The following is a 66,955-nucleotide window of genomic DNA, read 5'->3' as shown; positions in this document are numbered from 1 at the left end:
CCAAAAACAGTTTGTAAAAGTGAGTTAAAAGCCCTAGTAGTAGATAAGTTGGTGGAAGCTGGCCTGATTCAAGTACCTGATCTGGCTGAGGTCTCTGTTGTGCTAAGCCAAGCTGCCTTGCTTGAGGAGGACCATAAGGATGGTTCCAGTGTGGATGGTGAGGGGATGAGCGGGGGAAGACGCCGTGCACGCTTCCTCTCTATGATCCACTCTCTTCTGGGAGAGGCTTCTGGGAAGAAAAAGCCTCTATCTGGTGTAAGCTTGAGCTGGAGTCCCAGCTACAAGCCTCATCTGCCTCTGCTGACTTTCCAGGTTCCATCTCCACGTCTGCTACAGCATTCGGTGTCAGTAAGTGTATTTCTCTAGTGCTCGCTTTTAGGGAAGCTGAAGTTGATTCATACTTTGCAGCATTTGAATGCCTTGCTAGTGCTTTGCAGTGGCCTATTGATATTTGGCCCCTTTTGTTGCAGTGCAAACTGTCTGGCAAAGCTCAAGAGGTGGTGGCCGCACTTCCTTTAAAGGAAAGCCTAAGTTATCCGAGTGTTAAAGCAGCTTTCTTGCAAGCTTATGAATTGGTCCCCGAAGCTTATAGGCAGAAGTTTCGACAGCAGAGGAAACTTCCAAACCTATGTGGAGTTTGCCAGAGAGAAGGGGATTCTTTTTGATGGTGTCTTGCGTCGAAAGCCAGTGATTATGACTACCTGCGAGAGGTAGTGTTGCTGGAAGACTTTAGAAAGCATTCCTGAATGTGTAGTTTTGTATTTAAATGATGTGATGTGCTCACCTATAAGTCATCATTCCATGTCAATGAGAAGCATGTGTTAGCTCTGTGCAAGAGCTCCACATGGCTAATACATCTGTTTCAAAGGAGAATCGTGAATGTTTTTATTCTCATAAACCTGGACATGTCATCGCTGACAGTTTAGCCCTATAACGGAAAACGCAGTCAAATTCCCAACAAACTAAAGGTGTTGTTTATTGTGAAAGAAGGTTCCCGCAGTGAGGTTGCCGTGGTAAGGTGCCAGACCCTTGTTTTGGACCTTTCATTTTTGATGGTTTAGTATCATTGACAACTAACCCGTCAGATTTAAAACCAGTATGTATTTTGAGGGACACTGGAGCTTCCCAGATTTTCATCCTCTCTAGTGCCGTACCTTTCTCAGCTGAACGTAACTGTGGTTTTAACTTTGTTCTGCGTGGAATAGAGATGGGCTACGCTCCCAGGACAGTTCACCAGGTTTTCATAAAATCAGAACTCGTTACAGGATTTTTCCCTGATGCTTTTTGCCCAGCCTTACCAATAGATGCTGTGGCCATGCTAATGGGAATGATATCACTGGAGGCTTGGTGCTTCCTAGTCTGGAGGTTTCAGACAATCCCCTGAATCAGAGGACCCCAGACTTTGCTGTGAACCCTGGGCTGTATCCAGCCTGTGCGGTTACCCATGCACAAGCACATAAAGATGCTGACGTTACACTCTCCGATTCAGATTCGGTAGACCCAGAGGATCCTGATCCATCCTTAAAGGACGCATCACTTCCCTTTACCAGAGAACACTTGTCGTCAGCTCAACTAGCTGATGAAACATTACTTAATCGTTTCAAGCGTGTGGTAAGTGCTCATCAAGCCAGTAAAGAACAGCAAGCCTATTTTGTAGAACAGGATGTTTTAATGTGTCAGTGGTCTCCATCAGGTGTGGAAAGGGCAGACTGGAGTAAAGTTAGGCAGATTGTTATACCAACCATGTACAGACATAAGGTCCTGTCTCTTGCTCATGAAAGCCAGTGGTCTGGACACTTAGGTGTCACAAAAACATAACAGATTTTGTTAAAGCATTTGTGTGTGTGTGTGTGTGTGTGTGTGTGTGTGTGTGTGTGTGTGTGTGTGTGTGTGTGTGTGTGTGTGTGTGTGCATGTGGTGGGCTGATATGTTGTAAACTGCCCAAACAGCCTTGAAAGGACACAGAAAAGACAGGCGAGTAATCACATCTGAACAAGCAACTTCTTTAAACCAACATTTTTAACTTTTTAGACTTCATCACACCATCAGTAGTGTAATAAGGCTGAATGAATATGTTGAATCTTTCTTGCTAATTGCTTTGCTAAAAGGCAGATTACATGAAGCCCTGTTCAACAGCTGATTTGGGAGTACTGACATCTGCTGGTCATTCGATGTACCACAGCCCTGTGGTACATTCATCCCATGTGGGCTAAATACCAGTGAATATGTAAAAATAATGGTGTATCAATTGCAGAATACCCATTTGAGGTCCTGTACATTATAAACATAAACATACACACACACACAAACCCCCTCTGGCTTCAGTGTCATAACATCACTACTTTACACAAACATTTGCCTAAATTTTACTAAACAGCTCCCAGTAACAATTCTTTTCTCCTGACAGGGAACCACCACAGTTCTTAATGAGGAGCAGATGTGCAGGGCCTGGAACAGAAGGCTGCCTGCTAGTTATGAAAATGCTCTCTCTCTCTCTCTCTCTCTCTCTACACACACACACACACACACACACACACACACACACACACACACACACACACACACACATATATATAACTTTCTTGTGTGCAAATGGTTATTGATGTGCAAATCTATGCTTAGTATGGTAATAAATAAAGTGCTAGTTAAAGTGATTGTAATAAAGTGTGAAGGTGCTCATAAAATGCTGAACCAGTTACCACAATAAAAATATTGCTAGTAAGAAGGGACAGAACAGGGACAGAACTCTGATGATAGTTTTCTGTTCATGCTTCCTTTACAAAAGCTGAAGACACAGGTTAAAAAAAATCCCTTCACAGATTTTCCATAGGATTCAGGTCAGGTAAACTACCTGGGTAGGCAGCTCCATGACCTTAATGTGCTTTGTCTTTAACCACTTATTTGTCATCTTGTTGGTATGTTTTGGGTCATTATGCTGAAGGACCTATCCATGAGTGTTCTGACTGATCGAAGGTTCCATTAAAGCACATCATTTTAAATCATTTTAAAATTTCATTTTAAATTTCTTCCAATTCGGAATAATCGCACAGTTGTCACCTTCTCACCAACCTTTTTGCTAATTGTCTTGTAGCCCATTCCAACCTTGTGCAGGTCTATAATCTTCTCCCTGACATCTTTTGATGGGTCTTGCCTTGGAGAGGTTGGAATGAAAGAAATCGTGCTTTATACACATAACAAGTTGAGATCAGGAGTATCTGCGTTTGATTACATGACCCATCCACCCTTAAGTAGCTTGTACTGCATGCAGAGTTGACCTTTATGGACGGGCTAAGTTTTATCTACATATATTATATACTACTTATACATGAACACCTTTTGATGTGCACCTATTGTGTTACCAGCTCATAATTCTGTGTTGACAGTTTTACGGTCAAGTTGAGTAATCCAGTTATGGCTCTTTCTGACAGCACTAACTGTCCAAAGTTGGAAAAAAAAAACCTTAATTAGAGAGATTTACAGTTTATTTTTTGCAGTGCAATCTGTTTTTTTATGTCATAAAAATATCAAATACATTAATTACTTCTTTGTAATTAATCTATCTAATTAATCGCTGTTCTTAGTAGAAGCGCTGAGTGTCTCTTTTTTGCTGCATGTTTACATCACACTAGATAACAGTTAGAAGGATATTTTCTGGGCCAAGGGAAGGCCGAACAGAATGCCCCAAATTAGATAAATAGAATCAGTAGTCTGATAATATTAATATATAATATAATCAGGCAGGGAGGTGTTTTTGTCTCTGTCATTCCAGGAAAATGAGCAGATAAGAGGTCAGGAGTGAGCGGACGTGAGATGAGTAGGAGGGAGACATCAGGACTGCCGCGTTGGTTGCAGGAAGAAGACAGTCATAAAAATAATGTGTTATTGTTGGGGTATAAAACTGTACGGGTCATCTTTTCGGTGAAGACAGATAGTTGTGTTTACAGAGAAGTCCAAGCACTGTAAACGTGTAAAAAATGAATTTCAACTGCTGACGCAAATTAAAACTTTTTAATGACAGATATTTCTCCTGTATATCCTTTGAAAAAGTTGAACGTGACAGTAGCCATGTCAGCTTCCATTGCACGGGAAGATGGAGGGGTTTCCACCAACATCCAGAGCCCTCGGCACTTTGAGGCTGGTCCATGAGTGGGTCACTCTAATCACAGTGGGCTTCCCCTAGAGTGTGATTGTGATATTAAAATTCTATGGTTCTCCACTAGGTCTCTTTACAACTATATTTGGAATGTATTTGAGAACTGGTGCCACAATGGTCACATCCCCTTTCAGTCTCCAGTGAGTGAGATTTTGTCATTCTTGTAGGACTTGACGAGACTGACTGGAAAATGTTTTCCACAGTTAAAGTGTATTTAGCTGCCATTCTTGCTTTTCCATTTAGGGTATAGTGATAAAATAGCCAGAACCCCTTGGTCTGCTGTTTTATGAAGGCGACCCGCAGGCTAGCCTCTGTCTGGCACCCCCTTGGGAGTCAACAATGCCAGTGAACCTCCGCACGAGGTTGATTTAAAGCATCTGTCTTTGGATACCATGTTGCTAGCCTGTGTTACACATGTCAGTGACATTCATGCTATTTTAGTGCACCCTTCATGCACTCATTTTGCCCTAGGACAGATTGTTGCTGAAACCCGGCCAACCCAGCCTATGTGTCTAAAGTAGCTGGGTCATGTGTGCCTATTACCTTGACAGGATTCTCCCTGCCCTCCTTGTTCTTCTGAAGAACAACACAGATTGCACATGCTGTGTCCCGTTTGCTTTTTGTGTGCTCATTTGGACAGGACTAAAAGTATTTTGAAACGTGACCAGCTTTTCATTTCATGGGTAGGCCTATCACTAAGAAACAGCTGTCACACCAATTTGTGCAGGCAATTGCTGTTGGGTCAGAGCTGTGGGCAGCAGAGGGCCTGTGGACTTAATTCATTCGTGGTCTGGCTGCATCTGTACAGTAGCAAACTGGTCTTCACCTCTCACTTTTGTCCGGTTTTACAGGCTGGACGTCTTCAAGTGCTCTGAGAACTGGGGTTACACAAGTAACCTAAAGTTTTAAAAGGTTTTGGTTCTCAGTGTAGTTGCTAGTGTTTTGTTCCAATAGTCACTGTTTTCAGTTTGCTCTTTAAATGTGTTTTTTTGCCATTCTGGAATTCCAGTAATCAGGCTGATAAACTGCTCGCTCTTTTATAAACTCTGCCTTCCTGTGAGTCTGCACATGGGTCCTAATCTCCATGACATTTATGACAAAATGAGAGTGAAAAGGTACCGACTTATGAAGGAGAATGGCTGCATGTCTAGCTTTGGATGTAAAGGGTGACTCATAGACATGAGAAATTCAATTAGCCCTATGTTTCCTGTGCTCAGTGGCTTTAACATGTTTTTCTTGTATAAACATGAGCTCTGCCTTTAATGACTTGAGACTAAGGATATGCAGCCAACACAAACAACAAAAGTCGACACAAACCAAGAACACACACACACATCAACAAAGCCCTTACCCTATGCTTGTCCAAATGAAGACTTTCCATCAGGGACCTTGGGTCAAAAAAAAAGGAAAGCGTCACAGACATATGATTTTTTTTAAAGTCGCTGTAGCATCAATCATAGCATTGCAAACACAGGCTCTTGCTTTATTAATTGTTAAAACTCAAAATTACAGTGGTAACACAAAGTGTTTGCCCCCTTCTTGTTTTCCTTTTTTTATGGTTGTCACCCTAAAATGTTTCAGATAACACAAATCAATCAATCAATCAATCTTTATTTATAAAGCACTTTTCATACAAAACAAACTGTAGCACAAAGTGCTTTACATGGTTAAAAGCAGCCCACCCCACCCCACCCTCCCACTCATTCCCCGTACTCTTATTAACAGAAACGGTCATGGATACACCCCCCCCCCCCCCCCCCCCTTCCTATAGCGTTAGTTATAAGCTAAATTAAAAAGGTGGGTCTTGAGCCTGTTTTTAAAAACATGAACGTTCTCTGCGGCCCTGAGCTCCTCCGGCAGGCTGTTCCACAGTCGAGGACCATACCACTGAAAAGCTGCCTCTCCGTGAGTATGTGTCCTGACTTTAGGGACAATCAAAAGGCCAGTACCAGAGGACCTCAGGGTCCGTGAGGGTTCATATGGTAAAAGCAGATCTGAAAGATAAGAAGGCCCAAGACCATTAAGACATTTAAAAACCAATAAAAGAACTTTAAAATCGATCCTGAAACACACGGGGAGCCAATGCAGCGATTGTAAAACCGGTGTAATGTGGGCCCGCCCTCTGGTCTTCGTCAGCACACGAGCTGCAGAGTTTTGCAAAAGTTGCAAAGGTGAAATATTCTTTTTGGGGAGACCAGAGAGCAGGGCATTACAATAATCAATGCGACTGGTAATAAAAGCATGCATCAGCATCTCCGTGTTGGCCCGAGAGAGAATAGGGCGGACTCTGGCTATATTTTTTAGATGATAAAATCCAATTTTGGTTACATGTTTAATATGTGGGATAAAACCAAGCTCAGAGTCAAGAATAACACCCAGGTTTTTCACTTGTAGTGAAGGACATAGTGAAAATGCCTGTAATTTAGACAGGAGTTTTTCTCTCTGAGCCTCAGGACCGAAGATTAAAACTTCAGTTTTGTCCTGGTTAAGCTGTAAAAAGTTTTCTGCCATCCAAGATTTTATATCTAGAATACAGTTAAAAAGGGCATCCATTGGTCTGGTGTCATCAGGAGACACGGAGATGTACAGCTGAGTGTCATCAGCGTAACTGTGGAAGTTCACTCCATGCCTCCTGATGACACCGCCAAGAGGGAGCATATACAAATTAAAAAGTACAGGGCCTAAAACCGACCCTTGAGGCACACCACATGTCATTTTATGGATCTTAGAGGAGCATGTATCCATACACACCATAAAAGTTCTGTCTGAGAGATAGGAAGTGAACCAGTTGTGTACAGCACCAGAGAGGCCCACCATGTGTTTCAATCTGTTTAAAAGTATAGCGTGGTCTACTGTATCAAAAGCTGCGCTTAGATCCAGTAGCACCAGGACTGTGAGCTTTTGGGAGTCCCAGTTACATCTAAGATAATTTAAAACCTTTAGGAGAGCGGTCTCTGTGCTGTGGTTCACCCGAAATCCAGACTGAAATATTTCTAGGATCTGTTTATCATTCAGAAAATCATTAATCTGAGTAAAAACAAGTTTTTCTAAAATTTTACTTAAAAATGGTAAGTTGGATACAGGTCTGTAGTTATTAAAATCATTGCAATCCAAATTGCTCTTCTTCAGAAGGGGCCTCACCACCGCCGTTTTAAAGGCAGCAGGGAAGACACCCAACTGAAGAGAGCAATTCATCATGTATAAAAGCTCAGCTTCAAAAAATCCATAAAGTGTTTTAAAAAGTGGAGAGGGGATTGGATCTAAAAGACATGTGGTGGGTCTCACTGTGGAGAAAACTTTCTTAAGGTTCTCAGCATTAACCAGGACAAAGCTGTCCAGTGTCTCCTCAGGTACAATCGAGCCTTCAGATGTGTTTAAAATCATAACACGAGAAGATAAAATATCACATCTGATGGAGCTGATTTTTCCCCTGAAGTGGTCTGCAAACTGCTCGCAGAGTGAGTCTGTGGGGGGTCTTTGGGAGCTGTTAAAATCAGGGTTAAATAAGTGATCTATGGTGGAGAAGAGGACCTTGGGATTATTTTTGTTATTACTGATTATTTTGGCGAAGTATGAATTTCTTGAATTCCTTAGTGTATTATTGTAAATTTTAAGTTGCTTGCAAAGTATTTGATGGTTGATTTCATTTTTAATTTTCCTCCATCTCCTTTCTGCTGCCCTGCAATTTCTTTTGAGTTTTTTGACTTCTTCGTTTCTCCAGGGTGATACATGTTTTACGTTAATCTTTTTGGTGGTGAGTGGAGCAACGGAGTCAAGGCTTTTCTTCAGTTTGAGGTTAAAATGATTAAAAATAAAATCACAGGGTGCAGGTAGAATCACAGGGGGGCATTCGTCTAAAACCCTGGTAAAATTTGCAGCCACTTCAGAGGTTAGATAGCGCCTCCTCACAGTTCGCACCGAGGTCTCCCGCTGAATAAAACCGGTGATGTTAAAAAACACACAGTAGTGGTCAGAGACAGCCAAGTCAACAACAGAGGACACACTGGTGGACAGCCCATGGGTGATGACCAGGTCCAGAGTGTGTCCTCTGTTGTGAGTCGGCTGCATGACGTGCTGGGTAAAATCCATACAATGAAGAATGTTTAAGAATTCTTTTGATGCAGGGTCAGAAGGATTATCTATGTGCAGATTAAAATCACCGGTTAGAATTATCATATTATATTTTGAATGTATGTTTGTTAAAAATTCTGAGAATTCCTTGATAAAAGCAGCACTGTCTTTAGGTGGTCTATAAATTGTGACAGATAAAACTGGAGGGCTGCTAAAAACAATAGCGTGGAATTCGAAAGTGGTAAAATGATCAAATAAAATTTGTTTGGTGGTGAGTGTGTTATTGGTTAAAGATGCAGTCCCACCACCTCTCTTACCACTTCTAAAAGAAAAAGAGAAATTAACATTTGGTGGGGAGGCCTCAGTGAGAACAACTGGTGCATCCGAACCCAGCCATGTTTCAGTTAAAAATAAACAATCAAGTTTATTATCTAAAATTAAATCATTAATAATAAAAGACTTATTCAACAGAGAGCGGACATTTAAAAGTGCCATACTAATTGAGACTGGTGGATTTTTGACAGTAGAGTTCAATGAAGTCTGAGATTTTTGAAGAGGCCGGAGGTTATTAATGTTTTTGGAGTTACTGGATTTATGATAATTGTGTTGCTCTCTGTTTGTGATTATGACGGGTATTGTGTTGACTGTGGGAGAGAGAGGTCCGAGTCCAGAGTTTTGTGTATTACTGTTAAAAGTGGAACAAATATAGGAGCTGGGACCAGGGGGACATCAGTCAGTGGCGGACAGATCAGCGGGTAGTGTCGGTTTGGGGTAATGACAGGGCCGTGTGCGGGAGTGCTGTACGCCAAATACCAAATTGGCGGACAGCAAACGGCGTCCCCAGGCGTTGAGGTGGAGTCCGTCTGCCCCAAAAAGATGTCTCCTCTCCCAGAAGGCATCAAAATTGTTAATAAAACCCACGCCGTGGGAGACACAGGCGTGTCACATAATGCAGTTTCTAAAGAAAGGTGTGCTTGCCCCGTAAACCTAACTGGTTGGGCCAGCAACAACTGCAATCAAACATTTGTGATAACTGGCAATGACTCTTTTACAGCACTGTGGAGGAATTTTTACTCACTCATCTTTGCAGAATTGTATCAACTCAGCCACATTGGAGGGTTTTCAAGCATGAACCACCTTTTTAAGGTCATGCCACACCATCTTAATTGGATTCAGGTCAGGACTTTGACTTTGCAGCTCCAAAGTCTTCATTTTGTTTTTCTTAAAGCATTTACTTTTGGACTTGCTGGTGCGTTTTGGATCATTGTCCTGCTGCAGAGCCCAAGTGTGCTTCAGGTTGAGGTCACGAACGGATGGCCGGACATTCTTCTTAAGGATGTTTTGGTAGATAGCAGATCACTACTATCACCATATTATTTACTGTTGGTATGATATTCCTTTTCTAAAATGCTGTGTTACTTTTGTGCCAGATGTAGCTGGACACATGGCTTCCAAAAACGGCAAGTTTTGTCTCGTCAGTCCGCACAGTATTTTCCCAAAAGTCTTCAGGATCATCAAAATGTTTTCTGGCAAAACAGAGATGAGCTTTATGTAAACACGTTTTACACTGCCACACAGGTCACGTTTATCCACTCTCGTCTTATTGTGGAGTTATGAACACTGACCTTAAGTAAGCAAGTAAGGCCTGCAGTTCTTTGGATGTTGTTCTGGGATCTATTGTGACCTCTTGGATGAGATGTCACTGCACTCTTGGGGTAAGTTTGGTTGGCAGGCCACTCCTGCGAAGGTTCACCACTGTTTCTTGTTTTCGCCATTGTCTCAGGGGCATCTTTACATACTTTTACACAGCCTGCCCCCGGGGTCTTGCCTGGTGTGATAGACCCCAGCCTCTATGGATCTTGTGCTCAGAGCTTGTTCCTATGCTGCCATGATTAGTACCTCTGTGCTGTCTTTCAGTCCAGCTTTATCCAGCCACTGGTAGGACTTCTGGATGTCAGCCACTTCCTCTATCTGCCGGTGGTACATACCGTGCAGGGGCCTATCCTTCCATGATGGTTCCTCCTCTTCCTTCTCTTGCTCCTCCTCCTGCTGCCCAAGGTATTCACTGAGGATGCGGTCGTTTGGGGGCATTTTCCTGATGTGTTCGTGGATGTTTGTTGTCTCCTCCTGGACTGTGGTACTGACACTCACTAGTCTCCGGCCTCCTTCCTTCCACTTAGCATATTGTCTCAGGGTGCTGGACTTGGGGTGAAACCCTCCATACATGGTAAGGAGCTTCCTCGTCTGAGATTTCAGTGGCTTCGATCTCCTCCTTTGGCCAGCTTATTATTCCAGCAGGGTACATGATCACAGGCAGGGCATAGGGGCTGATAGCCCGGATCTTGTTCTTACCATTCAGCTGACTCCTCAGGACTTGCCTGACCCTCTGCAGGTCCTTGGTGGTTGCAGCTTTCCTGGCAGCCTCTTCATGGTCTCCATTTGCCTGTGGGATCCCCAGGTACTGGTAGCTGTCCTCAATGTCTGCAATGTTGCCTTCTGGGAGTGTGCTCCTCTCGGTTCTGACTACCTTCCCTGTCTTTGTTATCATCCATTGTCATTTCTCCAGCCCGAACTGCATTCTGATGATCGTTGCTGTATATCCTGGTGCTGTGGATCAGTAAATCGATGTCTTGTTCACTCTTGGCATACAGCTTGATGCCATCCATGTAAAGGAGGTGACTGATCATTGTTCCATTCCGTAGTTGGTATCAGTAGCCAGTATTGTCAATGATCTCACTGAGGGGATTCCTATGCAGAACAGCAGTGGGGACAGAGCATCTCCTTGGTAGATCCCACACTTGATGGTGACTTGTGCTATGGGCTTGAAGTTGGCCTCTAGTGTTGTTCGCCACAACACTAGTGTCGCTTCTGATGAGTGCTCTTAGGGTCCTGTTGATCTTGCACAGTTCTAGGCATTCATAGGCCTTCTTGTAATCCATCCAGCAGTGCACAGTCTTGGCTGATATTCTTGCCATTTTTTTTGTAACCCCGCTCATGTATTGAGCCATGTGCATGCTCATCCTAGACACTATGATGCCTGACAGGAGCTTCCATGTTCCAGCAGGTTATTGGGTGGATGGGACTCTATTCTGGCTGCTCGTGGAGTGCAGTCAGCTTCTTTAGCCAGTAGGCATGAAACATGTTTTGGCCTGGTGATTTCCAACTGTTCATACTGGAGAATATCTCCCACTGTGATGGTTACTGGAGCCTGTTCAGGGAGGTTGTTGTGGTCTGCACTTATATCCACTAGCCACTGAGCATCCTTCTCAACCAGTTAGGGGGTTGCGTCCTTCTCCCATATGCTTCCAGTCCTGTTCCAGTCCAACCTTAGTGGCGCTGTTCTCATATTGTTCCCTACTGAGAGTACACCTTGGTACGATCATTGTTCTATCGCACTTGGGACTTGGTACCCAATCTCTGGTGGGCGTGATAAAATTTTCCCCCTGACCTGTAGTTCTGGCTGCTCGTTGCTGTAGCATTTGCGTTGTACCCCATCAATCTCTAGCCGTGAGAGCAGTTCCTTCTTCCTTCTTGTTGAAACACTGAGCTACTAGTTGTTTCGCCTTCAATCTGGATGTTTCAAAGATTCCATCGGGCCCTCATCCTATTCATGTAACCCCTTCCGCCGGGGTTACTTGCATAGCAGCTTCCAACAGCATGTTCAACAATATGATACAGCAGAAAGCAAAAATATTCAGTTCACTCACTAAGGGTTTACAAAATGCGTGTAAAAAAAAAAAGCACACTGTATACGGATTAAAAAAAAAAAAGAACAAAAAGACAAAAGAATAGAAAAAGAAAGAAAAAATATTTTAAAAAATAGAAAGATAAATTGACCAATATTACAAAGGAGGATTAAAGGAAAATACTGGACAATAGCAAACACAATATTAAGGGAATATGGGGTATATTGAATATTATTATTAAACATATTTCTGCACAACAAAGTTATCCTCAGTATTTTATTGATAATGGCATCATAGAGGACAATACTGCTGATGTAGTCAAGAGCTTCAATAGTTATTTTGTAAATGTTGGACCAAATCTGGCATAAAGAATTACAGAGCCTCTGTTGACCTGATTGATAGATAAGATAAGATAAGATAACCTTTATTAGTCCCACACGTGGGAAATTTGTTTTGTCACAGCAGGAAGGAATCCTAACTCAATGTTCCTTACAGCATGGGAAGAATAAGAAATAACTCCTGTCATAAATAAGTGTAAATACAAATCAAAACTACTAAAATTCACTTATCTAGTTCATTTTCACACTGCACAAGTTGAATTGAAAGCCTTTATTGTCATTATACATAGTATAACAAAATTTAAAACAGCTCTATAAAATTATGTTTAAAGCAATAACCAGCCTACTTCCAGACAATATTCTAAAAGGGATGGGAAAATACAATTTGAGGAGGAAAATAAATGTAAAACATCCCTTTATCTGTACGGTTTTAAAAAGTTGTTGCATCTTGTATGTGGAGTATACCTGTGGAAAAGACTGGGTAAAAAGATGAAGCAAAATCCCAGTATGACTGTTTAAAAAGAGGCACAAAAATATGTTTTTCACAAAGGACAGGGAGTATGTAGGCTTGGACCTGGTGCTGTCACCCACTATTCGTGTGTGTGTGTGTGTGTTTGTGTGTGTAAACATATGTGTGTATACATATATGTATATATGAGCATGTATGTATAAATATTTGTAAATATGCATAACTCTTAACAGTATATTGGGATTATAAAACCATGTAACAAATTGGAAGGATTTATGAAAGGATAGGGCATAAACAAGGAGAAAAAGGGATTGATTATTATTAGTAGTGGGCCTTCTTATCTTTCAGATCTGCTTTTACCATATGAACCCTCACGGACCCTGAGGTCCTCTGGTACTGGCCTTTTGATTGTCCCTAAAGTCAGGACACATACTCACGGAGAGGCAGCTTTTCAGTGGTATGGTCCTCGACTGTGGAACAGCCTGCCGGAGGAGCTCAGGGCCGCAGAGAACGTTCATGTTTTTAAAAACAGGCTCAAGACCCACCTTTTTAATTTAGCTTTTAACTAACGCTTATTTATTTTATGCTTATTTATTCTATCCTGTTATTCTATTTATATTATTAATTTAGTTTTACCTAATATCTATTGATTGTATTCTTATTCATTTTTTATCTTCTTACTCTGTTTATACTTATATTTATATTGTATCCCACTCTTATTTATTTTATCTTTTTATCCTGTTTATATTCTTATTAGGTTATATCTCCAGTGTTTCCTCGGAGGGGGCTCTCTGCACCGGGGCTGTGATCGACCGTGGCTGCTGGGGCTCTGTGGATCCTCTCAGCCTGGCTGGGGGGCTTCTTTGCCGCCCTCCTGCTGTGTGCCCAGCCTGGAGGCTGCGGTCTGTGACCGGCTCCCGGTGCAGACAGCTCCCTGTGATAGTGTTTCCTCACTTGGCTAATGCGTACCCAGCCCAATTTTACTCTTTAAGTGTGTGTGTGTGTATATGTATGTGTGTGTGTGTGTGTGGGGGGGGGGGGGGGATGTGTGTATCCATGACCGTTTCTGTTAATGAGAGTGCGGGGAATGAGTGGGAGGGTGGGGTGGGCTGCTTTTAACCATGTAAAGCACTTTGTGCTACAGTTTGTTTTGTATGAAAAGTGCTTTATAAATAAAGATTGATTGATTGATTGATTGATAGAAATATTAGTGGGATTAAATAAGCTTATGCTTCTTCCTAGTCCTTTTTTAACATGTTATTTATTATGATTATCTTGTTTTCACAATGTTTTGTTTTGATTGTGTTCTTTATTGCTGTTATATTATTTTTTTAACATGTACAAAAAAATCAGACATTTGGCTAAGTGGTAAAGTTAGCCTGATCCAGACATGTAGCAAAATTATGTATGTATTTACATTGTGGGTTAGGTTTTTTAAAAATTTAGTCCATTAATCTTTAAATCTTCTGCCTGCTTTGGTGTCTTTGGTTTCAAACGATGCAGGAACGTAGAAACAAAATAAAAATTCATGTTCAACGCATTTTTAATGATTCTGTCTTTCTGGTTGATTTCTGTTAGTTAACAGAAATCAATAGTTTTATTAACTCTGTTGCTGTTCAGCGTCCTTTCATAACACAAATACATCACAGCAAAAATATTGTTTTATTGTGACAAATTAGTTTGGTTTAAGCAGTGTATTTAAGGTTTGATTCAAAAAGTTTGGAAGACAGCATTAGACAACATTATCCAGGGAAAAGAAGGTATGCTATATAATCCAACAACTGGAAGTGCGAGCAGTACTCATCAACAACCATAAAGTGCATAAATGTTCCTGGGGTTAATGTTTTACTTATAGTGAACATAACACACAGTACTTTACAGCAGTTACACCCAGCACCTTCTTTACAAAATATTATTTAAATTTTGATGATGGGAAGAGTAAATACAACATCAGGGTGCTCACAGACATCTGTTTTTTTTAAACAGACATGAATTTATTAGTTGAAGTTGCTGTTTAGCTTTAAAGAACTACCAAATGAGTTCAGCAGTGGTTTAGTGGTTTTAGAACAAACTGTATTTTTGATTTAATATAAGTTTATTAAAAGGCTTTTTTCATATTTTTAAGTTGAGGCAAACGTTTGATGCAGGTGGGCTTTAATAATGATATAAGCTCTCTATATTTTCTCTTTAATTACACAAATAAAATAAGGTTGTTATCATCATTTGTCTTTGGACTGAACACAGAACTAAGCACAAATGTTCCTAATTGCTTCCCATTAGATTTTTCCTAGTGTACTCCATTTTAAGCCCCTGTAAGGAATTTAACTAATTCAAACACTTTACATTCAAACAAATTACACCAAAACTTTGAGATGAAATATTAACAAATGTTAACAAAGAAAGTCTGGCTCAATTATCTAATTTTCAAGGGTGTCACTTATTTAGTTTATTGCTAAAATCTTTTTTTCTACATTGACCACACAGCAATCATCCATTGAAAAAGCAGAATTGTTTCAAAGAACAAATAAAGTCTTTTCCAGTTTGTCCAGGCCATCTTGTTTCTGGGTCACAGATGGGAGGAGGTGGAGAAGCAGAGCTTCAGGGTGAAAGGGCTGGAGCTATCTGCAGGTTGGAGAAAAGATGTTGACTTTATTGTGAAAGACCACTCCTGACATTCAGTTTAACATCACAAACATATGAGACACTTTGTATTAGCCTAAAGTTTGAATAATGCTTATCTGTTTGATGGCGTTCTATTTTCTTTACTTAATTTTTTTTACCCAACCTGTGTAAAGCCTCATCTAATAGTGAACACAAGCTGTTGCTTGTCCAATCTCATATGAGAGGCTGTACTCTGCACTGACCATGCTGAAAGAAAGGGGAACTGAACAAAACAGTATACCTTATGTTAGAGTGATTAGGACCTTGAAACCCATTCATCTTGTCTGTTAACTTCATCCTTCATTCTAGGTAACTAGTCTTAATTTGTCTTATCTATTTTTTCTAACTTGAAGACAAAATAATTAATTCTGATTGTTGTAATTATCCTATTTCAGTAATCCTTACTGCATGACTTTATTTTATATTATATATATATATATTATTATATTATATATTTTACTATAATAAGCTGTGTCTTGTCATCCTCTTTCCCCTTGTCCTGTGTCACAAAATAGTGTGACACAGGACACTGACAGTGTGTTTTTCCTAGTAACTCTAGTGATCTTCCTCGTGGTTAATAGTTTTCAGTTTACCCTTTTGAATTTATGTTTCTTTTTGATTATTGGTACCAGCCAATAAACATTCTGCTTTAAGTCTGACTCAGTCATCCTCTGCATGTCTTGGACCCTCTTTCACACTTTCTGAAGCAATATCAGAACATGTCTTTAGCAACTGGTTTCACAGGGACTGCCAGCAACCTTCAGCAAACACTTCAAAAGTGGGAGAATATTCTCTAGACCTGTGACTGAGGGCCTCAGAGAAGCTGCTGCTGTCAGCAGTTCTGATACAGGCTGAGAATCATTTGAATACTTACTGGGTATTCGGATCTGGTGGTGGTTGAGGACTGTCAGAGCCTCCACAGCTTCAGTTTTACTGTCAAACTCCAACAGACCAGACAGAGTCTTTGAGCTGGCTGCTTACAGGAAGAGGAAGATGGGGGAAAAGACGGAAATGTTTATAACAACAAAAACCCCACGTGTACACACTGAATGATATCTCCTGATACCTGGACCTGAGGAGTTATTATCGCTGTTTAATTGGTTAAACTTACGTTTGGCATCAAAAACCTTGAACTTAGAGAATGCTGAAATGTTGTATTCAGTACAGAGCTGTTGGCAAGAAAGATAGAAAAGCATTTTTAAAAGCAATCCCTGCATTTTCTTTTGTTAATATAAAACCAAACTAAAACTAGACAAAAAGTGTTGGTTGTCAATGTGTCACTGCTAAAAATACGTTTACAGTAGTGATCTTAAGACCACATGCAAAACTGAGTAACTTGAAGATTAAATCTCCCTGAACAAGGTTATAATGATGGTATACTAGGTTTATTGACATCTTAAAATGTCAAGATGTACCGTGTGTAAAATCAAAACATTTAGAAAGTTTAATTTACTGTTTATTTTATTTTATATATAGTAACAAGTTTATTCCATCTATTTATTCCATAATAATTACTTGTTGTCTATTCTGTTACGTACACTGAGCAGAAAGAAAATAACTTGAGCCCATTTCTTTCTATGTGTGAATAAAGATGCTTCCAAACAAACAACCAATATACCACTCATTATCTTTAAATGATCCTTTCAAAGGTCAAGGCGTGCCACAGTGGAGCGCATACTTGTCTACTTAGAAAGCTCACTTGGAGTAGACATTAAGTCTAGCATTTCTCCATTGAAATAATAAGTCTCATGCAGGTGTGGCCTTGCCTTTTGCAACTGGTGTTGATTGAGGTTTGGTGGGGCATTGTAGAAGTGCAGCACAGTGGCGGGTGGCTGGATGATGTTCCTGCTGCTCTGTGCACTGCTGAAGCGGTTGTTCCTTGTTAGACTAAAGTCCTGGTAGCTGCAGGTGCCGTCACCCAGCTCAAAGACCTGACTGGGAATCACAGCCTGTTGCTTGGACACACTGAGCAGGGTCAGATAAAGGGATGTGTGATAGACAAAGTATTGTAAGGACATGTTATCAGTGTGAGCCAAAATCCTATGCGTCAGTCTGCTTGTTAAGGCTTTTTCTGCTTTCTGTACAGCAGTGGTTCCCAAACTTTTTTTGCTAGGCCCCCCTTTGTTTTACAAGAAAAATGTTCGTGCCCCCCCCCCCCCCCTCCCACGCGTGCACGCGCACACGCGCACACACACGCACAAACACATCCTCCAACCACACACACCCTTATTTTGGTTCATTGTGGTTTATTTCACACGTCAAACATTTAGTAAACAATTAAGCAAATACAAGTAATCTGCAATAAATGACAGGTAGTAATAAAATAAACTACTAACTCTTTTACGCTACGTCCACACCTACACGGGTATTTTTGACAACGCAGCTGTTTCGTCCACACGTAAACGGCGTTTCGAATCACCGAAAACGGAGATTTTTTTAAAACTCCTTTTTTGCGTTTACTTGTGGACAGGAACACAGAGTTCGTCACGCAACGACAAAGGTATGTGCCTTTTTTCACGTCACGCTGTGCGCCATGTTATTGTTTACATGAGATGAATTGCAGAATGAGACAAAAGATAGATAGAGACAAAATACTGTTAATCTGACTATCTTCAGTTTTTACACTCTTACATAAACACACGCAGCTACTCTCCCTCCATTTAGAAAGGCAGAGGCGTCACGGTGTGATTATTTTACATGTAGTTGTGTTTTTTTCCTGTGTAATAATATTCAACATTGCTATCAATACATTTTTCAAAAAATGCCTCTCTGTGCAAAATGGGTTTAAAAACATAAACAACTGTGGGATACTGTTTGTCTGTGATTTGAACAGAGGGAACAAATCGTGGCAGGATCAGCCTGATGTTATTTGTATCCCACTGTAACTTTACTGTATAAAGAGCTAACTCCAAAATCTCCAAAATGTCAGGAGTAGTTAGTCATTACAAGAAGTGTTTGTGAACTAAAAATCAAGAATGTGGGATACTGTTTGTCCGTGATTTGAACAGCCCAGCGCGTGCTCCTGACGCAGGGAAGACCAATTCTGCAGGGGAGACCTACCTCAGCACTTGTGCAGGTGAAACCAAAGGGCAGATATGTTTCACCATATTTTCTAGTCTTTGGCTTAGAATGAAGTTGGTTTGGAAACATATTCAGCTATGCTTCATCTCCTGCTTTGCGTTTCTGTGGCCGCCCCCCGTGCTAGCAGTGTCCAAGCGTTTTGTTTTTTTTTTCACCCCTTTTCATACCCCCCCGCCATGGCTCTGCGGGCCCCACACTTTGGGAAGGTCTGCTGTACAGTATGATTTCATGGAGGGGGGATACCTCACCAATCAGAAGAGAGTTGGCTTAACATTAAAAAAGTGAACTCAAGTGGCTTGTTTCAGGTAACAGATAAAATAGATCTCCTTTAAGTTCTGGGCAGATAGTCACTGACTGAAGTAATGAAAAAAATACAATAATGCAATATTTCTACAAATTTGCAAAGGCTGGAACAGCCCAACATATTTTATAAAAAATAGAGGCTAACTGCTGTTATTTATGTAAAATACAAGTGACAGCTTGTGGGAATTTTCAGTCCTTGGAGAGTTCTTGGATGTCAGGTCTTAAAAAAAACGTGTTCCTTTCCTTTATTTAAACATGCACGTCTCTTCTCAGTTTTGACCTATGATCATGACATGAATATCACTACAGCCAATGTCAGCGTCATGTACTTTTAGCTAGCAGTTAAGATATTTTGTTATAAACTACATCAGACTCCCTATCACAAACCCCAAGTGTCTTCAAGTCTGAAGCATGCATATTTAGTGCTTACCAGACGTTGAATTTCTTGCCAAATACTTTGATACCATTTAGGTGAGTCACAGCTCGGTCCACAGCATACTCATCACCCATCTCTACCAATGCTGTGCCTGGAATGCTTTTCATGAACTTCACCTGCAAACACAGAAGATATTTTCTTTAGCTGAAGAGCTACCATTTTGCAGCATGCTAGCTGCTGATAACTGCAGTATTTATTTATTTTGCACGAGTGTCACTAGGGTTGCCAGCCGTCCCTTAAAAAACGGAATCGTCCCGTATTTAGAAACAAAAGTACACGTCCCGTATTGAGCTAATAAGGGACGCACTTTGTCCCGTAATACAGTGAGAATCAAAAGTAGTCTATAAATGTTAATGAATTAACGCTTTGTTTGAAAACATAATTCCCAGCCCCTCTCCTGCTTTGTGACCAATGAGCTGACAGCACACTTATGACAATTCGAGTATGACAATTCAGATTACTGCTTATCTCATTGGTCGAGGAAAGGTCGCTTACGGAAAAAATACCGGAAGACAACAGATGACCACAACAAGAAGCATGGCCAACAGGGAAACAAACGCCGACACTGCGGTGCAAGTCTCGGACGACAGTACACCTAAAGCTGGGCAGACACTGTGCGATTTTTTCAGTCACGTTATTCAGCTTCTGCTCAAACTGCACGATTGACTCGCAGGGGTTATAAGTTGGTAGGTCACGATGCAGTGTCTCACACTATACGGCCCGATGCTCTGATGCGACCTGAGTGCTCAGACTGTGCGTCCATAAAATGAAGGTTATAACAGAAAATCTGTCGCTCGCTCTGCCTCTCTGTCTTTCACTCACACAGACACGCACACCACCACCATCAACTTTGCTAAATTGCTAATGAAAAACATTGATCAGGCAGCTGTGATTGAGCAGCAATGTAAATCCAACTATTTTCACGGTTGTTGTGGTCGTGATAATTTTGTGAGGCCACATCGAAAAGGCTCGGATGAGCTTTCCAAAGTTCTACAAGTTGTGCCTCCATCGCTTGTGTCCAGATCACACGCTGCACAGCCGTGCTGCTCCGTCTTTTTCACCGACGTTTACGTGTTTGCGCGTGAGCAGTGTGAGCAGCTGCGGTGATGGTCACGAGCGATTGATGATCGGGAGCTGGTCGTGAGGTGTTAATCGCTTCTCGTTACCCCACGTATACTACACGATGCACGATGAAGGCCAAAATCGGGCCGATTACCAAATCGGTCACACGACTCAAAAATTGGCTCAAAATGGGCCAAAAATCGCACAGTGTAAGCCCAGCATTAGACCAGCAATGTTTGTTCCCCTCAGAGAAAGAAAAAAAAGGCTGCAAAAGTACAGGGAGGAATGGGAAAAGGAAAACACCTGGCTGGAAAAGTGCACGATAACACCTATAAAGCGCACTGCACTGTGTGCCGGCGCACTTTTTCCATAGGCATGCTTCTAATGGTGGGCACATGAAGAACATGAGGGGCGTGAAAGCTCGGGGAACCCTTAACCAATTTTTTGTCCACCAGGCCACGGCAGAAGCAGATATGGTCTGTAAACACTGGTTTGTTTTTTTAAACCCTCTGGTTAAGGTTAATATGGGCATGTGCAGTGAATATCAGCGCTATGTGGCCAGAAGTGTGATAATATCATTTATTTTGTGTAATAAACAATTCAAGGATAGATGATTACAACAAATAGATGACTAATACATAAAAGTAATACATAGATGAATAATAATGATGAGTTATGATGTGTGTGTGAAATTATTCATAATTTCACACACACAAAAAAAGCTACAAAATTCACCACACTGGGTTGCCCGGCCCTGGCCACGAGGTGTCCCTTATTTATTTTTCAGGGAGTTGGCAACCCTAAGTGTCACCATCCCCTTAACCCTGCCCCTACTCTCTCTACTGCAATTTTTAAAATCATTAATATTGAAACTAAAATATATTCACTTGCTCTGAATATAAAAAGCCATGGGTCACAGGAGGGATGAGATGTTGATTAGTGCAGGCTTGAAATCAGTGCCGTTATGTGTATCAACCAGTAACCACCTTTATGGTGGGCCTAATACTGCTGCAGCAGAAGGTACAGATCTTTTGCATGGACTTTTTCATTTTTAAATTGTTCTAGGTGGCAGTGTTGATAGAACTAGAGTTTGTAAGCGCTTCAAAGCTGAGTTTTCTTAACACCGGAGTACTTCATGTACTTCAAGTATCACTTAAATGCATTACATGCTATTGATGCCCAAATCACCCACCCAAACAAACAGTGGATGCAGCTTGAAGGAGAAGCATAGTGAAGTGGATAGCTACAAACTGCAGGCTACTTAGTGTTGTTGAAGACGTGTAAGAAATCAGTACTTCAGCTTTTACTTGAGTAGTTTTTAACAGTAGTATTTGCATTTCTACTAAAGTACAGAATGTCTGTACTTTTGCCAACTCTGCAGAAGACCTTTTAAGATAGAAGCTACTCGCTTTTCTTTAAATGGCAGGTCAGTTGCTCATTTTTTTAAAAAGTAGTCCATTTCCATTTTAACTGCCTTACTAATTCATACATTTACAGAGCACTATTCCTCCTTAGCAAACCATTTATGAATACAGATATTATTATGATAATGATAATAAATATGATTGTGATTATAAACAGCAATGATGCAGTTGCAGTGATAGCTGTACATAGTGACACCAGTATAGCAGTGACAGTAGTACATGGTGTAACAGTAACAGATGGATAAACATATGTACATTTATAAATGAAATACTGAGGAGGTGTAAAGAAATATGTACATGATGACTTAAGGACTTTCTAATACCGTACTAATGCTTAATAGTGTGACATTTTTATAAAGTGCCACCAGTACAGTAAATGAACTTTGTAGACAGCTAATCTGTGGCTGTAAAAAAATTTGAATGCATACCTTATTTCTCAGTACACCATCTGGGGGAACACCTCTTTAATGAATGAATGAATTAATACATGCATGGTTAAGGCATACATGAGAAGTTAATATAGATTGATGATGGTCCATGAGATTTTGCTTGGTTGTTTTTTCTTTTTTATTAAGTTCGAACTGGCCCTGTGCTCACTGCCTGGCACTGTGGAACCCAACTTGCATTTGATCTCTACAGGCTAGGCAAAGGCACCCTGACTATCCATAGGTATTGGAATTAAATCCTTCACCCATTGTTGGACCCTACACTGGAGTATGGGTCGTAGGTTGCTCTTGGTTCAAAACAATGCCTGCTCTCATATGGCCAGAGTAAACAGGGAGTTCCTAAAGGACACCTCTGGGGCATTATGTTTTGGTCCATTTGACATCCCCAGGTTGCACCTCAGACTGTTTAGAAGCTCAATGATGTCCTGGTCCAAATGTGGGAGGAGATTCCCCAGGACAACATCCATTGTCTCCTTAGGAGAATGCCCCAACATTGTCAGGCATGTATAAAAGCACATGGGGGTCATACAAACTACTGAGTGCCATTTTGAGTTGCTGCAAAATGGACTAGTGTGCTGCATCTTTTTTCACATTTTCATTCTGTAAGCTGCTAATTTTCATTTCCATCCAATGATGTGGCATCCTTTTGTTCCAGTATAGCTATCCAGAATTTTTTTTTTCCATTGAGATCTGATGTTTTCCTTTTTTGAGCACTGTAAAAATAAACTAAATCATACATACCTAGAACATAAGTTATGATTAAGATTTATTAAAAGAAAATTATAGGAACTATTGTACAATGTATTTTCATATCAACATTGACCTCTAAAAGTCAGAGAGGATCCTTACACACCTTCTCAACATTGCCGTAGAGACAGAAGAGGTTGAAAATACGGCTGCAGTTCATCTTAACAGGATGGAGACCGCTCACCATGGTGACAGAGCTAGTCATGCTTTTGCCAAGGAAAGAGGAAGAGGATGTGGGGGAGGTCTTCTGGAGTAGCGGGTAAGAAATCCTCTCCTGCACCTCCTCGCTGTACCTCCAGTTCCGGCTTTTAGCAGGTAGAGGCAAGAGGGGCCAGTGTGTACCTGCAAAGATACGCACAGATACTCAGGGGATATTATGTGGTACAGTGGACTCACAGTAATTGCAGTGAAACAAGTGGAAGAGATAACATATAGGCAGCTAGACAGGGAGGGATGAAGACAGACAGTACCACCGCCGTTAGATGGATGCTCTCCCAATATGGCATGACGTTGTCTCCCCTTCCCCCGCTCTGTAACAAACAAACAAAGTGCTCAAATGGGGTGATACAGTACTATAAGGTCTTTAAGATAAGATGGGCCCAGATTATTCAAGAACTTGTATGTGAGGACAAGGATTTTAAATTTGATTCTAGTTCAAAGAGGGAGCCAGTGAAGAGAAGGCAGTATGAGAGAAAAAATCTGTTCTCTCTTTCTGGCACCTGTCAGTACTCTTGCTGCAGCATTTTGGATCCACTGAAGGCTTTTCAGAGAGTCTTAAGCGCAGTTGGTAATATAATAAATTACAGTAGTCCAGCCTAGAAGTAATAAATACATGAACTAGTTTTTCAGTGTCACTCTGAGAAAGGATGTTTCTAATTTTAGAGATATGGTACAAATGAAAGAAAACAGTCCTACATTTTTGTTTAATATGCACACTGAAGAACATATCCTCTGGTCAAAAACAATTTTCAAGATTCATCAGAGTGTTACTGGAGGCCAGGGTAACGCCATCTAGAGGTTAGATAGCATACTAGTTAGACAACATACTTCTAAGGCCAAGTACAATACCTTCAGTTTTATCTGAATTTGAAGGAAGGAAATTAGTGAATGCTGCCTGGTTTTCAGTCCTAAATATTACTTAAAGTCCCGGTACAAGCAGGATTCAGGATTCACTGCACTAATGTTAATGGTAACTTGGTTATTTTGCTGCCTCTGCTTGGTGCTGTTGAGCCAAATAGACCCAGTGTGCTAGTGTGCCAAATGGGATCTCAACTTATTTAATACCCCTAAATAAGACGAAAAGTAAATGTGGAGAAACTACTGCTCTTATGTTCTTTTTGTAGTGGTTCATACCACTTGAGTCTGTCACCATTTTGTGTATCCAGCCGTTTCCCCTGATTTTTTTCTCTCTCTGAATGTAAAGCACAAAGTATGTACATGTATTTATAAGTTAAACTTGTGCTTTAATCCAGCAACTTCTGTCTTCTGTCTGAGAACTGCAAGTGTGGAGAGTCAGAACAGACTGAGAAACACACAGCTGCAGATTTTCTGTGGTGCCTTTGAGGGAGAGCTGATGGGACAGAGCCTTTCCAATCCTGACAATACACCAGGACAAACTCAGCAGTGTGTGAAGAGTAGGACGAAGAGCCAGCCAGCTGAAAGATAGAGAGAGTAGACAGGCCGTTCTTTCTTCGTAAAGGACAGCTAGAAACATTTAAAATAACTAATCATCTGTCCTAAATCAGTGTCCTAAATCCAAACTCTCTGTAATGTTAAAATAATTTTACCATTAAAGTGTTTTCAGTGTGGGAGAAAGTATTTGGGTACCTCCAAGTAAAAACGATGAAAGGCAGTGAAAAGTTCTATATTCAGAAACCTATAAGCACCAGAATGTAGCTGAAAATAGATGTCAGTATTTCTTTTCTTCAGTTATTTGAAACATGGAGTATTTTAGTACTAATAGTACTGCTGTGTTTGCATTACAGCATTACATCACATCTATTCTATATGACTTAAAACGGTTATGATATGGCATGATTTTCTCACCCAATAAAGGAATATTTGGTGTATCAGTCTACTCTTCATTTTGACTTTTCTTTTTACCAATATAAGTAAGCCTTCAGACAAACGCAGTAGTGCCAATATAGTAAAAGAACAATATTTGTCTCATGTCCAAAACAGCCTTATATACACTGTAAAAAATACTTGTCTTTGAGATGAAGATATGAAGTGATATAGAAATAGAAATAAATGCAACTTGAATCTTTGCTGAAGTTCAGTATTTAAAACTGAGCTAAATTTCACTACTGAGAATTTTAAATCTAATTTATTAATACAAGAATTTTATCTTTATGCATATTATATTTGCAAAGTAAGATGACACTAGTCCCATGAACATTAGCTGCTACTTACTAGCTAATCTTAAAATTAACAGTTATGTTTTCATGGTCTTGTGCTCTCTCATCCTCAGATACTTGAGATACCGAAAAAATCGCATACACCAAAAATCCTCAAATGACCCAGCCTTCACGGTTTACATAGGCTGGGTTCTTTGAGGATGCAGCCCTTTAATTGGGACACACCTTATCAGTCTTTTGTCCTTTTAATGTCATCTTAGTGCATTGACATTTCCAAGCTCCTCCTGAGGTATTCCAACTGAACTGGAGTAAATTTACTCTGTTTATATTTACTCAGATTGCAAACAAAATGTATTGTGCTTTGTAAGACACATTCCTGCTGTGTAAAAAGAAGATAATAATGTTCACTAGAAGGAATAAGTAAAAAGTCAACATATTAATTTTACTCGAAGTGAACCATCCATCTTCTTCCGCTTATCCGGGCCGGATCGTGGGGACAGCGGCCTAAGCAGAGAAGCCCAGACGTCCCTCTCCACAGCCACTTCCTCCAGCTTGTCCGGTGGAACTCCCAGGCCAGCCAAGAGATATAATCTCACCTGGGTCTGCCCCGGGGCCTCCTCCCGGTGGGACATGCCCAGAAAACCTCGCACAGGAGGCGCCTAGGAGGCATCCTTGTCAGATGCCCGAACCACCTCAACTGGCTCCTTTCAATGTAAGGAACAGCGGCTCTACTCTGAGCCCCTCTGGCCGAACTTCTGACCCTATCTCTAAGGGAGAGGCCAGCCACCCTTCTGAGGAAGCCCATTTCTGCCGCTTGTATCCGCAATCTTGTTCTTTCGGTCACTATCTGCAGCTTGTGACCATAGGTGAGGGTAGGGACGTAGATCGAGCAGTCAATTGAGAGCTTCGCTTTTACACTCAGCTCTCTCTTCTCCACGATGGAACGGTACACTGTCCGCATCCCTGCAGCCGCAGCACCAATCCGTCTGTCGATCTCCCGCGCTCTTCTCCCAACTCACTTATGAACAAGCCCCCGAGATACTTAAACTCCTCCACCGAGATACTTAAACTCCTCAACCTAATCAAATTCAGCACCAGGTGGTGAGTTGGATGAGGTGGCGGGAGAGAACGCTGGACAGACCTGGTGCACCTAAATGTATAGTGAGGGTGTGCTGGGAATGTCTGGCAGAGGCCCCAGTCTGTGAGATTTACAACGCACACCTCCGGCAGAGCTTCACCAGCATTCCGAGGGAGACCGCGGACATTGAGTCCAAATGGACCATGTTCAGCACTTCCACTGCCAAAGCCGCTGCACTGAGCTGCAGCCGCAAGGTGGTTGGTGCCTGTTGTTCGTTAACCCCCAAACCAAATGGTGGACACCAGAGGTGTAGGGAGCCACAAGGATAAGAAGGAGTCCTATCAGGCTTGGTTAGCCTGTGTGACTTCAGAGGCAGCTGATATGTACTGACAGTCCAAGCGTGAAGTGGCTCGGGCAGTGGCTGAAGCAAAAATTCAGGTGTGGGAGGAGTTCTGAGTGGCCATGGAAAAAGACTTTCAGACTGCCTCGAAGTAAACTTTAAAGAATATGCTTAAAGTGCTGAAAAAAAAATCCTATGGAAAATTGTTTCAGGAAAAACAAACTCAGATGTGCACATTTCTCTACATTCCCAGTAGGTCAGTAAAGGCAGTTGCTCATTAAAATACTAAGATCAGCCATCTGCCAAACAAAACAAAACAAAAACTGCTGGTCAAAAACAAAACCTCTGTTCCTATGCTCTATTATCATAAACATTCATGTTCATGATAATTGGAAAAAAAACACTTGGAACCAGCTGCCTCACCAACACTACAACTCCACTGAGTATGATATCCAGAATACGTCATTGTGTGTATGTGTGTTTGCTTCCATTGATCGGAGATTAAAAGAGGGAACGCTACCTCGGTGCAGGAGGAAGGGTTTGGTGTAATCCCAGCTGGTGTTGTTGTTGCAGATGACGTTCAGTCTGTTGGGCTGCAAGGGGCAACAGAGCACAGCACCTCTTTTTAGATGTGTGTTCATGTGCACGGGCATGAGTGTGTGAGTGTATGTGCATGTGTTTACCCGAGCGTATTCAATCTTGAGTGTGCAGCAGCCAGCATAGATGTCAGCTCCATTCAGAGCCAGTTTGGCCTTCTGAGCATCCTTTACTGACTCAAATGTTAACAAGCTTGTTAAGGTTGACTCATCAGGATCAGCAGAGAAAAACAAGACTACCACAGCCCTCAAGATGATGCACTGTCAGGTTTAATGAAGTGAACTTTGATCTGGCATCAACAAAACACATCCAGTTAGCTTTAATCCTCTTCTACCATCCTGTGTTCATTATTTTGTATCCAAACGAGTCTATTAAGCTCTGAACTGGAGCTTAGAAGAATGAAAACGCATGTTGGCATTTCTCTGCTAATCTGTGATATACCCCAAGCACACATGCAATAGTGTGCGCACACACACATACACACACACACACACAAAACACCGCTCAGCTATCTTAGTGAGGACCTTCATTGACATAATGGTTTCCCTAGCCCCTTACCCTAACCCTAACCATTAAAAATGAATGCCTAACCCTAACCCTTACCCTAAACCTAACCATAACCTAATTGTAACTCTGACACTAAAACCACATTTTGAGCCTCAAAAAGGCTTCAAACTTGTGAGGACTGGTGTGTGTATCCTCACAAGTGACTGTTGGTTCTCACAAGTATAGTAGAATGCAGATTTCGGTCCTCACAAAGATAGCTAGACAGGAACACACACACACACACAGAGTCAGGATATTCAACCATGGCCTGGATGCCGTTGCGTTTGAAGATGACAATACGTAGGACGTTACCAACTGGGTTGCACACAGTGTACAACACATCCTGAGAGAAAGACAGAGACCACACTGTAAAAACTGCAACTTACTTACTGGTCACCAAGAAAATGGACTTAAGAAAACGGAAATGGAAAATGGGCTTTAACACTTAAAACCTTTACATTTATGAGCTAATTTTGACTAAAAGTTAAAAGCTTACATTATTTTACAAATACGCAGTGAGACATTAGCACTAATCTAAATTACAAAGATATTGTTGAGGATGTATACACAGATAAAGAATGCATACACAGAGCAAAGGCACAGAGGGTTTGTTAATAATAGATGTCTGACAATATAAGCTTGTATCTCTTTATCTCAGAAGGCAGGGTATTCCTGAGGCAAACATTTTAAGTAATGTACAATGACTGTAATCATGGTTAACACAGGAGCAGGCGTCCTTGAAGGGTAAAAAGAGACCTGGTTAAAGAGTTTTAGCTCAGATAGCAAAAAGTTTCTTTTCTAACACAAGTTGAAGATATGGCAAGAGTCTTAGGTGGGGTAAAGGACTTACAGTGGTAATGGGATACAGAGGGTTCTGTATGGACAACAGGAGGACTTTGTTTCCACTGGAGGGGTCGTCTGTGTTGGTGGGTCTGGTGATTCTCTGGCTGGTAGAGAAGTTAAAAAAAGCCTGCTGCTCAGCGACGTAGACAGCATCACGGGTTCCGAATGACACGCAGCGCTCAGCACTCTCCACGCTGTCAAATTCCACCAGAGCCTGACGCTTGAAAGGCATCATCATTACATAACTGCCGATAGCGGAGACAAATGTGAAGGTTAGAGAAGGTGAGCAAGTAAAGTAAAAGTATGTACATTTTTATTTCTATAGCATCTTTCAACATAAACATCACCAAGTGCTTCACAAGAAATTATCATAGCGTCCCAGAAGAGTTAATGAAATCCAAGTCGAAAATGATGACTACTGGCACAAGCTGCACTTTGAAATCATTTCAGCGGGTCACGCAGCTATCAACTTTTGTAACCTTGCATGTTTTGCCATTGCTGCAAAAGCAAGTATGAACTGATGTGACTGTGCGATCATGACATTGTGAATATAGATCCAATCAAGAACACTTATTCTATACTGGAATTTCTGTCGTTATTATCTGTGATTAAGGTAAATCACAAAATATCATGCACATGTGCCAACTGGAAGGCAGCCTGTTTCAGTTATTACTGTTTTTTCTCCATTCTTTAAACTTTTGTTCTTAGTTTTTTGTCTTTTACTTATTAGTAGCGTGTTAGTGTGTTTCAAATTGTTTTCTCTCAAACATGTGGGTTGAGAAAGTTTTTTTTCACCTTATCGCCGTGGACTGGGGGTCAATGTACGCATTGTGGAGGACTATAAATACCTTGGACTAAGCACAGATAATAAACTGGGTAAACAACACGTGGATTGTGACCCAATGGTGTCAGACAGGGTGGGATTTTGTCTCCAATTTTAATTAATTTATATGTTGATGATTTCTCCATATAGCTGAGAGCCTGTAACACTGGGCGTATATTAGGTAAAACATGGATAAATCATCTTATGTATGCAGATGACCTGGTTGTTTTTAGTCCCAGTAGTGCTGGATTACAGGAGCTTAATATCTGTACTGAATATGGTGTGCATTATGATATAAAGTACAATGCTATTAAAAGTGCTATTTTGATATGTAGAACCAAGCAGGATAAACAGCTAGATTTCTAGTGTTTAACTGTCCCAAAATACTATTGCGGTTCATAAAAAGGTGAAATACCTCGGTGACTTTATTGTTGATCAAATGAATGATGATGATGACATATACAGACAACGATGCAAGCTCTATTTGCAGGCAAATACTATTGCACGCAAATTCAGTTTTTGTTCAGTTCCAGTTAAAGTGACTTTGTTTAAAGCGTGTTGGACACTGCTATATACTGCCCCCTTGTGGTCATCTTAGAAGCAAAGTAGCATGCAGAAGCTGCATGTTGCATATACTTGATGCAGTGAGGAAATGTTCAGTGCATAATAAGCATTGGAATCGCTAGTCACATTTGGTGCTGCGCACCTGTAGATGAAAGAGCAGCCAGGCATGTGACTGTAATTAACTTCCCCGCCACAGGGTGTCATTGCTACACATCCCAACTGTATGTGCAACATTTTGATGTTTGTTTCTTGCCAAAAGAAAAACTGCCCAAATGTCAGGACCCAAGGTTAATAACAGTGCATTAGCTAGTATATCCTACTTCACTCATTCCCAGGTAAATATAAAGAAACTGTGATTCACTGGCTGCCTTCTTCCACTTGTCAAAGTTGCTCAGATGTTTGACCATTTTTTTTTCATGAACTTTAGGAATTTACTGTTTATTTGGTACCTAATATATCCCACTTTGGTACCTAATATATCCCACTATCCCCATTTGTCAGTGCTAACTTTGCACGTCAGTTTTTGTCAGGGATGTTTCCAGTTTTTAATTGGTCTTTCTAGTCATTTAACACTAGGAATAAGGCATTTGTTTCATACAGTTTAGGGTTGCAGCTTGCTAAACAAGCTTTCTAGCACAAGCTGAAAATTATGTCATGCCTGTACATTGCAAGGTGTGCACTAAAAAAAAGGTCGATGATACCAAAGTCAATGTGCAATGCAATTCCAAGCTAAATAAAAGTGTGTTAATATTTTTAAATGGCCTCAACAGTATTTAGAGTTAAACCAGGACTACCAGATGTTGCCAAACTTGTCAAGCGCCTCCACTAGGTCACCTTCCACCACAGCATCGCAAAGTCCTCGAACATGGACAACTGGAGATGGGGGGATGCGACGACTGTCATCCAAACAATCCTGTAGAGAAAATAAAAATGAACTCAGATGTTTTCTTAATTTTACTTTGCACAAAGAAAATGTTTGCTTACTAGCGTAACCGGGGTTCTTTGAAAAGTGAGTTCAGTATCCCACTATGGTAAGCAACCTCTGGCATGACCAGTCACTTCAAGGACTTGCTGACAGGTGTCCTCTACATAAACATTCCTAAAAAGGTCCCATGAGGCAGTCATTCATCTGATGGAATGTGCACACAGCTGCACAAAAGGCTGTGGTCCACCTTGTTGGAAGACTGGACCTCTACCACCCAGTCTGACAACCCCTGGCGAGACATAGACTTACCTTTAAAGAAGGAGCTACAAAGATTTGGTTGCTTTCCTAAACCCCTCAGTCCTGTCTAGATAATTGCTTAATGTATGGATAAGGCATAGTGAATTAAAGTGGTTCTGGCTCTCATCTGCAAATGGCAAGTAGAGAAAAGCTAATAAATGGAATGGACTGGTTCTTACATAGTGCTTTTCTACTCTACCTGAGCACTAAAACCACTTACAACTCTCATTCATACAAATACCTTTTTCTATATGTAGGTGTGTTCTATCTAGCACTCACGCAAATCATACTCCAATGGATGTATCAGAGATCAACTTGGGGTTACTATCTTGCCCAAAGATTTTTGGCATGCAAGCTGGAGTTGCCAGGGATCAAACCACCAACCATCTGATTGGGAAAACTGCAGGCAGTACCTCACTGACCCTTTTGGCTGATGCCAAAGCTAGCAATAAGATACTTTACTCAATATACTCTACAGGTGCAAAAGGTAGCTCTGAGTGTGCCTCTAGAACTTTGTGTAAATCTCAGGAGGGAACATAAACCTCATTAGAAGAGGAGTAGCCATAATCTTAGTTTTAATCAGTAATGCTCAGTACTGACAGCTATCAATGATCACTGATAGCTGTCAGTGAAACTGTTTGTTGCACAGTGTCTAGCACACTGTTGTTGTGGTAGACAGGCAGGTCTGCAACAATATATATTCTTGCGATAAAAGCTATATAATTACAGTGTTATAACAGTTATTTCTAAAATCAGTAAAAACCCATGTTTAAGGAAATTTTGCAGTTATTACATAAGTCCATAAATGAACATGAATTCCCAAAAGAAGGTCTTTGCTCAAAATCACTGGAAAATGAGAAAGTGAATACAAGTTAAAGATGAATGAATTAAAATGCAAAGAAAGAAAAACTGTGCATAGGCAAGGCACAAAAAAAGATATCAATTGAGTGTCACCATCAACAAAGTCGCCCAGCTCACACCAGAAAGTGCTGGAGCCATTGCATCATCTCTCTCTCCCTATATCACCAAATCAGGAAAAAAATGTAATGATGACAACCATAATGCCCATGGTTGAAGTCATGGGCCTGGATAGAAATATAACTTTGGTTCACTGACTGTGGCCTGAAAATGACAAGAGAGAAGTTACAAACATCTGCCAGACCCAAAGAGGACAGCAAGGACTTTATTGCCCAATTCCAGTATAATTTAGTGGGTACAAACAGTTTGGTCAATAGTCAGCAGTGGGTGGCCAGATAACAACATTTCCCCCAACCTTACAAGGGGAACAGCAGTATATACCACAGCCAAAACTACACTGTTTGACAACTTCACCACTGCATGGCCTGTATTCAACAAGAGGATGAGACAGCTGTACATTATTAAAACTGTCTCTTGGATGGAGAGATGCCCCCAAATCACAAACTGGGAAGTACATCTGTGGGATTGCTTTGTGTTTAAACCTGTACAAGTACAAGACTAAGTCTAAGCATATGTGTACAATGGGATAGCAAGAATGTCTGAGGTGGAAGGATTTGCCATACATGGAGAATAAAATGGCAAGAAAAATAATAACAAGAAAGCCAAGACTGAAGAAAAAGTCCAAATGACAGAGCTTAAAATGTACAAGTGCCAAACACAGACTACTGCAGAACGAGTGAGAGGCCAGGGGAGGAGGATAAGGTTAGAAAGAGACAGAGCTGTTTTCAGTGGAGAGCCACATGTCACTGGGCTACGGATTGTCCTGAAAAGTAGGAAACTGAGGCTGCTTACTCGTGTGAGAAGGGGAAGGGTGATAAGACACTGCAACAAAAGGTAAAAAAGTAAAACAAGAGACACAGATGCAATAAAAACAAGACAGACATTTGCGCATTGAAACCCAGATTAATGACACACACAATCATTGTGTGCAATGAAGATGCAATGAAGACCAGCTTACACTTATAAACATGGCCATATCTCACATTGTGGCTAAAAAAGCCTGACAGACACACCTGTTATTAAATGTTAAGCCCACTACTTATAAACACTTGCTACAATTTCTGCTCTGGGGTGCAGGAGAACAGGTTGACTTTTGGAAATATGTGATGCTACAGAATCAGTGATCAGACAAGCAGACTGGAATCAAAAACCAAAACTTTTTATTAAAACTGTAGGAACAGAAGATATTCCAGTGACTAAACAATATACAAAAGATTTACAATGCAAAGAAATTGAATGTGGATCTTTTAAACAACATTCCTGTTGTCGCCATATTGTCCAGTCAACTTGTTGGGTTGAGAGTTTATGTGTTAACTTCAATTTACAACACAATTGTCATTGTGTCAGGGAAAGATGACTTGATAATAACACGGTGAGCAAAATGTTGCAGATGGTTAAATATCATGCTGATCTGCTGCTGTAAGCGTATGAGTAGAGACTCCAACAGATTGCTGCGTTTCCTGTTTGTGATGAACTGGTGAGGCTTGTACAACAACACACACACATTCATCAGACTACACAGTAACAAGCTGACCTCATGTAACACCACGTGTGTTTAAGGGGGGTTGATGAACAGTTTTTTTAAATATATTTTTTTAATATTTTATTTTTGGCTTTTTTTGCACAGAGCAGTGAACAGAAAAGCAGAGGGAGAGAGAGAAAGGGGAAGACATGCGACAAAGCCCTGCAGCATATCGTTCATCCCAGTGAGCTAAACCGGTACCCGGGTTAATGAACAGTTTGAGAAAGTACAGAGAGAAACAGGAAACTGAGAGAGTACAAATAGGCAGTGTATACTGGAAAAAACATAAGTGTAATTCTCACTGATGAACAAAACAATTTTTACAGAACAAAAACTGAACAAGATGATTGTCAAGATATGTTGCCACGGTTAAAACCAGTACAACAGTACAAACAATGGGAAGAAACTGACATTCCAGGGGTAAAGCACTGCAATGGGGTGTTTGGGAAGCATCTAACAGCATATGATTGTGTTGTAAGAACTGTTCACCTGCTGAAAAAATTTCTCTGTATACCCAGTTGGAGCTATGCCAGTTGGTCCCTGATTCTCCAGAATTGTGTGATATTGCGTAGCACTTATGGGCAAATAGTAAATATGATATGGGGGGAAATGAAAGGCGCTCTTTCATTGGTGGTGACTCGTAAGTCTGAGTTCAGACCATGTAAGCATCACTAGAAGCTGTTAATGTCATGAACTGTGTGTGAGGCAGGCAGGACCCAAAAAGCAGACTTGGCAGGCAGGACTTAACACAAAAACACAGCTTTATTGCTGGAATGTTGAAGCAACAAAACTGAACTGGAGAATACAGGAAACTAAACCAACACAGCTGGGTATGAGCAAGATCGTGACCCAGGACAGAGGGAGGGAACAAACGACAGGAGGGAACACAGCTGAACATGAACTAATGAGAGTGGGGAAACAAAAATGAAATGCACTGAACATGGAACGCAAGACTGTCACAATAAAACAGGAAACAAAGAGACGCAGACTGACATGAGCTTGACAATAGAGCATGGAACACACAATAAAAATATATGACAGACTGGGGTGACGGGATGGAAGAATGCGAGAAACATGGGAACAGAGACACCTCTAAGAGGGCAAAGGACAAAGAAACAGCGAGGGCAAGAGGGGACAAGAGAGACCTGACGGGCAGCAGAGACATGGATAAGCATGACAGACAGGGGAGGCCTGAAGTTCCTAACCTCCACACCATATTTGCACAAGTTTCAGAAAGTGATCTGACTTTAGTATAAAGGCCACATACTGCAAAGAATGACGGCCCTTTGGTGGCCCAGATCAGGTTTGCCAGAGGTAACACATGGGCCAGCACAACGCCAGTTGCAGACACACTGGTGATCCTGTGCTGGCGCAGAACACTTTAAGCTCTGGCCCCAGATGTCAGCCTAATGTGTACCTTAATCAAGCCATGTAATAACAATGTGCCAGAACATGCAAAAGTAACATGACAAAACTCTGTTCAGACAGTGAATGGGCAGATGCGTATACAGGGCTTTTCTACTCTCCCAGATTACTCAAAGTGCTCTATACAACATGTCACATTCACCCACTTTCTCTAAACTGAGCACTTCCTAACTACATTCATACTCTTAACATGCAAATTGAAAGAGCCAGGGATCGAACCACTAACCTTCCGATCAGTAGGTGGCCTGCTCTACCGCCTGAGCTATTGCCACCCACTGGCAAAGATGACTAAACCGTTACTAGGTTTTGGATCAAGTGTACACTCACAAACCTGTCAAACCTGCATTTGAAACATTGGCTACCATAGCAGTATAGTATTATAACATGGCATTTGGGTCTTCTAACTAAAATAGGAAAATAGGAACATAAATAGTGCCACCATTGCCAGACCTGGCCCACATCTGGTTGACATACACCCTGCCATGACATCAGTCAGTCAGAAGTGCCAGCTTGATGCCAGATCTGGGCCAGACCTGTTTTCTAAGAGACTGGGCCACAAACCAAACCACAATCGGGACAGATGTGGCATGCCATCACATAAACAGTGCCATCTATCATCTGGATGACATACCACTTACCATGTGTCACAACCCCGGCTCAAGGACGTGACAAGCAAGTGGGAGACCACACACAGGCTTTTAAAGGCTGTAAAATATTTTTTAATAAAAATAAGGTCAAAAAAACTTAAACACAATTTTAATGATATAACAGCCATAACTGAAGCACCAATTGAATATGATGCTACCAGACAGAGAGAAACAGCCAAAGGTTCAGTCAAGGTGGCTTTATATACTGGGACTGGCCTTCTCAGGTGTGCTGCATCTACAATTGGGTCAGCTCCACCTACCACAAACCTGAAAGAAACAGGCAACAAGAAAACCAAAACACAAGGCCAGCCCACTGGCTGTCACACGCATGCTATGTGGGAGTCAGTTTTGCTCTGCTTTTTCCCACATTGCTCTATGGGCTCCCAAATTTTTTTCTTTTTTAACAGTGCACTGAAAGAACTCAGGTTTCAACCCTCCAGAGGATTGAAACCTGGAGGCACGACACGACCACAATTCACCATTCAGTGACATCTTTACTCACGGTTGAAGTACAAACCATAGCTGCAGCTCTCCGCTCACAGCTCGACATCCACATCAACAACAACACAACAATAGGCCCTAGTTCATTTATGTGGATTGGAGCAGTTACCCACATAGCAAGCAGGTCTGGCCTGGATCTGGTATCAAGCCGGCACTGCTGACTTCTGGCATGATAAGACGTATGTCATCCAGATATGGGCCAGGCCTGGCATAGATGGCACTGTCTATGTGATGGCATGCCATATCTGGCTCGATTGTGGTTTGGTTTATGTGGCCCAGGGCCATAGAAAACAGGTCTGGCCCAGATCTGGCATCAAGCTGGCACTTCTGACTGACTGGTGTCATGGCAGGGTGTATGTCAACCAGATGTGGGCCAGGTCTTGCAATGGTGGCACTATTTATGTTCCTATTTTCCTATTTTAGTTAGAAGACCCAAATGCCATGTTGCAATACTATACTGCTATGGTAGCCAATGTTTCAAATGCAGGTTTGACAGGTTTGTGAGTGTACACTTTATCTAAAACCTAGTAACGGTTTAGTCATCTTTGCCAGTGGGTGGCAATAGCTCAGGCGGTAGAGCAGGCCACCTACTGATTAGAAGGTTAGTGGTTTGATCCCTGGTTCGTCCAGTTTGCATGTCAAGAGTGTGAATGTGTATCAATGTAGTTAGGAAGCACTCAATTAAGAGAAAGTGTGTGATTGGGTGAGTGTGGTATGTTGTATAGAGCACTTTAAGTAATCTGGGAGACTCAAGAAGCACTATATAAGAATCAGTCCATTCACTGTCTGAACAGAGTTTCGTCATGTTACTTTTGCACTGTTTTGCATGTTCCGGCACATGTTGTTATTACATGCCTTGATTAAGGTACACATTAGGCTGACATCTGGGGCCAGAGCTGAAACTGTTCTGGGCCAGCAGTGTGTCTACAACTGGCCCGTGGCTCCACACCACTTACAGATGGCCCACATACCGCAAAGAATGACGGCCCTTTGGTGGCCCAGATCAGGTTTGCCAGAGGTAATCCACACATGGGCCAGCACAGGACCACCAGTGTGTATACAACTGGCCTTGTGCTGGCCCATGTGTGGGCCACCTCTGGCAAACCAGGTCTGTCCACCAAAGGGCCGTCATTCTTTGCGGTATGTGGGCCATGTGTAAGCACATTGTGTGGGCAAGATCCGGGCCATACCAATTTTGCTATGTGGGTACGTGCTGATTCCACTCAGGTGCGCCAACCTCCCCCATAGCCCCGCCACAGTCACCTATCTGGGACATATGATCACGTCCAACAGTAAGTCCCTGTCTCTGAAAAGGATTACTGGGAATCAATCCATTCCAAAACCTCAAAAAATGACGAACCATTCATTGTGGGCCACTCTACCACATTCTGTATCTCTGATCCTTTTGCAGCAAAAAACAACTAACTTGGCATTTCCAGTAGCACAGTCTGGTATGAGCTACTTAAAAGATGCTCTGTGCTACACCAAGCTGGGTTTAACACAGTAGGTGTTTTAACCTTGACATTTGACACTACTCCCCACAGAAGTAGATGGTAAACCACATGATTGCATAGTAGCTATATCTGAAATCCGTTCGCCTAGATCTACAGGACACACCACTGGCTAATTCTGATCAGGTGGTCATTGTGAATGGTTTGACATCATGCAACCCAGACACTGGTAAAAATCGAGTAGGATGAGTGTGCGTTGATGGGAAAACAACTAACTGTAAGCTGTGTTTAAGGCCATGATGCACCTCATTATCAGACTGATGCTTACATGACACATGAGGATTTAAACTCCCGACTGCTGAATAGACACAGATTGTCCACACAATCTGTGGTTTTTTTGTTTTTGGTTAACGCTTGTGCAAAGACTGTCCATGCATTACTTATCCCTTTGCAAAAGTTTTAACTTTCTTTTAATAAAACAGTTTTGGTGCTCAGTTTTTTTCCCACAACAGAACACAAACACATATACATGCGCATAAAAAAAACAAAAACAACAAAGGAGTCAGGACAGGAAGCCAGATAGTGATCTTAAACCATGAGAAAAACAGACAAAAAGAGCGTTCCTATACCCCTACCCCCACCCCATGTTAACACTTATCATTTAATCTTCTGTGTGCAGCCGTTAGTCCACAGCAAACCAAGATGCAGTAAGAAGCAGCAGAAATCACGTTTGTCACATTGCAGGATTGTGGCATGTAGCCAGAAAAGATAAGACAAAATGAATGCATTATTTTCTTCTGTATATCACAGCAGTGTGATATGAATCAAGATATCTAAAATTATCACAAGATTCAAGGTCAATAACTGAAAACAAAACAAAGATACTGCTAAAGATTGTAAGTGGTCCTGTTCCTCATACTGCTAATAGAAGAAAAATAAATGTTTTGCAGTTTAGCTTATATGAAATTGGAAGTGCATTCTTGTCATGTTTCACACAAATATATATTGTTAGCTTGGCCGTCAAATAGAAATTTGCCCTTTAAATTTCCCAAATAGTTTTAATTTGATTAACGCGGCACAAAACATACATATACTGATAGTAATGTAATCGGACCAAGCTCCACCTCAACGGATTATTTCAGAAGAGTATTTTAGATTTGTCAGAAGAAGTCTTAGCACAGTTGAGTGCAGTTGCAAAAAAACAAAAAAAACAAAAAAAAAACCTGATGCCTACTGTCGGAAAATCTCACAGTACAGCTTTCTGTCTCAGGAAGAGGTTGAGCAAGCATCACACTTTTTGCAGCCTGACCTTTTTTATACTGCAGGTTGAGGCGGTAAGTTTACTGTGCAGGAAACGCGCTCAAGGTCTGACTGGCCGCAAGCTGTTTTTAAGTCACTGAGGGGATGACGTCTAGAAGGTATGGTAACAGCATCAGTGCAGCACTTTGCATGTATGGACATGCAGATCTGCTGACATAAAGTCCTTTTCATGTGATCAGACATGCTACAGCAACAACCTCTCTTGGTCGCCCACATAACACATCATTTATATAAAATCATTCACATATTTCCAACATGATTAGAACATGATTAATCCAAATCTCCTGAAGATTATTCAAAATTGAATTTCAGACAAATTTATTGCTAACCTATTGGTTTATTTTGCTGAATTCATACCGCATTAGAACTTTCTGACAAGAATTCAGCTACTTTCAGTGTTAAAGGATTTACCTTTAAATTGTAGTGCTTCACTAAAAAGACCAGTAGATTTTACTGTTAACTTTGATTGCTGATCAGTTTTACTTGTTGAACATCTTGATGCTTGCTCAATCATCCAAGTAAGCACATCCCAGAAAGTTGATTCTGTACTTCTGGACAAAGTGAAAATACTACGTCCAGATGGATAGAATCAACTTCTGTGATATCTGTTGATTCATTTTTAAAACTTTTTAAGCTATGCCCATTTTGCCTAACAAACAAAACCCAGGATAAAAATATAAATGTCTCTAATTAGCTCTTTATCATCTACTTGAGGAAAAGGTTTGTTATCACTGATACGGAAGTAGGCACAATGTGTGAAATCCTCACAGCTCATTAGCCTTCAGCCCCTGACATCAAAAACAGTTGATGTCAGAAATATTTAAGACTGTGGTCTCAAAATGATGAGTATATGCTCCACTACACCTACAAAGGAATCCGTTGCTCTAGCAACATTAAACAAGAGGCAGGTGGTTGAATTATGGATGGTGTTGGTGAAGTAGGAGAGGTGTTACCAATGTACTCACAAGCTTTACTTTGTGCTGGTAAAAGCACTGGAATGTGGTTACCATGGTGACATTATAGCTAAGATAGTGACAACATAAAGCTGATGACTTCCCTAATGCTGTGGAAACCATACCTTTGTTTTTTTGGTGAGTGTATGTGTCTTTATCTAGTGTACGAGAAAGAGAGTGTGAGAGAGAGTCTGAGGCTGAACATTCAGTGACATGTTGCTTTCCTGCAACAGACTGCTGCATCATTACAGTTCTATGTGACATTGTGCTTGACGTCTCTTAAGCCTCCCCCACCTTTGAGTCCCTCTTCATCACCTCTTCTCTCTTCATTTTCCTCATTTCGTGTTCTTATTCTTCCTTTATATACCACTCAATATATTATCTTGGTCAGTTTTTAACAAAGCTAAAAAGGTCATGGTGATAGATCATTTATATTTGCCATCACACTATCAAGTACAACCTGGATTCACCACAGGAAAGATTTTTGAATATTTTATTATATATTATTTTTTATTTTATCCAATTATGTATTGTTTTAACCACAAAAAAAGAGTTTAAAGTGGATTATTTTTCTCAAAATCAACATTAGATCATATGTTAAAAAAATGCTCTTGCTCTTAGATCTGGTAGCATTCAGGATATGACTTTAACATCGTCACCAGCACAATAATATCAAGCTTCCTGTATATGTGTTTAATTGCTAGATATATAAAGCTGTAACTCTCTGAAGTGTGGTTTAAAGTTTGAACTTTGCTGCAAATACTTGTCACATCTCCATAATATTTTTTAACTTTTTTAACCCAGAAAAATATGAGATTAAAAGTCTTGTTTGCAAAAGTCTCCTGGCCAAGACAGATATCAGCGGAATCAGCAGCATGCGACAAAGAGTGAAAATCCATAATTACTACCACATTTTTAACTAATGCATAATCATGGGAAAGAAGTGTAAGAGCGTTCATCTATAAAATGCTGAAATAGGAAGCAAGCAACATTTGCAGTGTCTATATAAGGAGTGCCCGTTTACCGCTTTTGTTACAGCGGATACTTCTCTGTAGTCTTTGATAATATGTTGCTGAAGTGTGGTTTCTATCAGAGTACTCCAAATAGCATACCTAGGTGCACAGCCGTCACGCTATGCCAGGCAGGAAAACTAAGAACTTTGCTCCAGATAAATAAAAAAGTAGGATCTGACAAAGTAAGAAAAAGGACTATAATATACACATGGGAGGATAATTCAGAAACAGATCAGAGGTGAGGGCAGAACAAAGGGGGAAGCAATTAACAACAGCTGAAAATGCTATATGGATGTAGCACCATTACATTGCCCATTGGTTTTGGACTCAACTGGCATTTTGAACATTAGTGTTTTGTCTATCATGTTGCTTTTGTTGGTTCCAGAATTGATCTTATATGGATGAAAGAAAGGCATCCTAATTTTGCAGCTAATGCTAGTTACCTCGGTTAGAAAGATACATTCATAAATTGTATTAGTGCAACATGGAAACACAAATATCAACTCATCAGTGCAAAATAATGGATAACAAAACACTAGAATTGCCTTCATTAAAACTGAAGCATAAACGTCTTGGATCATCTGTATTAGAAAGGAAAATCCACAACAATAAACTATTAAAAATGCTCCAAAATACGGCAACAACAGGCACACAGTGATGAGGTCTAGCAAATTTCATTCAAAACATCTGTCAACCACACCCCTAGCTCAATTATCCAGGAAGATGACTTAGAAAAAAATCAGCCCACTTGGAGTTGTTATGAGGGTCAAGCTACCGCTATATATTGTGTCACAGCAGGCCAGGTGGAAGAAAAGCAAAGCCGAGAGAACTAAAGGTCAATTCAAGCTGTTCTACCATGGTGTAGATATAAAGAAAAATGGAGAAGGGATAATCTTGAAGAAAGAATATGTGAATTCCATTGTGGAGGTAAAGAGTGTCAGACAGGATGATGAGTTTGAAGCTGGAAATTAAAAGTGTGATGGTAATTCTTCTCCACAAAGTGAGTTTGTTTCTGGATTAAGAAACAAACCAAAGGAAAAAATTCTGGAGTAAGTGGGATGGAGTGGTAGAGAGTGTCCTCAGGGGGGAGAGACTGGTGATTGGAGACTTTAATGGACAGGTAGGTGAAAATGAGGTGATAAGGAGGTGTTGGGTACACCTGATGGTGTTAAAGACGTTAAGAAGAAGAAATGAGTGAAGACAGAGCCAAGGACTAAGTAGCAAAAGTTGAAGAAGGAAGAATGTTGCACATACTTCAGTTAGACTCTGGGTGGTAGGGAACAGCTACCAAATCAGTTACCATATCTCACAAACAGCTTCTTCCCTTGGGCCATTGTCAACAAACACCATCCCCCCGTATCCCACCTTACCCCTGGCTACTCATCTCACCAATCGGAGCCATGCTATGAATAACCCCGCTCACAAATTGACTTTATTCAGACTGTCTTCTCTTTGCACTACTTCCAAGCATGTTGCAATTTGTTCTCCAATGTGTGCCTTTCTCTTATTTTTGTATATATTTCTCATTTTGTATGTATACCTCTTGATTGTATATATTTCTCCCATTTCCTATTTATTCCTGCTGTCTTTCAGCACAGTTGGTGTGAAGCACCCACAATGTCTTAGTACATGAAGAATGACAATATTCAATAGCTAATCAATTCAATTCAGATCAATTCAATTCATTTCGATTCAATTTTATTTATACAGCACCAAATCACAACAACAGTCACCTCAAGGTGCTTTATATTGTAAGGTAGTCCCTACAATAATACATACAGAGATAAACCAATAATCATATGACCCCCTATGACCAAGCACTTTGGAGACAGTGGGAAGGAAAAAACAGGAAGAAACCTCCAGCAGAACCAGGCTCATGGAGGGGCGGCCATCTGCCATGACCGGTTGGGGTGAGAGAAGGAAGACAGGACAAAAGACATGCTGTGGAAGAGAGCCAGAGATTAGGATCTAAAGACACGCTGGTGGTTTGGAGGAAGTAATTACTGAAGTTAACTTAGGAAGATCAACTGGAGAAAAAGACTCATATGTAGTGAAAAGCTAAAATTATTAACAAGATAATCGACCTCTGTGGGAGTAGTGTTCAGGTAGCTGCTCTGCTCTGTGTTGGTACAGGACATTGAAGATGATAACAGTGGGTGGGTTATATTCTCAAACTTAGTTACAGCACTTTCAGAAAGACGTCTACTGTGATGAAGTCTACTCCCCACTGCTGTGTAATCAGTTATTGTAAATGTAAATGTTATCAGGAAATGATCAGACAGCAGAGGGTTTTCAGGAAACACTGTTAAATGTTCAGTTTCTATGCCATATGTTAAAACAAGATCTAGAGTGTGATTAAAGTGGTGGGTGGGTTCTTTTACATTTTGAGAGAAGCCAATTGAGTCTAATAACAGATTAAATGCAATGTTGAGGCTGTCATTTTTAGCATCTACATGGATGTTAAAATCACCCACAATAATTATTTTATCTGAGCTGAGCACTAAATCAGATAAAAAGTCTGAGAAATCAGACAGAAACTCTGTGTAAGGCCCAGGTGGACGATAGATAATAACAAATAAGACTGGTTTTTGAGTTTTCCAGCTAGGGCAAACAAGACTAAGCATCAGGCTGTCAAATGAATTAAAGGTCTGCCCTGTGCTTCAAGGATTCTGGTAGTTAGAGTGATTCGGGGGTGTTGATTCATTTAAACTAAAGTAATCATCCTGCTGTAACCAGTTTTCTGTAAGGCAGAGTAAATCAATTTGTGGATCAATTATTAAGTCACGGTAGCATAACCACAACAGACCCGATGACCGCAGGTTCATGCTTTTGAGCATTTCACACATTTTATTCTTCTGGTTGCTGTTCACACGCTCAGCTGCAGCTCAACAGCTGCCAACCACATACACCACAACAACAACCACATACTCAGGACCCAGTACTATTTATGCAGGGCAGCACGATGAGCCCATTGCAGCTCCGGTGTGTTGGCTTCTCCTGCAGCTGCGCCACAACTGTGCCCCCCACATTCATGTACTAACAGAGACTTGGAAGAGAGATACCTAATGTTTAATAATCCATATTCCACTGTTTTACTCTTTGGTGCTGTTGAGGATACTCTATTTTTCTTTCTTTGCAATTTTTTATGTTTAGGTTGTTTTTTGCTGGTTTTTAGTTTGTTTTTTGTCAGTTTGGCACAGTAGACACCGTGTCTAAGGGTATGTGGTTTGGGGGGATAATGGGAGGACAGAATTTGCAGAGAGACGGCGAAGACTTCAACTTTGCCTCCTGATCCCAACTCTGGATAGCTACATTTTAGGGGGGGGGGTTAATACATTTGACTATATTTCTAGAAATGAGAGCTGCTCCATCCAAAGTGGGATTGATGCCATCTCTTCTAACAAGACCAGGTTTCCTCCAGAAAGTTTCCCAATTATCTATAATGTATCTATTCTATTCTATTCTGTTGTACTCTATTCTATTCTATACTAGTCTAGTCTATGAATCATAAGTACATACAGTTGTAGCGCAGAGGGAAACGGCCAAGAGGAGGTACTCAGGTACTCACCAAATAACTAGTCAAAGATTTTGAGTTGGTGATGTGCGTCAAGTTAGGATGATTAAGGAAAAAATGGAAGTGTGCTAACAAGCCAATAATGTGTTGAGAAGACTAGGGGTGTGTTTGAGGAGCTGATGAAAATGAATGCGAAAGAAGGACAGTTAGTAAATCAAGAAGAGTACAGGTGTAATAGGATAGTGAGTAATAGGAAGTGAGGGCAGCTATGAAGAAGATGGAGAGTGGAAAGGCAGTTGGTACTTACGGTATACCTGTGGAGAAATAGAGATCTCTAGGAGACAGGACAGTGGAATCTTTGACTAGACTGTTTAACACAATCTTGGAGAGTGAGGGGATATCTTAGGAACAGAGATGTGCGGCAGTACCGATTTTCAAAATCAAGGGTTACAACTACAGAGGGATAAAGCTGATGAGCCATATCATGAGTGGAGAGGTGACAACAACAAGCAGTATACCCTCATGCCAAGAAAAAGCACTACAAATGCAAAGTTTGGCTTGATTGTGCTGATGGAGAAATATAGAGAAGGTCAGAAGAAGTTAAGATGTGTCTTTGAGCATATAGACAAAACATATGAAAGGGTTTCAAGAGAGGATCTGTGCTACTGCATGAGAAAATTATTTTTGATGACAGAGAAATACATTATATTTCCAAAAGTATTTATTCAGCCATCAAAATAATTTAATTCGGGTGTTCCAATCACTTCCATGGGCACAGGTGTATAAAATGAAACACCTATTCCACAGTCATCTGTTAGTGGTATTGTAACAAAGTGGAAATGATAAAAAAATGACAGCAACTCAGCCACAAAGTGGTAGGCCATATAAAGCTATCAATAGCTACAGACCTCCAAACTTCAAGTGACCTTCAGATTAGCTCAAGAACAGTGTGCAGAGTGCTTCATGTAATAGGTTTCCATCACCAAGCAGCTGCATCCAAGCCTTACATCACCAAGCTGAATGCAAAACATCAGATGCAGTTGTGTAAAGCATGCTGCAACTGGACTGGCGTCCCTCTTATCCCCTATTCTCTTTGCAGTGGCAGTGCAAGAGTTTCAGCTGTTGCCTGGCCTGAATTGCTAATTGACCACACTTGGTGAGGTGTGGATAAAGGCATATGTGTGGCAGGTTTTGGAGGGGCATGCCAATTTTGTCTTTATGGTACCAACTGTTTTAGCTAACTTATTTTGTCATTTAAAATAAAAACTATGCTTTTTGAAACTCTGGTGTTCGTCTCCACATTTATGTTGCAGCTTTTGAGCTGGGTCATAACAGGGGACAGGAGAGCAGGAGATGGATGGATTGCAGCTGAATGGGTCTGTGCATGAAAGTGAAGCTGTTAATTTACCACTCCATCATTTTTAATTTAACATTTTGAATTTAAATATAACAAATACCAGACGATGGATTGATAGCATTTTAAATTCATCAAGACCTGGATAATGGATGCAGACGTAGCCACGCCACTCCAAGGATGGGTTTTTTGTTTTAGCATGCGGGGTCTAGCCAGAATGCTTACTGGATACCAGGTGGGAATTGAACTTGTGACCCCTGCTCCAAAAATGTGCAGTCGTACCACTACACTAGCCAGCTGCTAAGCTAGACCATCTGGACTATCTGTACCAACCTCGGTTAACACTGCTTAATTTAAATCATCGCTCGCTGGAATATTTTGGATGAAGGACGTTAGTGGCAAACTAGCTAGCAGGTCGTCAGGGTAACGCTACGAGAGCGTCTCTCAGTATGGGCCTGAAGAAACTGACAGCTGAGGAAGGCGTTGGAGTTTATGACAGAGGAGACTTCTGCTGTCAACCTGCAGCAGAAAGCCGTCCTGGACCTGGTGGAGGAAGTTAAGTCTCCCCCCATCCAGAACGCTGAGAAGAATCAGCAGCTGGCGTACCTGGAGTACCTGAACAGAGTGGCAGATTTGGAGCAGTACACTGAGATGAATGATGTGATCATCACTTGGCTTCACATCAAACCCCGGTCATACACTCGTACGGTTGCCACAGACAGCACGGGGGAGCCTGGAGAGGAAGACGTCAGCTCCACGGAGCATCAAGTGGTCCAAACGAGTCTAAAGGTGTTGAAGTGGACTATAACAACATCAAGGCTTGCCACTCTCTGCCCCGAAAAAATGACAGCGACAAACCGGCCATCATTGTGAGATTTGTTAACAGAAAACACAAAAATGCACTGATAAAACAAGGAAAGAATCTAAAAGGATCCAATGTCTTCATGAATTAACATCTGACAAAACAAAATGCTGACATTGACAGGAAAGCACGTTCCTTGAAAAAACAGGGAAAATTCACAATACATGGACCACAAGCTGTAAAGTATTCGTAAAATCAAAGGAACACTGGAACAAGCCAAAGTGTTGGTCATCAGAAACATTGAGGAGCTGGACAAATACTGGTGTTCATCTTAAACTAGAGGTATGAATACACATGTGACGTGACACACAACACACCATATGGCACAGTCTGAAAGATCTTCTTCTGCATCCAGCAACAAAAACAATATAATTCAATGGAATACTGTTTATGATAAACTGAAACTGAGAACATTTCAGTACACAGACTATAATGTTCTGGACTTGGAAAAGCATATAGACCCAGAAAATAATAATTAATAATATATATAATAAATAATTATCAATATACAAAAGACACTAGAGATCAAATGTGCTCTGATGTCAGCTGATGTCTGGAGAGATGTGCACCTTAATACACAGTCACCACAAAAATACACTACAACCAGTGCAGCACAGCAGGCAAATGAGCTGCCTTTCAATCCTTGCCTACAGATCATCAGAGGAGATTTTGGCTGTAAGATACACACCACAGAGCAGTCAGAAGCCATCAGAGAGCAGACTAATTAAAAAAACAAAACAAAAATAAACAAAAAAAAATGAGTTGGAGGGTAGTTAAAATGTGGACTAAAATTGTGTTTGTCAGCAGGAAGAGGTCTATTCCCATACAGCTTCAAAATGACTTCATCCTTTACCTGTAAACCCTAACAGGAAAAGTCAAAATTGTCTTTATATGCCCTCGCTACCTTGCTTGTCTTTTTATAAAGTGGAAAGAAGCTTCCAGTAGCAAACTCAAAATATGAACATGCAAAAGCAAATTTTGCCGAATGTACTGAAGAGTTAAAACATGTTCTGGATGTTTGATGAAAGGAAGGAGGGCCATAACAGGCACAGAAGTCTATTGCATTCATTTATGGTGACTATATGCTGATTATATCATCTGAATATAAGTACTCAATCAATGTGGGTTTTTTTTTACAGTATGAAGCCACAGCTTTGAGGTAGAACTAAATAACGGTATTTTGCTTGAGGAAAATAATGATCTGTCCAGACTAAGTTTGATAAACTGCTAAACAAATGTGTGTAATAAAAAATAGTAATAGTTCTTAGAACCATATGGTCTTCCTAAAAACAACATAGCTTAATATATGAGCAGGGCCCAGAAAGGAACTGACAGAAACACCAGGCAGGCAAAACACCAGCTACTGGTAGATAAAGCAGTCACTCAAGGCCACTAAAGTGACTGCTGAAAAAGCCGCTAGGAAAGCCTGGGGAGGCCACTAGAGTGATGGAATATGTACACTACAGTGCAGAATCAATATCCAGGCTGAAACAGCAAAGATCCATGAGTAAATCAGGAATACGGCCAGTATTCATCATGTATGTTATGATGCACGAGTACACTTGCTGACTGGATGCACGTCTACAAGTTAACATATAAAGATCTACATGGAGCCCAAAGGAAGGAAGAATGCGAACAAAAAGCTTTAACATAACCATTCATCCATTCATTTTCTTACACTTATTCAATTCAGTTAATTCAAAAAATTATTCATCTTTAAATAGTTTCTAACCAACCAGTCTGGGACATGGTATGGCGGTGTGCTCATCCTGTTAAAAGTTCTTCTCACTCTCCACATATGCTCATATCGTACATCTGCGGGTTTTCTATAATATTGTTGGTTTTTCACCTTACAATACAAAGAGAGTGGACTGTTCTGAATTAGCGCTATAAAATCACAAATGAATTAAACTGAGTTAACACGAAGCTCCGGACTGGTTAACTTCCACCACATTTTTCTTAAGCACGTTAGTGATCGTCGTGACGATGATAACGGGTTACTGCCACGGATGGTGCAACTTTTCTTCACTTGTTCCAAAGTTACGCGTTTATGTAAATAATGAATGATAATAATAAATGTAGAAACTCATTTATATTCCACTCTGACTTTGTACTCTTTCATTTCTCTTGCTGTCTATTTTAATCATTAACATAATTTTTCAGACCCTTCCAGTTGTTTGTAAATCGTATGAAAAAATGTTAAATATTTACATTTTATTTAGATACAGAAGGATTAATATTGTGTGCCTCACCTTCCCTCCGCTCCTGCGGTTCTCAGTGCACCCGTTCCCCGCTGCCTCCTCAGCGGCAGAATCCTCCTCCTCCTTCCCGTCCTCTAGCTCTTTTACACCGGTCTCTTGTTCCGTCCGGAGCCGCTTGGCGACCTGGTAATATCCTTCTTTTCTGTCTTCGCTCTCTTCCATCATAGAAGAGAGGAGAAAGTCACAAATTTTCGGTAAAAAAGGAAGAAGAGACGTTGCACCTGCTACTCTCGCTGTCTCTCGCTGTCTCTCAGGTCAGCTCCAAAGATCGCCAAAACAGGAAGACGTCTTACATTGCTCACTGCGTGTCATGGTTTGTGTTGTCTTGCAGACACACTTATTTTCTTACAACACTGGGTGGCTTTTTGTTGTTCTTGTTTTTCTGTTTTTTGTGTTTTTTTATTGAAACAAATTAGATTTGCCATTTTTGTAGACTCACCTTCACATACCCAAGAGGTAGTGATGGGCAGTCTGGGTCTTTTCTAAGATTCGTCTCTTTTGGCTTGCCTGCCTTAAACGCAGATTAAGCGGGTTTATATGTGTCCGTCTTTTCGGTCGCACAGATGGGGGAGAGCGGTTTTCACACATACCTCCTGTGCAGTCCCCCAAGATCCTGACTGCGTGTTGCTGGACGCGGATGACGTACACCAGATAACATGTTAAATAAATAGATGTTAATTTTTCTTAAGGTCTAAAACTTCATTATGATCAAGATTGAAATGTTAATGCTAAAGAAATCTTAAATAAAAGTTAAAAAAGCCTACAGTGCGATAGTAATGACATTGGAATAATACTGATTTATAATTATCCCGTTATTATTGCTTGTTGATCTATTTATAGTTGGCCAGATCACCACTATCAGATTGAAAAATCATTGATTTATAGTTGAACAAATTAAAGCTGCTATCATTTAGACTATTCTGTAGCACCCCTCTCACAGTGGTACAATCTATGTGGCCACAATTGAAAAGTCACTGATTTATAGTTGAGGGGAAATTATTAAGCATAAGCAATTGCCAAGTTGATTGGTCAGACAAGTGGCTGAATCATAGGGTAGTTCACAAGAACAGGATAACCGCAATAAAAACTTCAAAGATGATAATAATAATAATAATAATAATAATAATAATAATAATAATAATATTACTTGAATAGCAGAGACTGTGATTGGATATTTTTTAATAGTTTTTAATATGGTTTCACCTCAGCTGATGGTATGTTAGAACTTCGCTGTCTTTTGGCTGGCTCACAAACCAACAAGAAGATGAGCACGAGTGGCCCACAGACCCGTTTTTGTACATACTTTGCACACTGCCTCCATCTGACAACAGAGCAGGCAGACAGACAAGACCCTGGAGTAGAGCAGACAGCGAATGCACACCCTCTGCTGACGCTGCTCTGATAGATTTTTTTTTTGCTAATTATGCACTCAACCTTTCTGTCTCCAATATCACAGAAATGCAGCCAGTTGCTGCTTCTTTTGTGATCGTCTGCCAAAAAGTGATTTCTGGCGGTTCTATGTGTTTGTGTTTTTTTATGCCAAATATCTTTGCTTATGTTGATAAACAGTCTGCAGTCAACAGGATTTACAAAGGGACTACATATAAAAAATTTTAAAAAATGAACTGTTTTGCAAGGATTTTTATGCATCTGCATTGTTGTATTTACAACCGTTTAAATACCGACAATCAACATTTTGGCAAATATGATAAACCACTTTTCGGCACAACACCAAATCCCCATCACTCTTAGCTGCTGGTGTGGCAGTTATTATACAAGGGCCACTATGTTGATCACATAGGCATACCTAAAGTGCTGAATGTCGTTCATTTATTCAATAAATAGATACATGGAATAATTTAAGATTTTTTTTTTTTTTTTTTTTATATTTTCTGTAGTAAATTTCTGAAAAAGCTATTAATCTGCATGTGTAAACACGGATGTGAATTATTGCACATATGCATGATATAAAAGAAAAATATAAAACTACTACTTTCACATATTTAAAAAAAAAATAAGATGGAGACAGCTCTGAGGGATATTACGGGGAAGCTTATTTAACTGTCCATATGTAATTTAAGCAATTTTATAGTCGCATATAGTGCCCTGGCTCCCACCACCACCACACACACATGCGTACTCAGGTAGACGCAAACACACACATTCCCAGTTTAAATGGAATGCAGCATTAGATCATAAATTTTGCAAAAATCCATTGATCCAAAGAGCCAATATTAATGGTGAAAAGCCCGCAGCCAAATAAAATAAGTAATGTATATTGTTGAAAAAAAAACCACAACCTGGCCTGTACCGCTACACTTGCTAGCTGTGTCCCAATTTAGGCCCACTCCCTTAACACTTTAACAAGTGAAAATAAAATAAAATAAACAAACAAAAAAAAAAGAACATAAAAACATTTGGCGACATATCTGCAAAGTTACTTAACATTAGTAATGGTAAGGTGCAAATATACCCTCCGCACTGGTCGCTTCGCTCACGGCTGCACCATTATTGTCACACAGATGCAGCCATTTATATCCGCTGTTGCAGTCTCCTAAACCATAAGTGTTGCCACTCGGACAGTATTGTGTCACAAAAACAACAACAACAAAAATGAAAAATACAGAAGAGTTAGTATTACAAGATACACAAAGAGGGTGCACCTTTAAGACCGATTGTCTGTATGATCAACTCGGTCACCTATAACATCTCCAAGATTGTGGCTTCAATCCTCAACCCACTGGTGGGCAGCTCTGAACATCACAACTAGAGCACGATTGGATTTTGTGGAGAAGGTGAGAGATGTCATTATGGAGGCAGATGAAACTATGGTCTCATACGATGTTACATCTCTCTTCACTTGCATCCCAGTCACGGAGATAGTTCGTAAGAGATTACACGATGACCCCAACCTCAGCAACAGGACCACTCTCAGTATCGACCTACTTCACATACAAGGGTCAGTACTACAGGCAGAAACATGGGTGTGCCATGGATTCCCCAGTTTCACCCATTGTGGCCAACTTGTACATGGAAGAAGTGGAAAAGAAGGGTTTGCTATCCTACCCTGGAACACCACCAAGTCATTGGTTCAGGTATGTGGATGACACCTGGGTGAAAATCAAATCTCAGGACGTTCCACATTTCATGGATCACATTAACTCGGTGGACCGACACATCAAATTCACCAGGGAGGATATGAAAAGTGGCAGGTTAGCCTTCTTAGACTGTGAGATTTCCATCAGTAATGGGGGACATCTAAAAACTGATGTGTACCGTAAACCTACACATACGGATCAGTATTTAAGGTTTGACTCTCATCATCCACTGGAGCACAAACTGGGTGTCATCAGGACGCTACAACACAGAGTGAACACCATCCCCACTGACACAGCAGCCAGGGAGGCAGAAGAACATCACATCAAGAAGGCCCTGAGAAAATGTGGTTATCCCAGCTGGACCTTTGTCAAAGCTGGGAAGGTGCCTAAAGAAAGCTCCAGCCGATCCAGCAGAGAAGGACAACCGCTGCCCAAGCAAAAACCTGTAGTGATCCCGTATGTGTCAGGAGTATCAGAACAGCTGAGACGCATTTTATCTAAACACCGGGTCTCTGTGGCTTTTAAACCCCAAAACACGCTGCGCCAAAAAGTGGTCCACCCCAAGGATCGGGTCCCCCGACACAAGTGGCCAGGAGGATTGCCAGGATTTATACATCGGGGAAACCAAACAACCTCGGACAAAGCAGATAGCACAACACAGAAGAGCTACGTCGTCAGGCCAGGACTCTGCAGTCTATTTACACCTACAGGCCAGTGGACACTCTTTCAAGGATGAGGATGTACACATCCTGGACAGGAATTAACACTGGTTTGAGCGCGGAGTCAAGGAGGCCATTTACGTGAAAAGGGAAAGACCATCTCTGAAAGAAAAGAGCTCTAATTTCTTTATTGCAAATTTGACAACTGAAGTAAATAAAGAAATAAATAAAATCAAACATTCAGCGGCACTAAGTTCTGTCACTCTTACGTCTATTTTCACCTGTTCAGCAGGAGTGGGACTACGGTTGTGCAATATGAACAAAATGTCATATCCATCTCATATAAGACGTTTCTCATCCCGATAACCATATATATCACAAAATAGTGTTTTTTCTCTAAATTCCGTGAATCTTGGGCAACTCGAGTTGTGTGAATTGTTTTGAGCTATCGTGTACCTGGAGTCGAGTGTTTTGACCGATGCATGAAACTATATATTTTTAGATACAAGTTGTAAGGGCTGCCATTTTTTGTGAGTATTTATTACATGGCGTGCGGCGAGGAAAACACTGTTCTAACGTTTGAGTCGAAAGTTTATTTTGAGCACCTGACGGCTCTTTTTTGCTTCTGATCTGTAAACACTCTCCATTCTCTTTCACGTAACTCTTGCGTAGGTGGTAGAAGAGGTTTGCCATGTTTGAATCTGTGGTGGGGACCGGTTTGCGGCAACAATAGATGTTTTCATTTCGTTATCCGATATATTTCATCATATCACACAGCCCTAAGTGTGATAGCCCTAAGTGTTGGAGGTCATGTCAGTGGGGGGATCCACGGGTTTCTCTGTGAATTTCACATTCCTGTGCCGGCTTGCTAGGTGCTCCCTCAGAATTGAAGTTTAATTTGAAAGAAGAAAGAAGTTTTCTTCCCACTCAGAGTGTACACCGGATGCTAATGTTTTTGTCACTTTTTACAGACTCAAACTCAAAGGACTGTCTGTACTTCCAAGCTTGAAACGCTGCATGGTCGTACTCTCTCCTAACTTTAACTTTACCAGAGGGACACATCGTGTGCCTCAACCTCACACGGTGTTTCTGTCTTTTGTCACAAGCTGTTCTTTTAGTTTATTTTTACCTTCCTTGGTTAGGCTTAGGGATTAGAGATCTGATCTAGATTATAGTATTGAAATTTTGGGACACATCATCAGTAGTGGACCTTGGATTCACTGGGTGTTTCGATCATTATCACTAGACACTCTGATCCAGGAGGCCCTGCCAGGGCTGATCAGGCCCCGGAGTGTGTCACTGGTTTATGTTAAATTGTTATTTCTCTTCTACTTTCTTCTGTTTAATTTCCACAATTTATTTTCTTCTATCAGTTCACTGCAAAATGAGAAGTAATACTTACCTCTTTGATATTTAAGGAGCCTCACTTCTTCAAAGGGATAGAAAAGGTGATAAAGAGAGAAGTAAGACAAAAGAGACAAGATAGGAGAGCTGAGAGCCGATCTGGCATCCCACACCTTCCCGCCGGATCGGGTTGTATGCTCTACCTCCCCACTGCCTCTCAGAAAAGGGAAAAAGAGAGGGAAGAAGAGCAGAACATTTTTTTATTCCTCCGTTAGTTTTCACTGCCTTGAGGTTAACTGCACAGCCCCCAGAATGCCCTGAAACAGCTGTACCAGTCAACCAGGGTTCAGGTTCATCATCATAAAATTTCTAGTGTTAGGTTTTCTACCCTTTTGCCACCCTCTGTGGAGGTAGACCCACCATGGGCTGATCAATCCTTGGCATGTGTCTCACGGTTAGCTGACTGCCTTAGCTGGCCAAGTGATGTCAGCCCTCTTTAAGCACAGCCAGTGACTGGTCCTCTCAGCAATGTTAGCGAATTCTCTTATAGCCTGCCATTGCGCCTGTCCTCTGATTCCAATCTGTCTAAGCAGATACAATGGGACACACACCTTCCAAAAAGTTCACCTTTTGTCTCATCAGAAGACCCCCACCCCACCCTCAATAAAGACCTTTATTTAGAAACATTTTGCATTTTATGTTTACTTGCCTTATTTTTGTCTAAAATGTAAATTTGTTTGATGATCTGAAACATTTAAATGTGACAAACATACTAAAAAAGGAAATCAGGAAGGTGGTAGGGCTGCCACGATTAGTCGACTAGTCACGATTACGTCGACTATCAAAATCGTCTGCCACTAATTTAATAGTCGATGCGTTGTTTGAAGGTTTGTAAGATCCCAAAAGACGCAGGAATAAGTAGCAGGATTGAAGAGTGTAATAGCGTACTGAAACAGAAGATGGCAGCACTTCATGTACAAGAATGCCAGCTCGCGTTAAACCCCGAAGAATAAGAAGCTCTGTCCCAGAAATCATAGCGCGGCCCTGCTCAGTTTCCAACAATGGCAGCAGCTAATTAGTTTAATATTACTCTTATTATTCTTTCTGGGTCACAAAATAAACGTTTAACATATTTTCAGGCGAGAATGTAGCTGTGTAAACCTCAAATATCTGCTCAAGACACCTCCATATTCCGACGTTTTCAGAGACGTCTGTTACCCACCAGCTCGATAGCTAGCCGGGGTTCAAGGCTCACTAGAGCCGCTGAGAACACCGGACTCCCGGCAAATCGTTTTCAAACCCACCGCAGTCTTTTGCTACTCAGGTTAAACATGATATATAAGTCACTTAGATAACTTAAAAATGTTATTGTTTGGCTTTTTTCAGTATTTTATTTGTTCCTGAGTAAATCGGTTTGGCTGAGATTAAAGTTATAGTTTTTACACAGCTGAATAAACGTCAAGTAGACAACTGATTATCAGAAGTGTGAGATGCTCGAGACTATACTCCGGTGTCCTGTTATATTTTAGATAGCAAGGAGCAGACGGCTGAGTTTATTAAACTTCACTAAAACAATCTGCAAATTTCATTAAAATTTATTAAACTATCATCTTGTCTTTATTTTTAGTTAGCACATACCTTAAACACTTAAAGCTGTAAGCTAATAATAGTTATATAACAGCAGATGCTGCTGGTGCAATAAGCTGTACGTTTTACGTCCAGTGGCTGCATGATCTGATTAGTCGACTAATCGCAAAAATAATCGGTGACTAGTCGACTATCAAAATAATCGCTTGTGGCAGCCCTAGAAGGTGGCAAACACTTCAAATCAAATCATAATTTATTTCTATAGCACATAATAATACAACAAAGTTGACCAAAGTGCTTCACAGTCGGTCAGAGCAATAGCAAAAGACAGTTAGAATAAAAAAACAGTTAAAAGGAGGGCAGGAAACAATATGGGTAAACAACATAACTAGCCACAAAATAACAAAATAGTTTGAATCAAAAGCCAGACTAAATAAGTTTTAAGATGCAATTTAAAAGACTGGATGGACTCGGAGGAGGGAATATAAGGAGGGGGATTATTCCTGAGTCTGGGTGCTACGATAGCAAAAGCCCGATCACCTCTGGACTTCAGACGAGACCTCGGTTGCGTCAGGAGCATTTTATTGGAAGATCTAAGTTCTCTATTAGGGATATACAAATGGAGGAGTTCGCATAGATAGCTGGGAGCCAAATTGTTTAGAATTTTAAAGGTAAGCAAGAGAAGTTTGAAATTGATACGATATTCAACAGGAAGCCAATGTAAGTTGGCTAAAACTGGTGTGATGTGAGCATAATTTCTAGTACCAGTTAAGAGACACGCAGCTGCGTTTTGAAATAACGAGCTAGTGAACAGAAGAATATGGGAGGCCCAAGTAGAGGGAATTACAGTAGTCCAATTTGGAAGTGATAAAAGCATGAATGAGCTTTTCAAAGGAAGGTATGGCTTTGCTTTAGATATATGACGCAGCTGGTAGAAATTGTTTTTTACCGCAGAGACGATCGGTTTCTCGAGTTTGAAAGAAAACACCAATGTTTCTAACAGTGAGCAAGAGATGGCTAGTAAGAGGCCCTAGGACATCAGTTAGTTGTTCCAACGGGGTGTGACTATCGAAAATTATAACTTCCATCTTGTCCTCGTTTAGTGTGAGAAAATTACGTGATAACCAAGTTTTGACCTCATTTAGACAGTTAAATAGGGGTTGCAGAGAAGTAGAAACATGCGATGTCAAAGGGAAATAAATTTGTATGTCGTCAGCGTAGCAGTGGAAGGAATTGTTATATTTTAAAAATATTAATCCCAATGGCAGCATGTACAGGGAAAAAAGAAATGGGCCGAGCACAAATCCTTGAGGCACACCACAGTGAATAGGGGCAGAGGCCGAGGAGTGCTGCCCCATGGCTACGGAAAACGACCTGTCTGAGAGATAAGATTTGAACCAAGATAAAACTATGCCTTTAAGACCAACCACATGTTCCAGTCTTGAGATGGGAATGTTGTGGTCAACCGTATCAAAAGCAGCAGTCAGATCAAGTAACACTAAAACCACGGAATGGCCAGAGTCAACAGTTAGAAGAAGATCATTAAAAACCCTAAGTAACGTTGCCTCAGTACTATGGTGAAGTTTAAAGCCAGACTGAGATTTTTCATTGATACCGTTAGTATCAAGGAAGGTCTGAAGTTGTTTTAGAAGCGCTTTTTCCAGAATTTTGGATATAAGAGGGAGTTTGGAGATCGGTCTGTAATTAGTTAGAGCACTTTTCACATCACTGTAGCTAATTCGTACACTTACTTAATTCGTTCCTTACAGAGAACTCTGCTCCTTATACCCCAAGATGGTTCTGAGACCCCTCCAGACTCTACTAATGTTAATCAGCTCCAGCTGGTTCTCCATTCACTGTTTATAGGGATACTGATTACTCTCATCAATTCTCTGTTCACTCCAATCTGATAAAATTGATCTCCCCTGGTCCAAAAATCTTTCTGACTGTTAAAAGGAGAGGTGAAATATGCTGCATGCACCAATTCATTAGGATTTATTTTGCATAAAGCAATGAAAATTTCTCAGCTTCAATAATTGATGGTACCATTCTATTTTTTTCAGTTAATGTAGGACTTAGATAATTTTGTTTTAAAATTTTGTGGAGTGTCCTACCTCTTTTGGAAGCACAATTATAGAAGTCAAAAACATACTCACATTAAAGTGTGTTTTTAATAAGAGTTGTTAAAAAGAAATCTATCACACAACTCTGTCTCTGTTTCCTTTACATGTAGGTCAGGTTACCATAGTAACAACACACCTGTACCTCAGCATATAAAGAGATGCACCAGATTTACAAAGGAAATATGATCACTGACTTCTGAAAATGTTACACTGATGTCAAAATCATACTCACAGTTTGAGTTTTTATGTTTAACTTGAAAATATTTCACTGATTACACAACACATAAAAAACAAACCTTATGATGCTTCAGAGATGTGATTTTACCTTCAGTACTACCTTGATAACAGACTAGATAACACCAAACATACATTGCCTTCTGCTCCTATCAGTGCAGCGACACAAGCAAGTTATACACATGCCATTATTAGCAATACAGCTTGACAGCAATGATTCAGAGCTCATAAGATCTAATTTGCTGTATTTTATTGAAAAAAAAAAAGCCTTTTATGTAGTAGTGAACGTTAATACTGTTCATCACTAATGACAAGTTTCATACTTGTCACACTCACGGAAGACCAAAGAACACCTTCTACCCGTCGGCTGTCAGAACTCTCAGTGCACAAGAACACTGACACTACTTTGATCCTAGGTTAACCTGAGTGTGTATGTGCATATGTGTGAGTGAGTGTCTTGTGCAATATCCTGGCAGGTGTGCAATTATCATTCTACCCAATAGTTTCACTATCCTTAATGACGAAAGCCCTTCCACCCTTACTTATTATATTATAATGTCCTTGTATACACCCCCACAATGTTTCTTTTAACTTATACATTGTGTATGTAGTGTGTTTTTTTAATATTGTTGTTTTTAAACTCATCACTTTCTTGCACCTATGCGGTCTTGCTAGCTAATTTTGCTGTGCAGGCAACTGCACAATGACAGTAAATGAAGTTCTAAGTTCTAAATATTGATCTCATCATTAATCATATTCTTCCACACAGTTTTGTCTCAGCATCTCCAAACATATTCACATGTGAGTTTTGTGCCTAATCATGATAGTAATGCATTAGTAAATGCATTTGCTTAAAAATTAACAAGCAAACTCCACTACCACAGTGTCCTACCTTGACTTTGTATCTTCACTAAAAATAAATGTTTCAAGTAGGTGCTTAATAGCTATGTAGAAAATGTAACATACATCAGAAAATGTAACAAACTCATGTGTTATTTAAATTGTCTAAAATCAACTAAAAATAAGTTCTAAGCTAAAAGGTTTTATCTAAAAAGTAGACAAAAACTGTCACATTGACTTAAGTCAAAGAAGGACTCAAATGTAGGGTTCCAAACCACAGTGCGTTTATGTACAGTGAATGAAACATATTTTAGAAAGGTCATTGCAGTTGTGAAGGTCCAGTCTCCCCAAGACTTCAACAAAGTCAAAACAAACAACCAGTTCCCTCCCAAAATCCTCATTCGAGTCTGCTGCACCACTGTGAAGTAATCTCCAAATAAACCTGAGCACAGGGACAGGCAGGTCAAAAATACTCTTCACAATAAGTACCAAAACACAACAAAAGTTGGCACCATGATTCACTAACTGTTTTCATGCAACGATACAGTGAAGACTGACTGCCTACTGCTTCCTTATAAAGCAGGTCATGAGGTCATCAGGAGCAGGTGTGTGAAAAAACTGTGAAATGGGAGCGAGGAGACAGAGAACACAAAAACACACAGGAAATGGCAAGTCGCACAGCGAGCACCAAGGGACCCTGACAAAAGTTGAACCATTAAAAACAAAATCTTCCAAAAAATTACAAACATCTGTCAATTCTAGCATGTGGAATAAAAATGAAACAAAACAACTGTGTTTTCTAGCTCTAATTTAATGATTTACTCAAAAATGTGCATTTTGAATCTATAATATAGAAATGATGCTGGGGGATGCAAGAGTACAAAAATACAATGCAAGATCACCACCCACACAAAATGCCATAGGGGTTTGGTATGGCGTTATTTTTGTGCCACTATTATGAGCGCACGTAAAAAAAATTTGAGCGCACGTAAAAAAAAATTGGCAGGTGCAAGTGTTGCATTTTGAGGAGAAATTTATTTTGAGCGAAGAAAAGCTAAATTTGAGCGAACAAAATTCATTGCTGCGTCCAAAAAATGTATTTCAGTGTTTGCTATATTCCACACACACACACACACACACACACACACACACACACACACACACACACACAATAGCAGCCTCTCTCGCTCAGTTTTTGCATTTGCGCTTGCTCGCAATGTGTTGCTCGCGCTCTCAACATTTCTGCCCGTGCGCGCTCAACTCTTTCGAATTTCGAAAAAACATCGGTGCAAATTATAAGTCTGTATCATGATGTCTGGTGTTTGTTGGTTTGTTTTTATTTTGTTTTACTTTGCGAGTTGGTTATTAGATACTGCTCCAGCAAGCCGGAGAATCCCCCGCCGCCCCGCCCTCTCCTCTCTGTGCCACAAGCAGCAGGCGCACCTCGCAAACGGAGGGCGCACTCCCAGCAAATGGGCGTTAGAAAACCGATTGGTGCCTATCCCATTCCCAATATACGATGCCGCTCCGGGCAACCGCCTGTGTCGCCCGTATCAAAAACCGCTACTGACTGATGGTGAGGATAAAAGTTACAACCCTTGGTGGAGACGTCAGGTATCTCAGGGTTATGTTCACAACTGAGGGGAGTGCAGCGTGAAATTGACAGACGAATATCCGCAGTAATTTGGACACTGTACTGATTGGTCCTAACCTTAACCCTGAGCACCTTTGGGTTAAATTACAGCCTGCCAGATCTCATCAATGCGCTTCTGGAAAAATGATCATAAATTCCCATTAGCACATTTCTATACCTTGTGGAAAGCCTTCCTCAATGAACTGTAGCTGTTATAGGGTGGTTCCACATCATATTATACCCTATATATTAACAATGGGATGTCACTCAAGTTTATATGCATGGGAAGGCAGATGAGTAAATACTTTTCGCATCCTTTTGGCACTTTTAGCCTTTGTACAGATACAGCAACTTAAAATGACAGCCTCAATCCTGAAAGGACCATGATGGATACCCGGTGGATTCCTGGCTGAGTAATGGCTGATCCCTGACTGCAATGATAACCCCTGCCTGTGATGTGTACAATGCCAATGTTAACACTCCCAAGCAGCATTTATGAAAACCAGTGGTAATGTCTTATGTATCCACCAGGGGGTGCAGTGCTAATGGAAGTTCATTCACTTACAGCAGGGGTGTCCAAACTTTTTTCACTGAGGGCCACATACATAAAAATATAGGAGGGGCTGGGCCACTTACTAGAGATTAGGTATATAACCTTAACTTTAGTGTATAAAAGTTAGAAAAATCACTTAAAAGTGGTCAAATATGTTATATTGTTGAATATAATTAAGACAAAATGCCTTCATCACAGCTTTCCATAAATGGATCTTTATTGATTTATTCAGAAAAAGCTTTGGTAGCTCATTCTCAGAACAGCAGCCTCAGATTTCTTCTTAGACAGAAGATTTACAGTACAGAGAAAAAAAAACAATAAAGGGGGAAATGGGACAGGTACATTTCAAGTTTGTTATTTAAGTTATTAGGCTTAGCAAAACACCTATTAACGTCCGTTTGAAACGATTATCAACATTAACAGACTGAACTGGACTTAATAACAGGAGTCCATATAATTTTAGTAAATTATTCTGGTGAGTATCAGCTGCGCTGGGCATGTAAATCGGGCCATCCAGCTGCGGTGCTGATCGTACGCCACTCGTGCCAAAAATCCGGACAAATATCACTTGATCAAGGAGCAGATCTGCATCAGATGAGATCAGCTGACTTTGCGTGTGCGTGCACTGTGCACAGCGGTGTGTACTCTGTGTGTTAACAAGAAAAACGCATGTAAGAAAGTGGTGCGCAAAAGCAGGGTAGTGACAGAATTGATGCGCATTATTGATATTTGAAGCATGTGTACCTGCACATTAACACACGGGTACTGTGGAATATATTTTTTACTCACCTAAAGCGCTCATGCTCTCGTCCACTCCCCGCAAAAAAATTAGCAGCTGTGCGGTGTCTGTGCATCAGTGCTCTCATCGCATGCGATGGAGTAAAAATCAAAAGCACAGCTTTATCAGACAGATGCAGTTTAATGTTGGCTGACAAGTCTTCAATGCGTCGCACAACTGTATTATTACATGCTGACGTTGTTGAAGTCCTGCACTTTTTCCAGGCACATTATTTCGGTGACTTTAACGAGGCAGTATGTCTGTGAAGGTTCTCAGTCATCCAGGTCATCGTAGTCAAAGGAGTTTGCAAAGAAAAGCGTCTGGACTTCTTTAAGTTGCTTGAAGATGTTTCACCTCTCATCCGAGAAGCTTCTTCAGTTCTAAGGTCAAGAGGGTTTTAGCCAGAGGACTCAATTTTGCCATTTCTCCGCAACAGTTGCTCATAGTGGACCTCATCACAGCCACAGAAACCGCCATACGGATTAATAAATTATCACAGACAGAAGCAGAGCAAATCAGGATGAAAGAACACCCCACACCACATCAAGAACTCCACCAACTTCACCGACAAGGTCCAGAAACTTACCCTGGATCCAGATGAAACCATGGTGTCCTTTGATGTAGTCTCTCTCTTCACCTGCATACCCACCACGGAGGCAGTGGAGACTGTCAGAAAACGACTACAAGAAGACAGCTCCTCAGAAGACAGGACCAACTTCACACCTGATCAGATCTGCACACTGTTACACCTCTGCCTTACCACAACATACTTCAAATACAACGAAGGCTTCTACAGACAAAAACATGGCTGCGCCATCGGCTCCCCCGTGTCGCCTATTGTAGCCAACCTTTACATGGAGGAAGTGGAAAGGAAGGCTCTTGGCTCTTTCAAAGGAAGAGTACCCAGCCACTGGTACAGATATGTAGACGACACCTGGGTCAAAATCAAGACACAAGAAGTGGAATCCTTCACTGCGCACATTAACGCCGTCGATAAAAACATCAAGTTCACCAGGGAAGACACAAAGGACAACTGTTTGCCTTTCCTGGACTGCGCTGTGCACATTGAAGAGAATGGCAACCTCAACATCGAAGTTTACTGGAAGCCCACACACACGGACCAGTACCTTCTCTTTGACTCCCATCACCCTCTGGAACACAAACTTGGAGTAATCAGGACCCTACACCACCGGGCAGAACATGTTCCCTCTAAGTCTAAGGAGCTTGGAAAGAAAAGCGTCTGGACTTCTTTAAGTTGCTTGAAGACGTTTCACCTCTCATCCGAGAAGCTTCTTCAGTTCTAAGGTCAAATGGCCGAGAGTCCCAGATTTAAACCCAGTGGGAGTATCCCCCCAAAGAGGGACAAAGGACCCCCTGGTGATCCTCTAATCACATGAGCCAAGGTGTGAAAGCGGGTGTGGGACCTAATCAGCCAGGGTTTCGGGTTTTTGAGGTGAAACGTCTTCAAGCAACTTAAAGAAGTCCAGACGCTTTTCTTTTCAAGCTCCTTAGACTACGATGACCTGGATGACTGAGAACCTTCACAGACATGTTCCCTCTAAGCCTGAGGGAAAAAGAAGGAACACACACATGTAAAGGAAGCACTCAAAACATGCGGTTATCCTAACTGGGCGTTCATAAAGTCAGCAAAGATGCACAGAAAAGAAGATCAGACACCAGCGAGGGAGGATAAGAAAGACAGACGCAACAACGTTGTCATCCCCTATGTAGCTGGTGTATCAGAGAAACTCAGGAGAGTTTTCTCCAAGCATGACATCCCAGTGTACTTCAGACCCAGCAACACACTCAGACAGAAACTGGTTCACCCGAAAGACAAAACTCCAAAACACAGACTTAACAACGTGGTGTATGCTGTACAGTGCAGTGAGGAATGCCCAGACCTCTACATTGGAGAGACCAAACAGCCACTTCACAAGCGCATGGCACAACATAGAAGAGCCACCTCCACGGGACAAGACTCAGCAGTCCATCTGCATCTTAAGGATAAAGGTCACTCTTTTGAGGATGCCAATGTTCACATTTTGGACAGAGAGGACAGATGGTTTGAAAGAGGAGTGAAAGAGGCCATCTATGTCCACTGTGAGCGACCATCTTTGAACAGAGGCGGTGGTTTACGACACCAACTGTCTGCCATCTATAATCCAGTTTTGAGTTCCCTCCCCAGACGCCTTAATGCCCACTCACATCCTGGGCCATCTGACCTCAGGAATTCACATGACAAGGTGGGGCCAGGTTTCACAATGAGCTCACCCGAAACCCTGGCTGATTAGATCCCACACCTGCTTTCACACCTTGGCTCATGTGATTAGAGGATCACCAGGGGGTCCTTTGTCCCTCTTTTGGGGGGGATACTCCCACTGGGTTTAAATCTGGGACTCTCGGCCATTTGACCTTAGAACTGAAGAAGCTTCATGAGAGGTGAAACGTCATCAAGCAACTTAAAGAAGTCCAGACGCTTTTCTTTGCAAACTCCTTTGATTAACGAGGCAGTGTTTTATGAGGTCTCCATCTGAAAAAGGCTTGCCATGTCTTGCGATGAGTTGGGCGACCTCATAGCTGGCTATTGTAGCCTTTTCCTGGACAATTTGAGCACGAAAAAAATACTGTTGCTGAACCTGCAGGACAGCTACCATTTAATTTCTGCTCTCGTTCAGCACCATTGTAGGATGCATAGGCCTGATGTTTGGTTTCATAATGACGTCGTACATTATACCCTTTCATAATTGCCACAGTTTCAGTGCAGATCAAACAGACACACTTCCCCTTGAATTCTTTGAAGAAATATTCACTCTCCCACCGTGTCTGAAAATTTTTGCACTAACTTTCTACCTTTTGCTTCTTTGGTTCTGCCATGTTTAGTAACTTGTAGTGATGTGTCGGTCGCGAACGAAATGGCTATTAGAGCCGGATCTTTCACGTGAACGACGCGATCCGGCTCCTTATCGTGAGCCGTGGGTTTTTTTTTTCTTTCTCTCACCCTCTCTCTCTCTCTCTCTCGCACTTTTTTTCCGCTTCACTCCACACACGAGCCTTGTGCTTTGCGCTGGGCAGAGGGGGGAGGGGCGGTAGTTACACTCACAGTAGCACAGGAACAGAGCGGGAGGGAGAGAGAGAGAAAGAGAGCCAGAGACAACAACGTCACATTAGAAAGGTATAGTAATCATCCACAACTATTTTCAGTTGTGGATGATAAAGGATTCAGAAAGTTTGTTCATGCAGGCCCATATGACAGAGGATGTGCATCTTCTTTTTGTTTTCATATTTCTATTTATATTTAATTGTGTTGTGGTTTGCAGTGTTTTGTGTTGTTTCACTTTAAATTTGTTTAAAAGGAAAAAGCTGAAAATTTAAATAGTTAAAAGTTGAACTGTGACTAGTTGGTTTTTGTATTATATGATTTATTTATTACATTTTATGTGGAGTGAATAAATAAAAGTATATTTACGGTGGCCTCTAGAGACAAAACACGTACAAACTTCAAAACACGTACGAACTCTGAAGCACGTACAAAACACAACAGAAGTGCTCCAGGATGCTAGGCGCAGTGTTGAGCTTTTGTTACCTAGTGGCTACACAAGCCAGCAAGTACCAACGACCGGATTTGGTGTGTGGTAGCAACAGGTAAACGAACATTTTTTAAAACAAAAAAATTATTTGAATATATATGAGTGCTTGTGTATATACATTGTTTGTGCATATGTGTATTGTTTGTGTAATACACAAACAATACACATATGCTTTCAATTGTGTAATTTAAGTGATCTAGGTAGCTCTGTTTTGGAAGTTCAGTTAACGCTAGAAATGTGTTTTGGAATTTGTACGTGCTTTTTGGAGTTTGTACGTGCTTTGTCTCTAGGGGCCACAGTATATATTTATATATAAACATATATAAATAAAACCACTTTTTTTTTACATTAGTAATTCCTTTTGTGCATAATTTTATATTATTGTTAATAATAAATTAATTAAAGCAACAAAACAACCTGAAGAGCCGGTTCGGAGCCGAAAGAGCCGGCTCTTTTTAGTGAGGCGAGCCGAAAGAGCCGGTTCTCTAAAAAGACCTGGAAATCCCATCACTAGTAACTTGGGGTAAATTTCCTCTGTGATTGTTCTTTTTGGTGGAGCAACTGCCTTGATCAACAGCAGCTCCCCCTGGTGTTAAAACTAAGAAGTGCAATACACTCAAGCAAAAGTTGAAGTGCGGGCCATATTCTATTCTATTTCTAAAATTGCTTGCTGGCCAATTAAAAATGGACCGCGGGCCGCAGTTGGCCCGCTGGCCGGAGTTTGGACACCCCTGACTTACAGCTTTCTACACATACCTATGCATGCTTTTGCATTGATCAGGGTGTCTATAAATATAACAACAGCGGTTGTGGACGCTGAAAAGGCAAGATACATCAGAGAAAAGTGATGCTTGCATTTTATGTTTATTGCTGAGTAATGTTTCTGAACATGAAAGCATGGCACTGCGATGGTTTTTCATTCAAAAATGAAAATCTCAATTTAAATGCAAATTGATTGTTGGTTGGTTGGTCCTGTCAGAAAAGAATGTATTTTAGACGTGGTACAAAACAGCTAGTCAGAGATGATAGCAACAACAGTGTATATGCTTTTGCATTCTGCCATAATTAAATAATGTGCGAAAAATACACTACAAGTCAAAAGTTAGGACACGCCTTCTCATTTAATGGTTTTTCTTTACTTTCATCACTAAAGGCTTGCTAGCAGCCTTCATTTTCACTAAAGGCATCAAAACTATGAATAAACACATACAGAATAGTGTAATAAACAAAAATGTGTGAAATAACTCAAAACATGTCTTATATTTTAGATTCCTTGGCCTTCTTTCGATGAGCTTCATGAGGTTGTCACCTGAAGTGGGTTTTCCAACAGTCTTGAAGGAGTTCCTGAACACTTGTTGATGCTTTTGCCTTTACTCTGCGGTCCATTTTGTCCCAAACCATCTTGATTGGGTTTAGGTCAGGTGACTAATTGCTGTGCTAGAATTGGCACAGCACTTCCATCACTCTCTCC

General features: G+C 40.9%; 1 protein-coding gene across 1 annotated transcript; it reads right to left on the bottom strand.

The window, feature by feature from the left end:
* Window positions 1–14,668: 14,668 nt before the first annotated feature.
* On the bottom strand, window positions 14,669–49,412 carry LOC134628875 (heterogeneous nuclear ribonucleoprotein L-like). The gene is made up of 13 exons (XM_063475676.1): window positions 49,040–49,412; window positions 30,820–30,938; window positions 28,646–28,883; window positions 28,053–28,138; window positions 27,336–27,432; window positions 27,173–27,245; window positions 23,348–23,407; window positions 22,984–23,219; window positions 19,193–19,314; window positions 17,145–17,343; window positions 16,490–16,547; window positions 16,253–16,351; window positions 14,669–15,339 (listed from the first exon to the last, which is right to left on the bottom strand). Exons 1-13 carry the CDS (start codon window positions 49,211–49,213, stop codon window positions 15,284–15,286), a joined length of 1,617 nt encoding a protein of 538 aa, XP_063331746.1. The 5' UTR covers window positions 49,214–49,412; the 3' UTR covers window positions 14,669–15,283.
* Between the last annotated feature and the right edge of the window lie 17,543 nt (window positions 49,413–66,955).

This window comes from Pelmatolapia mariae, linkage group LG6 (genome assembly GCF_036321145.2).
Source record: "Pelmatolapia mariae isolate MD_Pm_ZW linkage group LG6, Pm_UMD_F_2, whole genome shotgun sequence".
In the NCBI taxonomy this organism is placed as follows: Eukaryota; Metazoa; Chordata; class Actinopteri; order Cichliformes; family Cichlidae; genus Pelmatolapia; species Pelmatolapia mariae.
This window is presented reverse-complemented; position numbering and strand designations above follow the sequence as displayed.

Excerpts from the sequence above, each read along its gene's own strand:
- LOC134628875 (XM_063475676.1), bottom strand. The coding sequence starts at position 49,213 with ATGATGGAAGAGAGCGAAGACAGAAAAGAAGGATATTACCAGGTCGCC. Across the intron at positions 30,939-49,039 it reads ACCGCAGGAGCGGAGGGAAG|GATTGTTTGGATGACAGTCG; the intron begins GTGAGGCACACA and ends TTTTCTCTACAG. Across the intron at positions 27,433-28,052 it reads GGCATCCAGGCCATGGTTGA|ATTTGAGTCAGTAAAGGATG; the intron begins ATATCCTGACTC and ends AAGCTTGTTAAC.